Raw genomic sequence first — 71,234 nt, 5'->3', positions numbered from 1 at the left:
CCACTTCCCGCGTCTCTGTGTCCTCTTCCTGCCTTCTTGAATGGACCCATGGGTGCTCCCAGGCTACCCTCAGCACCCTTCTGTTCTGCAACAAGAAGTTTGTTGAGTTTGCTGAGTGCATGACTTATAACCCATCCCGTCTTCACTCTCCCAAGAGACTAGTATCCCTCCCACTTTTCAGGAGAAACTGAGGCACAGGGAGAACAGGTGATTTTCTTAGGTCACAGAAAGTGACAAGAATTAAATTCACAGCCAGGTGGTCTGGCTTTAGAACCTGCAGGCTTGACCTCTCGGCCTGGCTGCCCCACGTGGTCCTCCCCCAGAGTCACAAGCTTCTCACGAAGCTACAAAAAATATTGAAAATTTGGTCAAAGAAAAATATATATATATATTTAGTTTCTAGAATGTTAAAACTATTTTAAAAACCCCAGTCCGTTTAGGTGTGTACATACATAATATTTATCAGTTTTTAAAATAACTAAATTAGGTGTTCAGAAAAGGCCCTTCAGGTTTTAAATAATGTGTAGGCTCGACGTTAGGACTTGAAATCATCCCTAAGTATACAGGTTGATTGCCCAGCATCTGAGCCAAACATAAAACAACTAATTTTTTAAACAAATGTATAAAAAGTCCTTCAAATTTTTATAGCTAAATGCGTATGTAGGTGAGGTGAGATGTGGCTGCATTTTTAACTTTGTGACGTGACGTGAGCACGGGTCTCCCCTTTGAAAAAGGAGAGTCTAGGCATCAACATGGTCGTATCTTGCCCTGGACCCTGGTTTCAATCATGGCTCATTTGTTGATGGTCCCAGACAGGTCCCCCAGGCCTGAGAGGCCTTCATCCCAGCTCCCTGCCTGGGAACACTCCCCGCCCCAGAAGTCTGCATGTGGCAATCCAAGTTCGTCCAAGGCCTAAAGGTTTCAAGGACCCAGGCCGCCTGGGTCCAAATCCCCATTCTCCTGCTACACAAAATATGACCTTGGGGAGGGGGTGGGTCGCCTAACCTTTCTGCTCTCCGGTGCAGGTAACAAACACACCAACTTGCGGGAGTTGTTTGTGAGGCCGGAGCTCGCCCATGGCACGTGGGGAGTCCGCACTGCATTCATTCATTCACCAAGGCTTTGCAGCACAACCGTCCGCAGGCCCTGGTCTAGGCACTGGGTGTGGCCGCGGACATGACGGAACAACTCCTGCCCTGGGTGAGCCTGCATCAGAGGGGAAGATGGATGACAAATGGGAGAAGTGAGAGAGACAGAGTGTGTGTGGGCAGGACGTAAGCGCTAAGGGGGGAAGGAATGGCAGAGTTGGGGGCTCCCAAGTTTAGTTCAAGCGGTCATGGAAGGTGGTGTCTGAATGAAGACCCAAGGCAGGTGGGGAAGTGAGCTGTGAGAAGTCTGGGGGAAGTGTTTCAGGCAGAGGGAACAGCCAAGACCAAGGTCCTGAGGCAGGAGTCTGCCTGTATTTCTGAGGAACAGCAGAGAAGCCAATGCAGCTGGATCAGAATGCCAGAGGTTGTATGAGTTCGCTACGGCGGCAAAACAAAGCATCACAGACCGGGAGGCCCGAACAACAGAGATTAATTCTCTTGCAGGTCTGCAGGCTGGAAGTCTAAGATCAAGGTGTCAGTAGGGCTGATTCCTCTGAGGGCCCCTCCTTGGTGTGTAGATGGCCATCCTCTCCCTGCGTCCTCACATAGCTGTCGCTCTGTGCGTCTGTGTCCTAACCTCTGCTTATCAGGACACCAGACTAGGACCCACACCGGTGACCTCATTTACCTCCTTAAAGACCCCATCTCCAAGTACAGTCACGTTGGCAGGTACTGGGAGTTAGGGCTTCCATGTGTGAACACTGAGCACACAAACCTAAGTCTCCGAGAGAACACAGAGGAACCACTGCAGGGGTGTCACGCGGGAGGGAATTGAGAACAGATACCCCGTGGCTCATAGACCATTGAATGGACCTCAAGGACGACTCGCAGAACCACACAGGACTTGAGCTCTGGGCAGTGGGGCTCCCACTGGATCCACGAGTTCAAGCATGTGTGCGCAGAGCTGCCGGCCAGCTTTCACACCTGCTGACTTGGAGAGAAGAGACACTCAGTACAAGACACAGGCGTTGAGGGGAGCTTTCACACCTGCAGACTTAGGGAGCAGAGAGACTCAGTACAAGACAGGGGTGCGGGTAAGAATCAGAGGCCTGCTGGAGCTAAGAACTGGCTTTCCTCTTGCACTTTTTCAAGGATCTGCCCGTTATCCCTTCCCTGTTTCTTTCATCCTTTTCTAGGCCTACTTATTGTTTTCCTTTCATCAATTCCTTTTTTAAAAAAAGATTTATTTATTTATTTATTTATTTATTTATTTATTTATTTATTTGAAAGACAGAGAGCACACGTGCAGTGGGGAGGGACAGAGGGAGAGGGAGAGAGAAACCCAAGCAGACTCCCACTAAGCACGGATCCTGACATGGGGCTCGATCTCATGACCCCAAGATCATGACCTGAGCTGAAACCAAGAGTCCCATGCTTAACTGATGAGCCACCCCAGCACCCCTCCTTTCATTGAATTCTTGAAACCCCTCCTGGTATAGCTTGCTTTCTGCTGCTCCTTCAACTCCAAATTTTTCAATCACTCCCTCCGTCTCATCCCTCATTTTCTTGTTCTCATCTTCTCTCCACTCTGAAACCTGAACATTTCCAAACTCGATTCTACTTGGCCAGATGCCCTCATTCCCCTTTTCCCCACCTCTCCACAAAGAGCCACTTTCTTTTTCTCTGGGGGGTCAAAATTGTGGAGTCCACAGACACATGTCACCAGGCAGAGAATGTCCATCCCCTGGGAAATGAGAGCAGGTGTCTCCTGACCCGGACAGATCCTGATATTTCCCGCAGGAAACTGGCACGAAGCATCGGTAAGGCCCTACTAGAAGCTGGAAGCCAAACCATACAGACCACCCTTCAAGCCCGGTGAGGGGAATTTCACCTGCCGTGGTGGCTGGTCAAAGCCACCTGCTTACCTCTCTTCTCCCTTCCACACTCCTGCCGACCAGTGGTTGGGCTTTGCTCATAAACAAGGAGGCATCTACGGAGAATGTCCCACAGCACACATAAGCTCCTAACTGGGGACCACTCTGCTCTGACTCCCACCAGACCTGATCCATGGTCAGCAGCACCCTTCAGAGGGGCTGGCCACTGTGCAGACTGGGTGTCTGTCTCCGAGATGGATGGAGCAATGTGGTGTAATGGTGGGGGTTGATATTGCCCTGGGCCCCCAGGGCTCCCCTCTGCCCTGTCCCCTGTTGAGCCCATGCCCACACTCCGGCAGAACTGAGTCTCCCCATCTGGTCAAGCCATCTTGGATAATGACTCGTGGGATGGAAGCTGCCATATTCGATATTGACGACCTGGTGAGAATAAAGTTGCTGTGTTGTTTGCATTTCTCCCCCCTCTGGAAAGAAGGCTGCCCCGACTGAGCCCCTTCAGGCTCCCATCTTCAAAAGGGGTGGTACTTAGGATGGCAGAGTGGGTAGGAACTTGTGTTTTCCAGCACCTTCTGTGTCTGGGCCCCACAGTAGGTCCTTTTCCATAGTCACAGGGGTGAGAGATGAGATGGGTCCCCACCCCAAATCAGGAGGCTACTTTCCACCCTGAGAGCCTTGGTTTCTTCCCAGGTCATTTGTAAGATTCTCTTGAGATTCGCAGAGTAACCTCCACACGGGTCAGGCAGGGAGAAGCACTCTACAGGAGGTGGCTCTCCTTAGTCCCCGGGCTGTGTCGTCTGTGTCCCTGCTGTCACCACAGTAAGGCTGGAAAAAACCTGATTTTCCAGGAAGGGTGCCTCTGACCTGGAGAGGTCAGGCCTGGACAAATCCCCACCTGCCCCAGGAGGGGGCGCACTTTCTCAGAGGCTTCAGTGATTACTTGGCCAACTGGGCAAAATGGGAAATCGTGCCCAACCTTCAACGCAGACTGGGCCACAGCAGACTCTACAATTCCTACGGCAATTCTGCTACTTATGTCTCTGGGAAAAATTAATTTACTTTGTTTTTGAGAATTCTGAATGGCCAGCGTAATGGACAGGGATGCCACAGAGAGGGCAGCGAGCCACGGTTCTTCTCAGTGATGGGGGCACCGGGGCAGCCGTGTCGGGAACAGGCCCGTGGCCCCCACCAGACAGCCAGCTCACATGGCTTCTTCTGCAGACGGAGAACGTGACCAATCTCGGCCCTTCCCACAATGGGCAATTTCTGAAAAGTCTGGGAGAAAAAATGAAGTCGATTTGCTAAAAAGATAGTATCTCTTCTCTTTTGCTCTGTCTCTCTCTGAAGTCTTCTTAATGAAGTGCTTACTTTATCATTTCCTTGTCTTAGCTGGGACGAGTTAAAGACAGGGCAAAATTTGTTGAGACAAGCTGTATAATATTAAAAAGGAAGAAGGTGAAGTACATAGAGTTTCTAAGTCCAGAGAACATTCCGTTCCCCGGTCTTCAGTTTACAACTGAGTGTGCTTTACGTTTACAAGACAAGCTATAGCTTGTGAAACAAATGTGGGAATAATCTGAAGTATGAGACAGCCAGTGTTTATCGTGTAATTGGAGAAAATTCTGGCCGGGAGAAATCCCTGGCTGAAATCACAGATGATTTGTCCTTAGATGTTCTCAAACAAAATTCGAGTGTATTGGTTTCTTCGATAATTACCCTGGTGGCAGGCACTTCCCCTTCTAGGCTACCCCTCGAGGCTTACCAAGCTGGGCGTCACACACATAATCGTTGTGACCGGGAAGTGTGAGAGTTTCTGGTTAAGAAAGACAAATAGTTCAAGTGTTGGAAAAAAAGTGTTAAGTAATTTTTTTGAAAGTACACTCAAAGTCTTAAACTGAGAACGATGACATTGTTCTTGTCTCCAAAATCAGTAATTTTGCTCCAAAAACAGCACCCAAAATAATGTAGAGACCCGTCCATGCTTTAAAAGCGTGGAGGCAATATCATTCTAGACACTGCCCCTATTTTATTCACTGCATATCTGTATCACAGTCTCTTCAAGCTATAAAAATAGTTCTGGGTCTATCAAGGAAAATAAATGCTTTATAATGACCTTATTTATGGCCTTTCATTAACAAAACCATCTCCCCAGTGATACCTCCTTCCGGCCTTCTGGAACTTGCGGAGCTCCACCTTGTGAATGGATGTCGCTTTTATAAATGGACCCTCCTGTATCAGGAGTGCCTGGGGCAAGGCTCCGTGGAGCCTTCTAGAGGACGGCATCTCTACCACCCTCCTCCATCACCTTCACTCTCTCTCTTTAGCTGCTTTGTTTTCTTCCCAACACTTACTACTCTCTCAACTGTATTATTACTTGACTTCTGCACTGTCTTTCTCTCCCAACAAGAAAACAAGCTCCAAGAAGACAAGGATGTTTTCTGTTTTATTTACTTCTGTATCCCTGGCTTCTAGAAAAGCACCCGGCACATAGTAGGTGCTCAACCAACATGGGTGGAGCTACTTAATAAACTAAGAACTAATGACAAAAGGCACAGGTGAATTCGTTAACAACATTAAAGAACTTTGTTCTTTTATTGTGTGCAATAAACACATACATGTAACAATGATGGTATAAGTGTGTGCATTACTATTTCATGCTGTTATGGGTTCCTGAACACCCAGTAGGAACTCCAGGGATCACGAGTTGAGAACCACTGATATAATTGGGCAAGAGCTACACTGAAATGAAGACTTTATCCTATTACCTACCGTGTAACCCTGAGCAAATCCACTTACATCTTCCCGAGTCTTGGTTTTCTCGTGTAGCAGATGGGAGGGATAATAGCGGATCTACCTACCCAACAGAGTTGAACAGAAAATGAATCCAGTGGATGCAAACAAATCGTGTAAGCTACAAAGTACCATGCCCGTGTGGGCTAGTCTTGAAAGTCTACTATAATGAGTCATAAGCCTTTGGTCCATGATCCTCACAAGGCAGAGGGTTGCACTACTGGGACCTCCAATCAACTTGACCACCAGGGTCTATCATCACCAACACTGCAGGAGGAACACTTGCTCTCCCTGGGGTCTGTTGACCTGGGCACGGAATCCCATGCAGATTTGCCCTGAATGCGACGCCCCATTTGCCACAGTAGTTGTATGTTGGATTCATGCTGTGTGGACACCATGACTCATGGCCTTGGTAGCACTGACCAGTCCTCGAAATCTTCTCACAGCCTGTCTCTGCCATTGTAGAGATCAGGTGATATTTTAAAACACGCTGGAAACGTGTGATCTCTGACCTTCCTTTGCTGTTGGGCGTTAGAGACGAAGTGCTGGGTGAACGCGGTGATCCTAATGGTTGGTTATTCTCCCTCTATTCTGACCAATAAGATGTGCTCTTTACAAGCGTGGTTCGTAACAGGTAGCGCATGCTGGGGAGACTGAGCCTCGTCACGGCACCCCGCTATAGCTTCTCTGGTTTTCCTCGCAGTAGATGCTTAAACATTGTCAATAACGGACTTTTGTATCAGGGATATGTTCTTGTGAACAGTTGAATAGTAGTCTTCTTTTTCTACTCCACAGAACAATCTAGGCAATTTAGTGATGCTCCTTACTTAAATACTTGTTAGATTTGCCGGTGAAGCCCTCCGATCCCGAGAGTGTGTGTGTGTGTGTGTGTGTGTGTGTGTGTGCGCGCGCGCGCAGAGGGGAGAAGGGGAAACAGTGTTAAATCCTGAATTTAATTATTTAATAGTTACAGGACCATCCCGATTTTCCTTCTTCTAAATGTTGTTTTGGTATGTTGTATTATTCTAGGAATTTGTCCACTATTATCTTAATTTTTAAATGTTTTTCTGAAAGTTAGCCGTGATATCTGCTTAACATAGAAATTATAGTGTTATCGCGTTTTTATTTCCTGGTATTGGTTATTTGTGTCTTCTTTTTTTTTCCCCTCAATCTGTCTTGCCAGAGATTTATCAATTGAATTAATCTTTTGAAAGAACTACATTTTGGCTTTGCTCATTTTCTCTACTAAATGCTTGTTATATAGACATATGACTCATCCGTTTCTGTTTTTATCTTTAATTAATTTCCTTTCCCCTTGTGGCAAGTCCTGGGTTCCATATTTTAGCTCCACAAGGCTCAGCTTCTCTGCCTTTTAGATGTCTTTGCAGAAGTCAGAGGGAAAAAAAAAAAGGCAACACGAGACCCAGGCTTACTACGTTGGACTTTCACCCTCGCCTGTACCCTGGCCTAGTAGTTCTTTACTATTTTGTTGGCTTTTTGATGCCTTCAAGAAGATTTTTTAAAACTATTTCCACTAGAATTTCTGGCTGCCCTGAATTACCTAGTCTACTATTACAGCATAGAATTCCTCTCCAAACTTCACCCCCATTGTTTTAGTGGCAAAATAATGCGTTGATGATAGAACCCATGTTCTGAAATATGAAGTATATCCATTCTGCTGTTCATCAACTTGAGGGTGGGTGTGTACAATAATTGTGAACGTGTGCTGTTGGGTAGAGATAGACCCTTCCAGGCCCTGCTTTCTGATGATCACCCAGCAGCTTTTCATCAGTGGGATTACAAGAGTGAATTACTGGCCCAATGGAGATTTCATTTTTTTCCAGGTTACAGAGTTCTTTTTCAATCTTCTTTGGCTTTATTTTGCTTTCCCCACTTCTTCTGGGCCCTGGCTGGTCCTGTTTCAGGACCTTTGCTTATTTACAGATTCTTTTTAGTTCTGCTTCTGCAACTGCTCACAATTCACTCCAAGGACTAGGTCTTCATCAATTGATTTTCATGAAGGTTCATTCTTTCCATCCAGCCTGCAAGTAAAGAAAGGGCTTGTCCTTAGATCGAGGAATCCTGAGCCTGCATCTTTCACAAATGAGTAACAGGGAGGAAGGGCATCTGACTCATCCTTTTGGCTTAAAAAGCCACTTCTGAATTGGAACCCACACTGAAAATGAATTTCGCCAAAAGGCCAGAAATATTAGCACTGTGCAACATCCCGTGGTCCCCTTCCATCTCCCTTCACCCAGATGCTTGGGATCTGGTCTCCTCCAACCCATTTATCCGCATCTACAGGCATTTGGCTGCTCTCCTTACAGCTGATACCGCTCTTAGGTAACACCCTCTGGTATCTTTCTCAATTATGTGATAATAGCTCTGCATGAATGTTCTGACAAGTTCATGAATACATTGAAGAAGCACAAGCTCCAAGAATACCCGCGAAATAATGAGAGATGCCACAAGCCACTAAACCATCAGTCTCATTCTTTCATAGCCATACCCTAAGCGTATTTCTTTGGAGGAAGGAGAAGTTGTCAGGAAATTTCTAGAAGTTGGCATGCCTCCATTCTTCCTTTAAGTTACTATGTTCCCCTGTGTCAGCAGTACACTCCTTGCCCTGCCACAGCCCAAACTGGAATTCTTGTAAAGCCGTGATATGTTGTATGTATTTGTGATTGTGTGCCTGTGTACATAAAACAAAACTATTTTTAAAGGCCAAATAAAGAGAAAAATCACCCATAATCATCATAGAACAGCCAACATTAATCCTTGGGTGTCTCTCTTTTCAATATTTTGTCTACTGTGCCCTTGCCAGTATTAGGAAATAACATGACATTTTTTGTGTTTCTTGTGAATTTCACAGCCATAAACTGGTTTTTCCTTAAATTTCCATTTCTTCGATTGCTAGTGAGACTGAATATTTCTTATAGACTGAGTACTAGTTGCATTTCTTTTGTTCATGTCCCATGGCCATTCAGACATTTTTTTGGTATCTGTAGCACTCATTCAACAAAGCTTTAGGAAACAATCTTTGGATAATACAATATCTTATCTATTATAACGTGAAATAAAGACCCACATTATTTTATTCTATTCTATTCTATTCTATTTTTATTTTCTTTTGTCAGCTTGGACCTTCCGCCTTTTGGTGGGACAAGAATCCTTCCTTCCCTTGTTCTTCTAGAGAAGAACTCCCAAAATTCTTGTCCCCGTGCCCTCACTGACATTTGATCCCTCCGCCTGTGGCTTCTTATTAATGTAAACAGAAGCACACAAAATTTTGAGTTTTTGCAGCTTTGAAACAAAGGTTCATATTTCTTCTGTTTCGCTCATGCTTGTTCTTGTACTTAGCATTTGTTCACTCGATAACATTTTTCTGGTGCCTAAATGTGCCAGGGACAGTTCCAAGGGCTGGGAATAAAGGGAAATCTGTGCCCTGGTGGAATTTATAGTGTGGAGGGGGACAGAAACAACTGATATGATAAACAAATGGATGTTAATGTAACATAATGTCTGATAAGCTCTGAACAAAAATAAGGCAGGATGAGGTTAAGGATTGACCTGGAAAACAGGTAAGAATGATATTGAGCAGAATTATACATTCTACCTTGCCTCATATTATGATCAATACAGCCATCTCGACTGATGCTTTTCACACACACACACACACACACACACACACACACACACACACGATGGTAACCTCTGACAACAGTGACAAGGTCAGTCTCACCTTTGCCCGCCCATGAGGCCTAAGAGGACACCCGTGCATTATGGACACGTGATTTTATTAAAACAAGGAAAATATTTTCAGGGTGTCTTCATTAATTTAATGTGACCCAAGAGCAATTTCTGGAAGTTTCTTGAATTTTCTGGAGGCGTCCCCTGCCCTTGGGCAGCCTCTGTCTACCTGGTCAGTAGTTTCTGGGGCTTTCACATCAGCAGTCCATGCTTATGGAGATTTGCCAGGTGCTGCTCGGCAAGATGGCATTTGAGGCCTCGGAGAGCTTCGCTCCATTTGTTTGGTTGTGTTTCAAAACTTCATGTAAACATGGCTCCATCCATGATGCCAGCGAACATGGACTCTGTGTCTCATCAGAAGGCAATCTTGGACTCCCACACAGTCCCACAAACGCTTGTGACTCTAATAACTCATCATTAAACACCGTGCTCCATGGGAGGCCCTGGAGGCCCGGCAAGAAGGGCGCGTCACTCCTAAGAAAAAGGGGGGCCCTTCCACAGTCCGTGATGAAATGCCACGTTTGGCAAAATAAAAATAGGGGCCTTTTTCCAAAGCTACAAAAGCAGCTCAAACTTCTATGTTTACACTAAATAAAAAAACCATTTTTCTTTGGCTAAAGTTTCTTAGGATGGGCAGTGAAGAGAAAGAACTGTAGGGACGAACTTCTCTTACCCTGCACTCGACTGAACCAGCGAGACTCCCCAGCCAGCCACGGAAGAGAAACTATGATCTGAAAGATCTGGTTCGATCAGATCAAAGCCATGAACATGAGACAGCATTATGGAAAAACATTTTAAGATAAAACCCTGCTAATGCGGTTTCTGATGAAAGGGGTGGGGGGGATGGTTCTAGCAACATGTTACTTTAATAAGATCAAACAACCCATAAAATGGAGGACCGAGATGAAAATTGGGTCCTCAACCTGCAGAAATGATAATCGAGATGTGTTTGGTGTTTTATCGCTAAACGATATCCTCACGCACATTTTATTCGGGTTATTCTCAAATACCTTGGAGAGCTTGGCATCATTATTTCTGTATACTGAATCTCTGAAGTTTAGCTGTCTACCTGCTATGGGCTGAATTATATCCCCTCAAATCCATACACTGAAGCCCTAACCCCCGTTACCTCAGAATGTGACCTTATTCAAAGATAGGGTCTATAAAGATGTGAAAAATTTTAAATGAGGTCATTGGGTGGGTCCTAAACCAATATGGCTGTGCCCTTATAAGAAGAGAGGCGGACACACAGAGGCACGGAGGGACCACCATGGGAAGACATCCAGAGAAGACAACCATCCACAGCCGAGGACAGGGACCTCAGAAGACACCGAACCACTCAAACCTAGATCTGGGACTTTCAGCCTCTACGACTCAGAAAATAAATGTCCTGGGGTCAAGCCTCCCAGTCAGTGGTAATTGGTTATGGCGGCAGAGCAAAGACCAACACAAGGTGTCCCAGGGCTGGAGTGGGGTTCTGCCATTCTGAGGGAGGCACTGCAAATTCTGCACAGCTGGGCGTGTGCTGGGATGGCCTCAGTGGATGGCAAGGAGGTCTCTGCTCCTCCTCCTGCCTCTCACCAGGCCCCACTTCCCTTCCCATTTCCACCCTCTTCCCTCTTCTCCACTCCCTCATCACCATGGCCTCCAGTGTGCCAGCCCTCTGCAGAATGCACATTTTTTTTATTTTTGCATGAGCCCTTATCAGTGGTTTTATCTCATTATGTTTCTGACTCTTTTCCTTCAGGACAATTTTTAAGCTCAGTCCTTGTTGCAGGATGAATATTTAACTTGTTACTTGTCATTGCTGCCCGGACTTCTGAAATGTCTTTATTCTGCCTTTGCACTTGATCGATAGTTTCTGTGGGTATAAAATTCCAGGTGGAAGATCATCTTCCTCCAGAACACTCCATTATCTTCTCGTTCCCAAAGTTCCTGCTGGGTAAGCCAAAGCCATTTGAGTTCTGATTCTTTAGATGCTGCCTCCCCATCCCCCTTCCTGGAACCTCCTAGAATCTTTTTTTTTTTTTTTTTGGACCTGGTTATTCTGAAATTTCACAATATGCTTTAGTGTAAGTATATATTTTTATCTGTTATACTGGACCTTTCTAACCTGCAAGCTGGTGTCCTTCATTTCTTGAAAAGTTTCTTGGATTGTGTTTTAAAGACATCATCTTGTGAGCTGTCTCTTTCCAGAATGCCTACCATCAGGGCACTGTACCTTCTGGACTGAGCCTCTAATTTCTTCTGTTTTCTCACTTTCTTCTCTCATTGTCATTTTCTGATAGAATTTTTTAGCCACACCTTCCAACCGTCCTACTTAGTCTTTCATTTCTGCTCTTCATGGTGTTACTTCCTCAAAGCTTGTTAGACTGTCGTCTGCCAAATACTGCTTTTTTATAGTACCCTATTCTTGACATTCACAGAAGAAAAATCTCTGCGCTCTGAAGCGGTTGGCATCGTCTCTGTGTCCTCCAGGTTCAAAAACTTTTTTTTATTGAGTTGTAATTCACATACCACAAAATTCACCCTTTTAAAAACGTGTTTGCGCAGTATTACCCCCAAATCACAGATGAGGAGCCAAAACTCAGGACGTTTCAGTTACATGCCCACGGCTATACCCTAGCAATGTGGAGCCGAGGTTTGTGCCCTGACATCTAACTGCGGATGCCCCACGTCTAACGCTGAGCAAAACCCAATAGTCATTGTCCATTACACGTGGCAAGGCCCTGCCCCAAGGATGTCACAAAGTCAGGTCGGCCCTTGGGGACCAGGTGGAGGAAGGAGAGGGGCCCATGTGCAGCACTACCCCCTGAAAAGAGGCAGGATGCCGGGGGGTAGAGAGATGCCGCAGGGTGGGCCAGCACTCCACCGGTGCGTTAAATAGGACAGGGCTCTCCTCCACCCACACTGGCCCCAATCGAGAGCCATGGCTACTGAACCTTGGGGACACTGCTTTGGAAGAATCTGTGACTTGCGTTGTATCTGATTCCCAGCCCCCCTCCGCTGGAATGCCTTCTCCAGAACAATTCACAGCCCAGGTGTTTCCAAGATAATCTGTGGAGGTTGCAGGTTGTACCTAGAATAGCCTTTATTAATCCAGGAATCATGGAAGGTTCGCCCCAAAAGAGACCTTTAATACCTCCACATCAACATCCCCATGTTCTTCTTGGAGAAACTCCAAGAGGCCAAGGGTAGACCCGCTTGCGTGGGGCAGGAGGAAGGTGTGGGGGAAGGTGGCTTGGACCCCTGAAGGGGGGACCAGGGAAGAGCACATGAATGCCAGCACTCGGGGCTGACGGACAAGCTGCAAAGAGACCCAGCTCCCGCCAACCTCTGTGCGTAGGCCGGCGGGGAAGATGCAGTGGGGAAGTGGGGACAGGCAGCAGGGGCTGCAGAGCCTACAGGGCACTGTGCTGTGGGCTGTGCACACCCCCCTCCCCACAGATGACATGTGAAAGTCCTCACCCCCAGGGCCCCAGACTGTGACCTTACTGGGATTTTTGATTTGAAGTTAAAATAAGTTAAATTCAGAGGAGGTCATGCTGGGTTAGAGTAGGTCCTTCATCCGAGGTGCCTGGTGTCCCTCCCAGGAGAGGGAAGAAGTCCTGGAGTCAGAGACGCAGGGAGGAGCCTGGGTGCAGATGGGGCAGACGCTCGGGTGATGCGGCCATAAGCCAAGGGGCACCAAGGGCTGTAGGGAATGACAGCAACTGGGAGAGGCAAGGAAGTGTCCTGTCCTACAGGTGTCAGAGGGAGCACAGCCTTGCCAACACCCTGATTTCAGGCCTCTGGCTTCCAGAACTGTTGTTCGGACCACTCGGTCTGTAGCACTTCGTGATGGCAGCCCCAGGACACTCACACAACATTCAAGGCAAAGCCTTGGGTTCACCTGCGGCTCTGCCTCCCACCATCCCTCCCCGTCTCCCTGTCCTTATCTTGATTCATCTTTTTAGAAGTACCTGCTTTCAGGCAGGGTGGGGAGTGTTGGCCTGTTCTCTCCATCAGCGCTCACGTGCCCAACTTGCTCGAGCCTTTCCTCCGCAAGGACTCCAGCCATCCACCTGTTCTCTGCCGCTCAGGAGCCTGCGGGGCTGGGGGCGAAGGAGGGGGCAGGGGAGGCCTTGCTGCGCCCGACGCCCCAGCTGCTGCACGGAAAGAATGCGGGAGGCATCTAGAAAGTGCAGTTGCACACCCCAGTGTGGGCTGGTATCCCTGACATCCGGCCCAAGGCAAGTGAGACGGGGCACCCCTATTCAAACCGAAACCAAAAGACGGTGTCACGAGTGGGAGGGAAAAGGTCAGAAGTGAGAACACAAAGGTGCCGTGGGTCTAGAGAGAAGCAGAAAGAAAGGGAAATTTAGTTTCACTCAAGTTCTAAAGTATCTGCTGACTCAAATAACAACAGCTATAAAAAAAAGTATGAAGTCAGAACAGATGTGCCGCTGCCTCCACCTTCACCCCCAAAACCGCCCTCTGTACAGACTCCCCGGAAGCAGCTGTTTGAGCATGTGCTGAATGCGCTTAGCAGAACTCGCTCTGCGGCCCCAGAAACGTGCTCTAACATCGTTTCGTTTGTGTTATCTTAAAAACATCGTGTTCGACGACGTGCTCTCTCACTCACTGGGACGTCACCGTCCACTCTCCACATCAGCAAATGGGATTTATCTCAGCAAGGAGCTGGAATCGACTTCGAGTCGCTCTGTAGGGCATACGGGTGATCACAAATTTCCAATGCACCCCGAGAAGACCTCCCGTGCATTTGTGTGGGTGCGGTTTACAGCTCAGGACTGTGGTGCACAACACAGGCTGTGGAACAGCAGCCTTTAAAGAGATCAAGAGGACAAGTGGGGAAAACAAGCAGCTAGTTTTAGAGGTAAGGTTTGTCACGGTAAATGTGTGCGGGCTCTCTTCCGAGGCTGGGAGAAAGTGATCGCTCAGGAAGCCCCCAGAAGGGCCCATAGTTAGGAGTGATTAGAAATTCTGTCGGTGTAGAAAGGACTCGAGAAGCCAGTGGAAACTCTATAGTTTTGCCGTGGGCCAAGTAGAAAAAAGACCTGATGTATCTAGCCCAACAATGGCCCACGTACAACTCAACCCCTAAATCTTAAAAGTTTTGGAGGTAAATCACAAAGAAAAACAAACAAGGCAAAAAATGTGATTAAGAAAATAAGAGACTATCTTCTTGAAGAGGGTAACAATCCTGAGACTCAACATTGCCTTGAATGCTTCAGAAAACAAAATTTGTTCAAGAGTTTTTAGACATTCGGAAGGGCAGAATTAATGTTCCGCACCCTGATTAATCATGTTTTAGTAGACATTCTGGATGAGGGCAGTTTTGCCCCCGACCCCCGAGGACATCTGACCATGTCTGGCAACATCACTGATTGTCCTAACGGAGTGCCGGGGGCTGCTGGCATTCACGGGCGGAAGCAGGGGTGATGCCTAGCGCCCTACAGTGCACGGGACAGCCCCTCACCACAAGAAACTGTCGCACCCGAAATGTCAGCACTGTCAAGGCTCAGAAACACTGGCCATAACCTTCCTGAAGGGATCACTTTTTGTTTTATAAAGGATATGAAACCTTATTGAATCAACTTGAAAAACACATCAGAAACACGGAGACACATCATTTTCATGTGAAACTAAAGCCATCTGAATGTGAATTGAATGTAAATATTAAAGTCCATCATCCTACTCCCTCCCCCAAATAAGCGGGAGTGAAGATTTTGAACAAGACTGACTCCACCGGTAAACCTATGAAGTAAGGATAAACAGCAGTACCCAAAACACGGGACTGAATTTCTAGACAGACAAGATATGACTGCAGACCCTGGTGGGCAGGGCTGCTTCTAACGTGACCCATCCAGACGCCGTGAGGTACCTCGCAATGAACCTACTCATAGCTTGAAAATGACCCTCGGAGCCTAGAGAACAAGGTTAAAAACTGTTTCCATCCTAAAGCGGAAGAGTAGAAACTTACCCCCTTATATGGTCAGTTGCCTAGTAGACACGCACACACACTTACTCTTGATTTTAGTGAATAAAATCCCGCTCAAGCCAAGGGAAGAGTCATGGCCAGAAAAATCTTCCCTTTTTTCCGCTGGGTACCAGGCAGTGCGTATTCACCTCTAGTGTCGGCTTGAGTGGAGCCTGTCACCTTCCCACAGTGCCACACCCAGGCACCGGCTGTGAATTTTGAACTCCTGAGGTCAGCTCGGGCCCTGGTAGAGGTTGGAGATCTCATTGCCTCATACCTGCTCTGAGAGTTCCCATTGTCTCCGTAAGTGGGAAGCTCTTTAAGCCCACCAGTGAGCGACAAAAACAAAAAACAAACAACGCGGGGGAATATCTCCAACGGCAGCATCCGGTACATAAACTGTTTATTTAAGGGAAGGAACTAATGGGCTGCGAGCAGGCCAGACTTCTATCAATAGGTTCATGGTGGCCTTAGAAAAATCCATGAGCAACCACAGCACCCAGATGACGAAGGATTAGTCCCACGAAGCCTCTGCCCGAACGAGGCTGTCACCTGCCATCGCGAAGTTCAGGCAGAGCTCATGGCCCGGCCAAGCGGTCCGGAGAGACTGACTCCAGCCCCAGCCTGACTTGCCTTGTTCTGCCCCGGGAGGGGGCTTTGCTGTGGCCTTCCCCGGAGGCAGGACTGACTTGCAGCGGCCTGCACGAAGGCTTTGGAGGAAAAGGAGAAGCCCTAGCCATTCCTGGAGGTATAATCAGGGGTTCTCTCCAAAGAAGCTTTGCTCTGCTGTTTTCATTAGAAATGAGAAAACTGCTGATCCATATTTATTTTTGCGCTATCATAAACTAAATAATCAGCTCCTATTAATGACCCTAATTATTCAGCTCCTATTTTTAAATGCTGGTCTTTCAGCATGCTCTACACGGGTGGTTTTAATTAAGCCTAATTGCAGATACGTCACATCCAAATATACACCCCACACCAGTGATTAACAGGGCTTGGAATTTAGTTCACCCAACAGGGGTTTGCAGTGGGATGATGGTGTGTCTCAAACGTAAGCGTATCATATAAATTACCTTTCTGATAGCTATGAGGCTGGAGAGGGTTGTTTATTAAAGGAGAGTCATGGACAGGCCAGTCCAGCACATCCTCAGAAGTTCAATTCTCAGAGCAGTTGTCAAGTTCAAGGAAGGTTGGTTTCCTCCAAGCTCTAGGTCGGAATGCACTGACTTTGATTTTCTTTTGGAATTGGATGCCCACATGTCTTCTTCCCCCAAAAAGTGCATTCTAACATGGCAACATGATGTTATCATTAAAGAAGCACTAATTCTAAGTTAAAAAAAAAATTCACATTCTGTTCCAAGTCCAATCTCTCCCCTTCAGCCCGTCCCTAGAAACCAGCTTTTTAACGCTAACAACATACTCTCACATGCTTTATTCACGTATCTCTTGCCTGATTCTCCAATACCTCCGGAAGCTTGGCGTCGTTATTTTTTACACGTTAGAGGTGAGGAAACCGAAGCGCAGAAGGGTGACCTGGTCAGCACGAGATGTCCTAGGGCTGGCCTTCAGGGTCAAATGCCTGAGCACACATTGCAAGGGTTTGGCTTGTCCTGGAGATTTGGTCCAAACCGTGACCTCACAGAGCATTAGCCCCTGTGGGCGGGGCAACCCGCCCAGCAGCCAATCAGGGGCCCCTAACGAACGCCCCGTGACTCAGCTCCCCTCCCCGCTGCCTCCTCCACCTGTTCCCAGTTCCCGATGCACACTCTGCACCCACGGAGGATTGACGTCTTGCCGGAGTCTTTCACGGAGCACGGTAAGAGCGGGTCAGAACCGCCCTCGGTGCGGGGCTGCGGACTACCTGGTCCATCGGTTGACAGCGAAGAAGCTGCCCGATACGGTGAGCAGCTTCGGGCGGAGACGGCTAGTGCTGCGAGGTTCCTGCGGTGCCTGCGTCAGAGCAGATGCCAACTCGCTCAGACCCGATCGCGAAACACCTGCGACCTATGGAGACGGTCGCAGCGCTGCCAGGCAGGGCTGTGTCATTCTGGGGACGTCCTTTCTGAGGCTCTCAGACACACACTGAGGGGCTCGGTGACAGGGGCGGGGATTCTGAATGGGTTGCAACGGAAGCACATAGAATTCAAGTCGTCCCATTTCAGGTGTGGCCCAAATCAGCTCCCACACGTTGGCCTTCCCTTTCAGCTGAATGGAGGCTGGTTCCTTTTAGTCATGGTCAGAGGTTTGGCCGATTGGGACATCAGGGGCTGGTTCCTGTCTGTGGGTGGATTTGACCTTTAGGTACCTGGCCACTCAGGACACTTGCCTTGGATGAAGTGTGTAGAGAGGTGAAGGTCACGGGCTTTGAAATCAGGCACAGGTGACTGGGGCTCAGCTCCATCTTCCGCCAAGTGACTCCAGGCACTGTTACCTCCACTCTCTGATTTCTGCCTCTATAAAACTGGTGTATATCTTTAAGTGTATATCTGTCACAATTAAATTGTTGGGTCATTTGTGAGGTGTAAAGGAATTAATGGTGGTGAAGCACCTTGTTCATAACGAACACCTATACATGTCCAAAAGGGGTCGTTTCTTTAAAAAAATCAGAATATTCTTCCTGAACTTAGAATTATGACAATATTGCACAGCAAAGCCAAAGTAACCATCATTCTTAAATATTCTCTAATGAACTGCCCGTTTAGAGAAGTCGCTGACATTCAAACCCCTCCTGGTCCACACAGTCTCTTGGGTCAGTGTCTGTCCCAGTCTTTTGTACAAATATTGCAACCATCTGAGAACACTGTGCAAAGACAATGTGAACCGAGGATAAAGAGAAGCTTCAAACCTTGCCTTGGATATAAGGTTTCACGAAGTGAAACAGCGTGACTGAGAAGCTCCTGGAATTGTTCAGTGTCGCCGTGGAGGCTGGTGTGGCAAGGGTAACCTAAAACTTGTAAAAAGCCACCATGCTTATTTCCATCATTTTAAGTTGCATTTTCAAGATGACATTCCAGTTGCTGCATCTTGCCCTCTGGTTCTACAAAATCGTACTCCCCCTCTGACTTAGGTTCACTTTAACTGGCCTTTATTCGGCAGAAAGTATCTGCCAAAAAGAGAGGATCCTGTGTGTATGGACTTACGTATGTCATTTCCCAGAATGACTTCACACATTGTATCCATCCGTATGAACTCTCTTTGGGCGCAAATGCAAGACAAACCCGTGGAATTGGATGAAGCATCGTGTGTACCACTGATGGATGGGATGGATATGGGGGAAGAGAACACAAGGCTAGAAGAAGAAGAAGCAAACAGAGAAAAAGAAATCAGGAATCTGTTAGAGACGTTGCTTCCCCAAAAGGCAGCGTAGACCTCCTGGGGCCCCTGAAAGCAGGAAGTCCTCCCACCTGAAGCCAGCAGAGCCCTGCGGTGAATGGACCTTCTGAGCTCAGGACCAGAGTCTGTGTGTGCAAGAAACAGTGTTGCCCGAGCATGACCTTCAAGTACACGTGGAATGTAGCCTCACCCTGGGTCTCTCCTGCAATTCTCCATCAGCGTCCGATTCCTTAGTGTTGCTGTGGCCCCGTAACACCCCGTCTCCCCTTTCTTCCCATCCATGTCCCATTGGCCCATGCCCTGTGTTCCGTGCCAAAGAGGTGGTTCAATAGACACCACTGGGGGTACAGATTCCAGCCTTCATGCTCTTCTCTGTGGATGAATGATCCCATTCCTGCCTTCTAAGCAAGTTGTCTCCCCCAGATGTGCGGTCTTCCAGCTCTCATAGCGCAAAAACGATTCATTGGTCCATCCATCACAACAGAAACTTGAGTCACGTGTTATGAAAAGCTAAGAGAATATATTTTATGTACACAGAAATATAAGGTTTGCAAATTTCTAGTATTTAACTTCATCGGGGAAGGAGCAGGGCAGAAATGAATTCCACATTTTCCTAAGTGAATTGTATTAAAAACCCACATCATGCAACATCTGTGTGAATCAGTCTCCAAGGACTCAAATGTAAATGGTTGTTGATATAAATAGACATGAGTTTAAGCAAAGACAGATGTTCCAAACCAAAATGTTGGGAAAACACATGAAACAGTTAAGTTCAAAGACATCTTGGCTTTTATTTCTTTCCCAATAGGTGAACCCTTGCTGGGCTTCGACAGCAAGGCGTGGAAGAGAGAACATTTTGTTTCCCAATAGAAAGGCATGTTGTGCCATGGGAAGCAGGTGTGTAAACAGCACACCCTCGAGAAAAGCGTCCACTTGCCTGTGTTGTGATATGTTCTCTTACTCATACATTTTCATGGTATCCATTGATTCATTTGAAGAACATTCCAGAGGACTCCTATACTCGGACTGCCTCAGAATATTATATCAGGGAGGACTAAGTGGGAGGCGTTGGGAAATTAGTCACTGGCATTTGGGGGTGGGCCAGGCTGACATCAGTGGGAGAAGAAGCTAGGAGCCGGCAGGGTTCTGGAGCAAGAGCAGACCCTAGGACCAAGGTCTTTGGCAGGTCCATCAAAAACACAGCTTGGTCAGTGGGAACAGGCCTGCCTCTCATTTTCTCAGTACAAGGACCCGAGATCAGAAAGATAAACGAATCTGCATTTCAGTGGGGGGAGCGCCATCAGTGAGATTACCGAGAAAACTGGAGCCAGGGGGAAAGGTCATTTATAAATAGAGCAATTCACATTTTTTGCGTGTCAGGCTCTGTGCTAAGAAGCATTTTCACATCCATTCCCTCACTGAATGTGAGGGATGAAGTAAAGAATTTAAAATTCCAAAGGAATTAGTGACAGAAGACAAGTATGTATTTTTATCATATTACCCTTTATATGGTAAAAAAATTCTCCTGGACCTTTGCCAGAGCAGGTCCTCCTTCCTTCCAGGGGGGACATAGCAAAGACATTTGCCTTTGGATTGAACTTTCTCTGAAAGGAAGCTGTAGCTGCTTTGGAAGGAGCTGGTGGCTGACTTGGAGGTGCCAGTGCTGGGAAATGAAACAGGTTGGAACACCAACCCAGGGGCCGTCTTTGGTGATCCCCTTGCTATCCTAGCCAGGGCGCCGCAGGCTCCATGACAAGTACAGGGAAGAGAGCTGGTGCCCCGGCTGTGAGGATGCGGCCTCCCAGCTGACCACACACAAGAGTGGCCACACATGCTGGTTAAGGTTTAAGGTAGAAGAGCCCTGCTTTTGTTTCATTTGCCATGAAGCCAAATGATCTGGAAATTGGTTCCTTCTCAAACTATCACAAAAGAAAGTCAAAACGAAGCCCCAATCACAAATCACTTTAGGATGCATGTTATCTTCCTCCTAAACCCAAACATTACTATGGATGAGAAATTACCGCTCGATCGTGCACACAGGATGGACAAGTTGTCAGGAGTTGCGAAAGCAGTCCTGACTCTGTCCATACAATAACATCATCAGTCAGTGATCTGGAGGTTTGGTCTCTAAGACACCAGACATCTGTGAGTATTAGGGTAAAATGTATTATTCAAACATTCGGATGAGGCTACAGGCGATTCTCCATATGTGTAGACATACGCTAGGAGAGATGGTCAAGGCAGGATGCCCACAGTCACAGTGGGCACACAGGAGGATGCATTTTCCAGCCTTCCTTGCAGTTAGGTTGGCCGTCTCTCAGGGTGCTGGCCAATGGAAAAATGGGCAGGAGGAATGGGAGCTACTAGGAGTCTTGGCCATAACACTCCCTGCATGAACTGGGATGCCCTCTCCTCTTTGTCATGATGCTGGAGGTCACGGGTGAGGATGGTGGCTTCACTACGTGTGAGGAGACTGGATCCCTGAGTCATGCCACTCGGAAGACAGCCCAAAAGAGCAGTGCAGCCTCCATCAGACGGTGGATGAGGGAAACAGATCTTTATTCTGTTGAGACACCGAGATATGGAGATTGTTACAGCAGCTAGTGTTCTGATACTGACTCCTGCATCTAGTTTCAGGGAAGTATAGCTAGAAACTGCCATGCAAGGTGCTTTTGAGTAACTTATTTCTCAGTATTTTCCTGATTGGATATGCAGTTCCAAACGCCCCGAAAGATCACAGCTGGGAAGAGAAAGAAGCAGGGAATGAAAGGAGAACCGTGATGCTCACTCTGGACCCGATTCGCTACTAGCTTCCCAGAGCAGAAGGAAACCAAAGGGCTGTTGAGTTCATTCCCTGATTCTAAACATGGCTTCCTCCAGATGATCCTGGAGGGGTGGTCTGTTCTCTGTTCCTAAAGGCAGCCAAACAGAGATCTACAGCGTACCTTAGCATCCAGGGCTTTGCTGAGCGCCGATCCAAGCCCATTGTCATGCCGTATCTCATTCCCACTCATTCCATGCAATGAGGGAGCACATTGTTACTCTCACTTTCCACACTGTATGTCTTTGTTGGTTTGGCTACTGACATTATATGAATTCTTCATTGCTGTTTCTTCTCTAGGAAAAATAGTCCATTACTCTTAAATTTATTTAATCCAACCAGCAATGGCTGAGGCTCAGTCTCTGCCCTCAAAGAGATAAGAGGGAGACATAAATAATAGCTAAGAGGATCCTGTCCATGTTATAATGGATGTGAGGGGTCTGAGAAAGAGGAAGGGGTAGGTTGCCAGCTTCCAGGGGGACTTCCCAGAGAAGGTGGGCTTCAAGAGGCCCTAAAAATTCTGAGAGCTTGGAAGAGTCAGGAGAGGGATTAGAACATTAGAGAATTCTGGAAGTCAGGATGAGCGTAGGGCAGAATGGCAAGAAAACCAGCATGGCTGGAGTGGAAACTTCCAATGAGGATAGAAAAGAAGAGGTATCATTGGAATAAGAGTAAGGAGGTGTGATAGGTGGAATAATCCAATGGTGTCCACGGCTGAATCCCCCAAACCTGTGAATGTTACCTTACATGGCAAAAGGGACATTGCAGATGTGATTAAGTTAATGACCTTGAGATGGGAAGAATATCCTGGATTATCCAGGTGGACCCTAAATGTAATCAGAAGTGTCTTTATAAGAAGGAACCAAGAGCGTCTGACTCGGAAAAGGAAATATCACAATGGAAGCAGAAGTCAGAGAGAGAGATATCAAGATGATATGCTATGCCATTGAAGGAGGAAGAGGGAGACGGGCCAAGGAACCCAGGGGGCCTGTAGAAGCTGGAGAAGGCAAAGGAATATATTCCCCACCACAGCCTCCAGTAGGAATGCAGTCCTGTGGATACCTGGATTTGGAGACTTCTGACGTTCAGAACTATAAGATGATAAAGTTACATTGATTTAAGCTCTTAAGTTTGTGGTAATTGGTTACAACAGCCACTGGAAACTAATGCAGAGGACTTCAACTTGGAGGCTGGTGAGACTCTGACCTAAAACAGTCAGAGACTTAGACTCAGAAGGCTTTTGAACAGAGATATGAAGTTACTCATCCCACGTGTATGCGTCGCATGAGCTCTGTGTAAGCACCACAAAAACAGGTCCCTGCCTGTCCTGGGGACCAGGTGCCTTAGCTCGCAGAGCATTGCCTGCCGCACAGAGGAAACCCAGTCAAGCATGTTCGGGATGAATGAGCACATGGGTAGTGAGTGCAGCGATCTGTCTAGTGGAAGTCCTCACTCCCTCTCTGCTGAACTATCGCAATATTCACCTCATAGCCCTCTTGATCTTTGATCTTGTCTCCATTCCAATCTACTGTCGAGTTCATTGCCCAAAACAAACTCTGGTTATGTAATTTTTATCCAGATAAAATTTAAATTCTTTCAAATATTATTTAACGCCCTCTATGACATAGCCTCAGATTACCTTCAGGAGCAGAAACCGTCTACACCCATGTAGTCTCCTGTCTACATTGACATGACTTCAGCACCCGGCTGTGCCCCCTACCATGACTATCCCATCCCACCGTGCTCAGGACTTTTCTGTTCCAAGAAGCCTTCCCTAGAGCTCTCAGAAGGAACGGAGAGCCATGCCAACACCTGAATTTAGCCAGGTGACACCCATGTCAGACTCTGACCTCCAGAACTCTAAAAAAAATAGATACATGTCATTTTCACCCACTACATTTCGGTATGTCGTTGACAGCAGCAATGGGAAGCCAATGCACTCCACTTGCCCAGACTCTTTCCTGCCCCTAAACCCCCGGTCTGATCTCCCTTCTCCACCATTGAAATCCTGTATGTCCTTTCAAACGAGCGACAAAGGTGGCCACCTCCAAGGCAGCCTTCCCCAAACACCCATTTTCTGAATTCTCGTTTGTCTATTTTCTGCTCCTGCATTTTGTACTAAGGACTATATTTATTTGGACATGTGACATATGCCTTATATGTCTTAAATTCCCCGTTAGCTTACTGGGTGCAGACAGATCTATTCTTTCATTAGAACCACATGATTATCCCTTGAGCCAAGAATAATGCAGGCAGCGGATACACGAGTCGGTCAATGAATGTCATATATCTGTTTCTCATGAATTAGAGGTGGGAGAAGAATCTTCTATCGGAGACTAATATGATATCATGGAAAAAACAACTGCAGAAGAAGATTTAGGAGTTTTATCTGTAAAGGAATTAGCAAATAATGAGATAGGAACCAAAAGGGCACTTGCTCTAGGGCCCCTTCGTTCACTAGGCATCAGGGGCTAGTGCTTTCAGCCTACAGCCTTGGGAGAGGCTGTGAAAACATTTGAAGTCCTGGATGAGAAAGGAAAATCATGAGAATAAAATTGTCTCATCAAATGTCTCTAAACTGTAACATGATCTCAAGGCCCTAATTGTTGAAATTTGAATACATACAAATTCCCCTACATTTGAAAACAATTTGTCAGCTTGGTTTTTCTCAATCCACCAGAATTCAGAACTCTCAAGTATGCACAATAGATTCAACTAGCTGCTTGTAGCAAGCTAATTTGGAAAGCAGGGTTATTTTTTTTAATGTTCTTAATTATTTTAGTTATTTATTTTCATGAGATATGTGAGTGGAGGGAGGGGGTGCAGAGGGAGAGGGAAGGAGAGAGAGAATCTTAAGCAGGTTCCATGCTCAATGGAGCTCGATCTCATAGCCCTGAGACCATGACCTGAGCTGAAATTAAGAGTACGACACTTAACCAACTGAGCCACCCAGGCACCCCTCAAATTATTTTACATTGAAAAAAATGTTGAAGCTGGGGAGCGGGTGCACTTTAACCTGTGTGGTGTAAAATGTTGTGATGCCTCTAAAAGTTTAGTATAGCCCGCCCAGACCCTGCGACGGGTCCGCTAGTAATGGGGCAGGCAGGAATTCAGTGACAGAGTAGTGAGGACGATGGGAAAAATAACAGCAGTTAACAGTCATTGCACACTTAACATGTGCTATTGATTCCTTCCATCTCTTGTTCAAATCAGGGTGAGATTCACATAACTTAGCCATTTGAGAGTGCACGACTCAGTGGCATTCGGTACGTCCATAATGTGGCATGGCCACCAACTGTCTCCAGTTTCAAGTCCTTTCCATTACCCTGGACAAATACTCCTTACCTGTCAACAAGTGACTCCCCATTCTCCTCTGCCTTCCTCCCCTAACCATGGATCTGCTTTCTGTCTCTATGGTTTTGTCTCCTCCAGACATTTCAAATGAATGGAATCATACAATCTGTGACCTTTTGTGTCTGGCTTCTTTCTTAGAATATTTTCATCCCCTCAAAAAGAAACCCCATTCCCATGAGCTATCATCCCATGACCCATCCAGCCCCAGTCCTAAGCAACCACTAATCTACTTTCTGTCTCCATATAATTGCCTATGCTGGACATTTCATATGAATGGAATCATACAATATGTGGTCTTTTGTGACTGGCTTCTTTCACCCAGCGTAGTATTTTCGGGGTTGGCTCATATGGTAGTACTGCATCCCTCTTAACAATGGCGTGATGTTCCATCGTATGCATATATCACAATTTACTGATCCATTCGTCTGTTCGTAGGCATTTGGGTTGTTTCTACTTTGGGCCCTTATGAATGATGCTGTTGTGAACACTTGTGCACAGGTTTCTCTATGGACACACATTTTCATTTCTCTTAAGTGTATACCAAGGAGTGAAATTTCTGGTTAATATGGTAACTCTATGCTTAACTTTTTGAGGAATGGTCCCTTTCATCTTCGTAATAACAAAGAAATGGAATTGGAACTAGGTGCGATCATGTGCTCAGGGTGACTACCAGTAGGAGGTAAAGCCAGGGGCGCCCAGATGGCTCGGTCGGTTAAGCGTCTGCCTTCACCTCAGGTCATGATGTCAGGGTCCCGGGATCGAGCCCATGTCATGCTCCCTGCTAAGTGGGGAGTCTGCTTGTCCCTCTCCCACTGTCCCCACCCCGCTTACGCTCGTTCTGTCTCTCAAATAAATAAATAAAATCTTTAAAAAGAAAAAAAAGGAGGTAAGGCCATAATTTAAATTCTGGCCAGTCTGAGTCCCTGTCCTTCTATGTCCTTGAGACTCCTTCCTATCAGCACACAAAAGACAGAGGGTAGTGGTGAGGGAGGGAACTCACGAATGTGTGCGGGGCATGACAGCAAGTAAAGGCTCGCAACTGTATGATGTACGCAGGTGCTTCCTGATTGGAAGACTGTGCAGGTGGATGGGGCCAGATCCTGGAGGGCATTCAGTGTCAGAATGATAGCCAAAGTCCAGTAGCCAGCAGTGGATGGGCGTTGAGGACCAGTGGGGCATGGATGTGTCATTAGGGCCCTCTGGGTACTCAGGTAAAAATGGTGGCCAAGGGTAGGCCAGGTTAAAGAACCCATCCTAGGGCCCCAGACCTGAGCAAAATGGGCAGCGCCATGGACTGCCGCATGACTTTTATGATTGGATTGAGAGAATTAGCACCTTTTAGCAGGGAAGAAAAATGAATAACAGTGCAAACACAGACACACATACAAGAAGCAACAGTAACCGCTGTATCCACGAACAAAATTAAGTAAGAGAAGTCAGAAGAACCAGCACAGAGAAATAGTGTACATTTGCTGAGATCCCTTTCCCACACGTACACAAGATTTTGCAATTTCAGGAGTCCCCCGGACTTGAAGATCTAATCTTCAGGCTTGGATCACAAGTTTATTTATTTTGCTGTTCTATCTCTTGCATATTAAGATGCATACTTAGTTCATTCATTTTTAGCCTTTTTCGCCCCAATATAAATACCTAAAGCTATAAATGTACTCTAAATTCTGCTTTAGCTGCATCCCCTATGTTTTAATATAGAGTATTTTCCTAATCATTCAGTTATAAATATTTTCTAATTCCATTATGATTTCTTCCTTGAACTTTTGGTTTGGTTATCTGTTGCTGCATTGAAAAAATAATTTAGCAGCTTAAAATAATATCTTTATCTCTTGATTTTATGGGTCAGGAATTTGGGCAACTTCCAGCTGGAGGATTCTTTTGATCCCCTAAGTGCTGGCCTAGGTGACTGGTGATGTTCAGCTATTCAGATGGTAGATGGGCTGGTCTGGAGGATCTTGGCAGGGATGTCTAGGAGGTCAGGTGTTTAGCATCTTGGCAAGGATAACTAGGAGGTCAAGTGGAGGGGAGACAGTTGGCTGGAGTGTCTCATATAACATCTGCTGCATAATGGTCTCAGGATGGTTGGTCTAATTCAAGATGGCTCAGGGTTCCCAGAGAGTGTTCCGAGGGGAAAGAAGTTGTCAGTCTAAGGTCTGTACCTGGAGACCGGCACAGCATGACTTCTGCCATATTCTGTCACTTGAAGCAGCCACAGAGACCCCTAGATTCATTGGAAGAGACACAGACCCTGCTTCTGGAGAGAGTGGCAAAGAATTTCTGATCATCTCTTTTGGGCTGAATTGTGTTCCCTCAAAATTACATCGAAATCCTAACCCCAATACCTCAAAATGTGACTGTATTCAGAGATAGGGTCTTTAAAGAATTAGGTTAAAATGGGGTCATTAGGGTGGTCCTTAATCTAATTTGACTGCTGAGTAGGAGATTAGGATACGGACACCCAGATGGAGAGGTGACCTGAGGACACAGTAAGAAGACGTTGTCTTCAGCAAAGCAGAGAAGCTTCAGGAGAAACCAAACACGCAGACACCTTGATCTTGGACTTTTGGCCTCCAGAACAGTGAGAAAACAATTCGTTGTTGTTTGCGGGGTTTCTCTCTCTCTCTCTCTCTCTCTCTCTCTCTTATTTTTTTAATGGAAAATAAGGCACTGCTGGAAATAACCCTGGAACAGTACTAAAGAGAAAAGGAACCGGGGTCGTACAGAAGCAATTCTGACAACTGGATCATCACGTTAATAGACCCTGATGTTCCGAAACATATCAGCACCTTCCCATCCAAGTTTTTACAGACACAGTTCTCACAATGGAAACCCAAGAGCACAAGAGGCTTGATCTGGAGAGGGTGTAAAAGGAATGGCTAACAGTGATGGCCCACACCACAGCAATGCCCACAAGGGAGGTCTTAGAAGACCTGGCAATGTGTGTCATAAGCAAAGATTTTTTCCCATGTCCTCAAATATATTCAGGATTTTGATTGAGCAGTAGGAGCGACTAACAGCTTTGTTCTTCCTGAGAATCAGGTCATAGCAGGAGGGTTATAAGATCTAACGTATGAGAAGAAAAGTCGGAATTCCTGGAATTTATGCCAGGAGAAGTTGTAGTCTCCCCTCTCTGGCAATTCTGAAGGAAAGTATAGCCAGCTATTTTTGTTAATATTCAGTATGAAATCTAGCCTGAATCATGGTGCTCATTCTAAATAATAGTAAATATGCCTCTGATTTATCCGAGCTATGGATCCCTTCCAAGACACAGTGATGGGTACTCCACTTGTATGTTTTATCTTATTTAATCTTCACAACATTTTTGCATTCTTTCATCATCATGCTTAGTTTGCTGGTGAAGGACTCACAGAGCAGAGATGAAGTCCAAGTTAGTCGGGATTTGAGGATGCCAAGGAGCAAAACCAACTCTGGTATCTTGGACAAAATAGATAAGTATGTAGAGTAGTCAGGGGTCCCCAGGGAAACAAGCAATAGCAGATCCATGGTACTTAGAGGGGAGGCATGATGGGAACGGGCTCCATCATCATGGAAGCAGAAAGTCCCCCAAGATGCCACGTGCGAGCTGAAGAACAGAAAAGCCTGCGGCGTGATTCGGCCTGAAGTCCAGGAGCCCCAGTGTCCAGAAGAGGCCTCTTTATAGGGACATAAAGTTGATGAATGGTTGCTTAGGGGTCGGGGAGGGAAAGGGGGGATGATAAGTGGAAGGTAGCTAAAGGGTACGGGAAACAGGGATTCTTTCCGCAGGGATGAAGAGATTCTGAAATTGATTGTGGTGATGTTTGCACAACTCTGTGAATATACCAGAAACCACTGGTTCGTACACTTTAAATGAGTGAGTTGGATGCTATGTGAGTTCTAGCTTCAAAAAAGCTGTTACCGAAAAATTTTAAAAATAAATAAAGTCCAGGAGCTCTGATGTCTGAAGGCTGGAGAGCCAGGTGTTCCAGCTGCAAAAGAGAAAACAAGAGAATTTGCCCTCCTTCTGCCTTTTTGTTGTATTTGGGCCCTTCACCGGTTAGATGATGCCCACCCACATCCGTGAGGACGACTCTCTTTCCTCAGTCTCGGGGATCAGATGCTAATGTCTTCTGCAAACACCCTCACAGACACACCCAGAAATAATGCCTTCTCAGCAACCTAGGCATGCTCAGTCGAGCTAACACGTAAAATTCTGTAATAAGGAAGATAAATAAAATGTATATGGATAAAACGAACCAATGAATGGGAGGGTTTAAGAGAGGGCAAATTTCTACTAAGTAAGCCACCCGGTCCATGGGGCCTTCTGGCAGCCTCAGCAAACAGAGACCTCAGCTTTGATCTCTCCGCTCATGAAATAGGTACAACTGTGTTTCTTGAACCACAGTCCACATGAGTTCTCTTCTGGTTACCTTTTTGTTATTGATTTCTAATTTAACAGCCTCATGGCTAGACAATGTGGTGTGTGACTTATCAGTCATCTGAAATCCCTGGGGCCCATCTTCTAGCCCATTCTGTATTGCATGATGGAGGTAAATATTCTGCGTGTGCTTGACAGGAAGGTAAATTCCATAGTCATGGTTCGTTGGTCCTTATACATCTGTGGGGTCAAGCAAGCGGCTCCAGAGAAACTGTTTTCCCTGTGGTCCTCTGGTGATCATGGTGGGTGACATTGGCAACTCACCTGTGCACTGAGGGCGCAGCCACTTGGGGCCCTAGCTTTGTGGGAGGGCTCCTGCTGGACTCCCCACCTTTGACAGCACCGGGCTTTGCTTTCACTCTCTTCCTCGCATCCCAAAGTTGCAGAGACAGGGGCTCCAGTCCTGCTTCACTCTCAAAGCAAGACCCCACCTGACTCAGCACACCCCCCTCCAAATGCCCCACTTCACCCAGCTTCTCACGCTTGTCCTCCAGACCTTTGGCTAATGTGTGGGCGCAAATCAAGGATTGTTTGAAAAATCTTTTGTTCAGCACGGAAGACACCGAATATACCAAGAGACAAGGGACACACCATGTAGAAAAGCAGAATGACCTAAGATCTGCAGCAACCCACCCGAGAAAACACCCCCTTCTCCCCAGTTCTCAGCCCAGCCAGCCGGCCTGCTCTAAGTCAGGCCTGCAGGAAGCCAGGCTGCTTTCTCCACCAACAATCCAGGAAATCAGGCAGTAATCCCTAACGAGGAGACCCAAGGGGCCGGCACTGGATTAAGAACTGACACTTACCCTGCTCTTGCTTCCAATTTAGGCCTGGTCAACCAGAGAAAGCCGAATAGGTACCTCTCCGCCCTCACCCAAGACACCCTGCTTCTCCTTAGCAGCCCTCGGCTTCCCCGGGCTGCAGCCTCCCTTCGGGGTGCGCCTGGAGCCTTCCTTGTCTCTGCTATGAAGCTTTCCTACTCCGAGTCTCTGCCCAGACGCAGGTGACAGCGGCCCACTCCCTTGCCACCGCTGCCTCAGAATAAACAGCCTTGGCTTTTCCCATCTGGGGAGTCTTCAGGTTTTTTGTTTAGTTATTTTGATTATCTTAACCACCATTTTCAGTTGTTCCTTAACCTGCCATGTGGTGTGGTATTTCTCAATTGATTTTTTTCAAAATTTCCGCAATAAAGACCTCCACACAGACTCAACAATGCTCCTTGGCATGTCCACTTCCCTTTCCTACCCTGACCTCACACCAACAGGCCTCTCTGCCGCCTCGGTTCTCTGCACAGTGGCCAGAAAGATGTTTCCAGAATGCCCTTCTGCTCACCTCACTCTCCAGATCCACCATCTCCGGCCCAGCCCCTTCCTCCCTTCTTCCTGTTGTCGATTCAGGAGACAACTGCTGAGACCCCAGGTCGTTGTGTTGGGTGTCTTAATCTCAAATGTATCCCTCGTGAGAAAAGGGAGCTACTCAGATATGGTGAAATTAACAGCATTCCGTCTCCATGCCGCGTCACGGTTGGTGGTTAATGTCTGGATTCGGGCCTGGAGCGCTGTGTGGAGTGCTGGGATCCAGAGCGGCATTCCTGCCTCTCAGGGTCTGACATCATCGTAACCAGAAGAACGACGTTGGGTCTTAACAGGAACCAGACTTCTGTAAAAGAAACAACTAACGGGAACCCAAAGCTTTGGTGACACTTAAAATAGCAGGGGGTGAGGGGGAAGGGCAAGGGGAGGCGACCCTGAACTTTGCAGAAGTTTCTTTCTGCTGTTGGAGCACACCCGAGCATCTGTCCTATCGCGCCACTGCCAGAAGCCTTCTGGGTCGCTTGCTGGGATTCGAGCTTGCCTGAGGTCAGGAAAGCCTTTCCTGAAAGGTTAGATTGAGACCTGCGGGTCTCAGAAAGAAAAAGTCTTGCTCAGAATTTCGGCTCTACTGACTATGAATGGCTGCAGAAATCTAGAATGACAGAAGACTTTCAAATATAAGGAGTTAATTCAGCATCCTAAATCTGGGGTACATCAGTCAAGTAAAGTTCTTCGGGGTGGGGGGGGGAGGCAGAGAACCTCTCTCGGGAGGGTTATCAGGCTGACTGAGTCCTTATCAGAGAGGAAAGCTTTCCAGACTAATTCATTTTCACCCAATGGTTTACTTTGGGTTGGCCAGAAAAATCACTCATTGTTAACTAAGCATCAGGTTCCATTTAAATCAAAATAATTTCTGTTTACATAACTTAAAGAAGGTGTTTGGAAAAGGAAGAAACAGGCTTTGCCGAAGTATTAGCTCCCCGCCCAGCTCCGAGCAAACATTGTCTCATTAACAGGGCCACAGCCCTGCGGGGAGGTTCAGGTCTCCAGATCCATTTCCTCGAGTAAGAAACAGGCTAACAGTCCGAAGGCCACAGCCCCTTCCTCACTGGAGTAGGTTGATTCGTTCCATTGTCCGACAGAATTAAACTGAACTTTGGAAAGTCGTCTCTACACAGCAGTGGGACAGACCAAAGACAAGAAAAGAATGTCTTCTGTTTCTTCTCGGTTTTTCCTTTTTACTGTGTTCTAGCAGATTCTCGAACTTTCATCAATTGACCCGGTTCTCAAATTGGAGAACAAAGCTACTTTACACAAAAGCATAAAATCCAGTCATTTTTGGAGGCAGCGTAGCCAATGACCACATGGGTGTTTCCAGCCCAGGTTGTGCCAAAACACTGTACACGTGGTCTGGTCTGTAGACAGTGTGATAGGTAGATAGATAGATACGTAACCGGAGCCCGAGGGTACAGGAGTTCCTGGCTCCAGGGGTTTCAAACAGACCAGGTTTGGCCACTCGTCATTGACAAAATCCAAAGGCAGAGGGACAAGAGGTGGTGACACGAGAAAGGAATGTATTTCAGTGAGGCCAACACTGGGGAGACAGCCGGCTCACATCTCAGGGATTGTCTCCAAAGTGCTGAAAATACTTCTAGGTCTATATAAGAAAAACGTGGGACAAAGGTCGGTGGGTACATGCAGCTGGCCAGCGAAGGTCAGGTCGATCATTGTCTTGGGGTCAATCACGTGGGGGCTGGCTGGCGTCAGGGCAGTCCCTATTGCTTGAGGGGGTAGTTTTGGTTCCCATGATGCGATGCTTTGCCCGCGGGGTCTTTTGCCCAAGTTAAGAGATGATGCGATAACAGTTCTCTAAAAGTCTGATATATAAGGGAACCTATTTTAGATTTCTTCCTAAATCAGCATGACTGTACGTAAACTTTAAACCAAAAGCCTGATTTATGGCCTGTCACCCATGCATTGTACCCTCGCTTTGTAAATGAGTAGCCTAAAGGGAAACCACCTTGTCCTAGAGATAGGGATCAGTGCTCCTGCTTTCTGCATTCCTTGATGTTAAAACTCTTGCAATTCCTGCCAAATGCTAATCTATAATCTTTTGAGCTTTTACAAGATGTAAAAAAGTATATAAGCCTGTAAAAACTGTTCATTTTCCAGAGCACTTCCGTCCCTGTGAAGAGCGTGATTCCCCGGACAGCTGTCCCAACTTGGGCTGGAAGAGAACTCTCTTTCTTTGAGCGATCCGAAAAGGTGTGTTCATTTTGCATCAACAGAGGTAAGCTGGAAGGAAGAACTTAATCAGAAGGTACAGACTGAGGTCGAAACGGAGGTACTTGAGGTTCTCGTTCAAATACATCGATAGACAGACAGACGGATAGATCCATTGACCATCAAGGTGGCAATGGAGGCTCCCAACACCCCTGAGGTAGGTGCTGTGGTTCCTATGTTACATCTGGGGCCCAGAGAGGGTCAGCACCTAGCCCGAGGTCACAGAGCTACGGAATGACAGATCCAAGGGCTGATCCCAGATCTCATCTATGATGCCTATCAAAATACATCCGAAACAGAAACTGAGGCGTTCCATAGTGTGAAAGTTTAATACTACTGGGTTGCTGCTGAAATGATTTATATTCTAGTGTACCATGTACCACCAGTGAAAATATCCAGGTGTAGAAAAATAAAAATAAATAATAAGTCTGCATCGTGTACCGACGGCTGCCAACTTCACAATGGGTCTACTTACAACGTTTTGACGTTATGATGGTGTGAAAGCGATTTGCATTCCGTAGAAACCATACTTCACGTTTTGAATTTTGATCTTTCCCCAGGCTAGCGATGTGCAGATACTCTCTAGTGATGGGGCCATGAAATTACATGAGATATTCAACACTTTATTATAGAATGAGCTTTATGTTAGATGATTTTGCCCAATGGTAGGCTAACGTAAGTGTTCTCGTTGAGGCGTGTTCAGGACGGGCACCGCTACGCCGTGATGTTTGCTAGGTTAAGATGCGCGGTAGGTTACCTGCATTTTTGACATATTTTCAAGTTATGATGAGTTTATTGGGATGCACCCCTGTGGTAAACGGAGGAAGATCTGTGTATGGGTCCAGATGTGGCTGCTTTTCAACTATTTCTTTTAAGGTTGAGTTCTAAAATTAATTCATAGGTTTCTACTCCCGAATTTGGCAGCTTGGCCTATTAAATTAATTAAACAAAGAGGCCACTAGCTTGAGGTGACTCTAATACCCTGGTAGCCTAGATAGCAAGCCAAACTCTAAGCCCGTAAATGCGTCAAGATCACAAAATAGAAACTTAAGGACCTCCCACCGCAAATAGCCAACCGTGCTTTAAGTGACAGCCCCTCAGCAAATTCCTGTCTTGGCTCCATCACTTTCTCTGTGTACCTCTCTGGTCTGGGGCCTGTGGCGGGACCAGGGAGGGCTCTTTACCCCTTCCAGCTAAGTGCCGTCCAATTCTAAAAGATTCTTGCTCTAATAAACTCTTAACATTTTTAATAGGCCTCCATGTATCTGTTAACAGGACCTGAAGATATTTTTCAAATGATCACAGCAGACAATGGAGGTGATACAAACTTGAACCCTTCTTGAAGTAGACGGTCTCCATCCAGAGACCTGCATAGGGCGGCAGAGGGCAGGAAGCTTTTACAGCATAGAGAATAAGGAAGTAAGGGCAGAGCCCAGAGCTGGCTTGGCGTTTGGGGATTGGCTGACTCGGTACACTGCATTTCTGGACAAGCAGAGCATTGACAGGAATTTGGAAGCAATCTGTTTGGATTTGCCAATGACATGGCCCCTGGGCCCAAGCGGCTCCATCTTGGGTCAATAATTTGTTTTGACAGTACCAACAGCTGCGGAGTTCAGTGACCAGTTTGGCCCTGGAGGCCAAGGCAATGGTGGTTCCAGAGCGACTGAGAGGATCTTCCCCTATGAGGGCCATGCCGAAAAGGCTGGGGGCAGTGCTGGGTTTCCGCCCCATCTGTATCGCCACTGACTTTTTCCAGCTTTCTCCTGAAACTCCTGCATACCCTGATTAGTCTGAGACTACCGCAAACTAACTGTTTTTTAAAAAGCATTCTCTGTCAACATGGGCATTTTTTCCTAACGTGTGGTTTAATGACATCATAATACATTTTATTTCTCCTTCTGCACTGTTCCTGGCGTTCGCTCAGCAATACCCACTGAGCCCCTGCTACCTGCTGAGTGCACGGTGTAAAGGATGACCGGGAATGTGTACCACTTGCTATGTGATACCACCAGGGAGACAGCAGTGTATCTGATGCGGGTAGACCTAGAATGTTCTTAGGAATATGATAAATTAAGTAACGGGTCCAAGTGCTCAAGATCCATAGGAAGATAATGACTTGGTCAGGCAAAAACAAAAGCAAAGCTTCTCCTGTTATACACCCACCCACAGCAGTGACCCAAAGCGGAGCACCTAAAATCAGCATATTAGATTAGTGATGTAATGGGCATCACTAATCTCCCCGCTGAGCAGGGAGCCCAGTGCGGGGCTCCATCCCAGGACCCCGGGATCATGACCTGAACCAAAGGCAGACGCTCAATCCACTGAGCCACCCAGGCGCCCTGAGAATGTCAAGTTTATTGCGAGAGAGAGAGAGAGAGAGAGAGAGAGAGAGAGGAGGGTGTTTAAATGTCATTTCAATAGAAGTAAGTCTGTGGTTCTTTAAACTATAAAATATTCGCATTAAATATGGGTACAGTTTTTCATATTATACTAACTTTTATCCATATAATTTCTCTAAGTTTTAAAGCACCAATTTTTTTTAAGTTGGCATTAGTATGGAGCCCTATCGTGGGACAGCATTTATAGGCCCAGTTTTTCCCCATCTATGCTTAATTAAGGGCTGCTTGATGAACAAAATCAGTTGAAGGGTTGAACATTTGAAAGGGAGACATGAAACATTAATTTTTTATTTTATAGAATATAGTACATTAAATGTCTTTTTAAAGCTACTCCATCCAGACTCTCAGTAAACATGGTAAATATTTAATAATTCAAATTTTCACTGGCCATAAAAGCTTTATCAACCAAATTAGTTTATCATATCAAAACAGTCTAAAAAATAAGATGTCTTAAAAATGTCTAAAATTAAGGTTTTAAATACTTATTTTTAAAATAAAATCTGAAAATACGGGTTCTTAGTCAAAGCTATTTGTTAAAAGAATAAACTTTAAACTCTCTGAAATTGACCTTATTCCCGGTAACAACCCATTTCCTTCTCTGCCGTGCCTCCTTCCCTTTCTTCCTTTCCAGAATCCCACTGGCTGATTTTACAGGTTTACCATCTAGAAGGAGGACTTCTATGAAAGACTGGCAAGTGAGCACTGGGCCACCATCACAGGTGTGGGCCCAGGCTCAGAGGTCCCCACCAATTCCATGTGTCCCCACGGCTGGGTGTGGGGGCCCGGGGGCCTCCCAGACATCACCTTCTGGGTGGTGAAATCTTTGCTTGCACAATCCCAGCCAGGCCCATTGAGCAAAGCACACCGTATTGATTTTTCTACTTCGTTTCTGTTTATCTCATGGGTCTTTGATGGCCCAGTGACTCATTCCCAGCCCTGTCAGAACTTTCTACATCTTGATAACATCTGGATGACTAATGCCTACGACACCTGGGGAGATCCGTGAACGCAACTGTTTGTTCAGACCACACTCACTCTAAGGGCCTGTCCTTCCTGGAATAGGATCCTGACGTTGGTGGTGACCCCTGGCAGCTCTGTGCCTGTGGACCCCGAACCAGAGGGGTCGATCCATTCTCACTAGTTGGCTGTGATTAAGCCAACTTGGTGGCTCCCGGGGCTGGAGGTCAAGGTGTGTGAAATTCACCCGTTCAGCAGGTGGGATGTTCTTCCGAGCGCGCCCAGCTGGCCCAGAGCAGCTCATTAGCTCCCCTTCTCCCTCAAGATTCCGTTTAAATCACTTCATTCCACCCATCAAAGGGAATATTTACTGTTATTGTAGGGACTGCTCTCATTGTACACAAGGCCACACAACGCACACAGGCTTTCAGAGAACACACAGGGCCATTGTGCAAACCACAGCCCAACGAGATAGACAGAGTAGTAAACACACCATTAATAACAGCCACGCTCCCGGGGCCCGCGCCACTTACCTTTGTCTGTGTGTGGTCACCGGGCTTGTACTGCATTTATTTCAAAAGTTGCGGCTTCCTCATGTGCATAATTAAATATCTGGGCATTTGCTTTGCATTAAAATAATCAAGCAACAAATAAACGTCATCCTGGGGAGAGAACCTGGGGCTATGGGAGAAAGCTGTGGGTCCGGTCCTCCGTCCACGCTACCAGCGAGCTGGGAGACCTGAGAAACACACTGTCCCACTCAGGATCTTAATGTTCTCATCTGAGGAATGGAGAGATGGGAATGCGCCAGAGCAGCAGTTCTCAAAGTGTGGTCCAGGAACCCCTGGAGGATCCTGAGCCTCTTTGGGGGGATCTGTGAGGTCGGAAGTACTTTCCTAAGTGTTGTTTGCGTTTCCACTCTTGCTCCACAGTGTACAGTGGAGTTTTCCAGAGGCTTCATGGCATGTGAGACAATGGACTGGATTCAGAGCAAATGTGAGACTCCAGCTGCCCTCTGTTAAGCCAGACGTTGAGATTTACAAAAGGGTAAAACAGAGCCATGCTTCACAATAATTTTTCGGTTGTTTTACAATATTGTTACCTTTCATTTAAAAAATGTTCTTCGTGTGAACACGAAATAGTTCCACTGTAATTCTTCTTAAATAAATATATATATTTTTATATATAATAAATATATATATATTTTTTAACACTTTGCAGATTTGGTTTCTAATCTGGTTACACATGGGGAGAACCACATAAACAAGAACAATGAGAGTGTAAAGGAATCCTGAGACCAAAGTGTTTGACAGTCACTGCCCTGGACCGTCTCTACAGGTCTTTTGCCACTTTGATTTGGAAGCCCCCCCACACCTTGTTCTCATTTTTGTTCTCTTTTTACCCATCATGCAGTTATTGCCATTTTAATTACTGAAAACTTATTTATTATGCTTATTATCTATCATGACTGTCCCCACCCCCCACCTTTTTCCAGTAGAGCCCAGAAGTATCTGAGTCCCCTGGAATTGGAAGAAGTAGACAGCCTGTGTCTAGTTGACCCTGAAAGGTGCGGGGACACCCCCTTCCCCAGTGCAAGGGTTCCCCAGAGCTCTTGGCAGGAGCCTACCAGGAGGGCTCAGACCGACACGGATGGTGTAGAGCCCTGAGCCTGGGAGCAGACCCAGGCCTTGCAATCAGCTGAGAGCCTTCCAAGTTCATTCTGCTGACACAGGCCAGGCCCCATGCACCAGACCTGGAGCATTTCCAGCTAGGTCGGGTATGCCTCTGAGGGCCACCCATCACTTCTGCTCCTGATAAGTCCATGATTAAGTAACCACAACCCAGACCAGGGCTTGCTGCCTCTTCCAAAAATCTCTGGAAATGAAGAGGTAGGGTTGGGATCAGCCAGCCAGGCACCCCGCTGAGCTCACCCACTTTCAGTCTCTCCTCTCCTGCCAGCCTTTCCAGGCTGGGGCATAGCCACCCACCAACTCCTCTGAAAGGTAATTCCTTCGCCCATGGACACTGAAGGCTGAGGTGAAAGGGGAATCTTCTGGGCCTTCAGGAAGCTGCAAGTCTAGGGAGAAACTCTGACAAAACTGTCACAGCCCAGGAGCTAAGGCCCAGGAGTCATGTCAGAGAGCCAATGAGGTTACTCTATGGACCAAGTGCAAAATGGGGCCCGGCCCTCAGTGGGCACCAATAAATTTCAGTGATGACTGCCTTAGTCCATTTGAGCTGTTGTCACAGAATACCACAGACTGGGTGCCTTATAAACAACAGAAATTTATTTCTCACAGTTCTGGAGGCCAGGAGGTCCAAGACCACGGCACAGGCAGATTCAGTGTGGGATGAGACCCCAGTTTCTGGTGCCTAACAGGCCGTCCCCTGGCTGTGTCCCCACATGGCAGGAGGGCAAAGGGAGACTTCTCCTGCTGCCTTTATACGGGCACCAGTCCCATTCCTGAGGGCTCTGTGCTTGTGACCCAGTCCTTTGCCAAAGGCCCCACCTCCAAATCCACACATTGGGGTTAGGTTTCAACACATGAATTTGGGGGCCACACAAACATTCAGCCACAGCAACGATGATTACAAAAGGCCCTCAATAAATTTCTGTTCTCTTTACTCCTCACTCTCTGGCCCTTCTTTTGGCTGGACCTGGAGGCTCATGGTATAGCTGGTGAGGGGTGTGGGAGGGCAAAGCCGGCAGTGCCGCTGAAAGCCTCACCAGGCTGTTTAGATTTTCACAGCAGAGGCACTGAACGCTTTTGAACAGGGGAATAACATCATCAGAGCAATGCATTAGGAAGCCTCTCTGCCTGCTCAGGGTAGTATTGATCGGGAGGAAGTTACCAGAGGGAGGGCATCTGATGGGAAAGCGACTGCCAGACGCTATTGTGCTGTCCCTCTGAGATTCGTGAAGATGGAAAGAAGAGATCAATTGCTAGAGAAATTGAAGGGCCAGAATCCACAGGCCCTGGTTCCAGATTGATCTGGATTAAGCAGGAGATAGAAGAACCTAAGGATTGCCTCTGGTCCACTGGGACATAACCCAGGAGGAGGGGCTCATTTCAGGGACGGCCTTTGAGACTTCTGCTTATCCCGCTGGTATCCATTCTTAGCACTGACTCATCTAGCTAAAGACTACACTTCCCAGCCTCCCTTGCAGCAGGATGAAGTCATGCGACTAAATCCACCAATAAGGACGAGCAGGACTGCCCCGTGCAATTATGAATACTGACCTTAAATGGAAGTGTCTGGGGTTCCCTTCCTTTCATTCCCAGGGAGGAACAGGGAGGTGACAGTGAGCCATCTGCCCTGGGGAAGGGGGCAGAACAAGATGGGAGGAGCCCAGGTCCCAAAGTCAGTGAGCCACCAAACCAGCCTCAGACCACCTTTCTCAGGTGTTATACGAGAGAACACGATAACATTCTATGTCATTTAAGAACCTGTATTTGTGGAGTCTTGCTACTGACATGCATGTTCAAGTGTCATTCCATGTGTGGGGAGACCTGTTCGCTTTTGTTGTATTTTAAGTTACTTGGGGGAGAGGGGGGGTCAAGGGACTGTATCTTTGCACCAAGGGTTCTCAGAGGCCCCTGGTCCTCTGCCCATGAGCTCTGCGCTGACATGTGCCATGGGAAGCACCTGGGAAGTGTCCACAGCACACACCAGCCCGGGACAGAGGCCATTCGGGTCTCCAGCATGCATCTGGACAGCAGCAGACACTTCATCTCTGCTCTGGCAGCACCGAGCCAGGAAACACACCCGACTGAGTGAAGGCTTCAGGGTCACCAGCATTTCTAAAAACAGGTTGTGTGGGTGTGAGCTGACAGGCTTCTTGGAGAAGCAGATAAGGCCAACTGGGCAGAGGCTGCTGCTCCTTCTTGAGCAGGACATTTCGCAGTGTCTTACATCTTCAAGGGTAGTTATACAGAAAGAGCTAATCAGGCCTTGGTTACTGTCACCCAGAGGGAGAGTCCTAGTGACATACTTTGCCTTAGTCACTCTTTGTTCAATGGCTTGCTTATCAAGGTTATAGGTGACCAGAGTGGAAAGTAATGGAAGATACTTTGGATAACAAAACTCAGGAGTCATAAAGATCTGGGACACTGTGATGCACCAAATCCAGCCAGATTCGTTCGTTCATTCATTCATTCATTCATTCATTCATTCATTCATTCATCGAGGGCATTCACTGACGCCTAGAACATGCTAGAGGCGGTTCAAGGTGCTGGAACACAGCAATGAACAAGATGGACAAGGGCTCTGCTCTCACTGAGCCTGCATTTTAGTATGCTGGGGGAAGGCAACAAAATCAAGTAAACAGATAAATTAACAAGATAATGTTGTAGTGATAAACGTTCAGAAGAGCGTTATCAGTACGCTGAGATAGTGACTACAAGGTGAGGCATCTCCTGACCAGGGGTCAGAAAGGACTGCCTTGAGCCAGTGACATTTCCCCTGGAGGATGAGAAGGAGCAGCCTTGCAGAGACCGACAGGGGAAAGAGCATTTCAGAGAACAGCAAGGGTAAAGGCCCTGGGGTGGGAGCAGTTTTGGGGTATTCCAGAAGTAGATAGAGGCTGGTTTGCTAGAGGGGGAGGAGCAAGGAGAAGATGATGGGAGGGGAGAAGAGGCACGGCAGGTTTTCTAGGGCCTGGAAGGAGTCAGGATCCTATTCCATGTGGGTAAGAAGCTTTTGGAGGATTCTGAGGAAAGAGGGGCATCATAGGATTTATTTTCTCAAAGACGATGTTGGCTGCCGTGTGGAGGATGGGTTACAGGAAGGCTGGAAGCAGAGGTGTGCTCGACAGTTCGGAGACTGATACATGGTCAAGGTGAGTGACGTGGTGACAAGGGCGTAGAAGCAGGAAGAGCAAGAAGTGGTGGGTTTGAGAGATGTTCTGGAAACAGAGTCCACAGGAGCTCGTGATGGCCTATGGGGCTCAGGGAAGAATGGAAATCAAGGGCAACTCGACAGGCCTTGGCTTGAGCAACTGGTGGATGGTGGTGCCCACTCCTGATGGCAACCACTTCTCCGCATTTCCAGCATTAACTCCCTGGTCCAAGCCACCCTCCTCACCTATGTTTACTCCCGCTGCGGTCAGCTGGCTGGTTTCTCTGCTTCTACCACTCCTGCCCCCATCGTCTAGGATGGATTGTCTTCCACATCAACACTGGGCACTGCTGACAGCTTGGAAGGAACCCCCAGTGCGGCTCATGCACAGCAGACAGGCAGACGGGGGTTCCTTGTGTGGGACCGTCCTTGCACGGCAGCATGAGGACACGCTCCTGGCCAGGGAAGGACTTAGGAGAAGTCTGAATTGAAGAAATCAGACCAAGACAGAAGCCCCGTCTCAAGAGACCAGAGGTGAGGGAAGGAGGAGGTCCCGGTGCACAGCAAGGCAAGGACCAGAGGGGCGCTGAGGGCCCAGCAGCGGCTCTAGGCTTGCCAAGACTCAGTCCACACCCCACCAGACCATGGGGCTGGCTGTTGGTATACTGTTGGTCCCTGTCCAGAGGTCAGCAGGGCTGGCCCTGTTTTCTTAACAACTTAAGAACAGGGATTGGATCAGATCCAAAGGTGAGGAGCCCCAGAGAACCCAACTAGGAGCTAGGAATGTACACCGTGGGGGGGGGGTGCAAAGTTGACCTTCTGCTTCCTTCTAATCTTCTGATCACCAGCCACTTCACACCATGGTTAACATGTAATTGCTCTGCACCCATAAGTTCCTATTCTTCTATTTTTATAATTTTTTTCCCACATGAGTTGTAAATGGTGACTCACCCCTGAGATTATACATTCCAGCACGTAACTGCACCTAAAGTGCATATCGCCCTTACCGGCTGGGACACCCCTACCGTGGTTTCATGAATCCCTTCTTCTCATTTTCTTGTGAAGAATGTTAAAGATTCAAGTCACCGCCTAATTCCACTTATTTTTCCTTACTCAATTTTTAATTTACTCAAAACTGTCTCACTCATGTGACGATCCCTCTGTTTCTGAGAAAGCTTTAGGTCTTGACTCCCATCCTTTGTGTCCACTTCCTGGCTCTCCTCTCAGGGTCACTTCCCCCAAGCAGGTTGTATGAGTTTCCTGCAGCTGCTGTAACAGACCACTGCAAATCCAGCGGCTTAAATCAGCGGAAACGTGCCTCTTGCAATCTGGAGGCCAGAGGTCCCAAACCAAGGTCAGCAGGACAGTGCTCCTCTGAGGCTCTAGGAGAGGTGCCTTCTTTGCCTCCTTGTTTCTGCTGGCTCCAGACAGTCCTTGGCTTATGACTGCATCTCTCCAGTCTCTGCCTTGGTCCACTCATGGCCGTCTTCTCCTTTCTCTGTGTCTCTCCTGGACATTTGTCATTGATTTAGGGTCTACCAGGATAACCCGGGATGATTTCCTCTCCTCTACAAAAACATTTTGTCCAAACAAAGTCCCATTCATAGGTTGCATGGGTAGGGTATAGATGTATGTCTGGGCGCGCCACCATTCAACCCACTTCAGGGACGCAACTGTGATCTCTTGTGCGGAGTTACTGCAAAGGCCGAGAGAAGGGGAACCCACCCAAGTGAAGGTAAAACCCAAGCTGGGCAGTGGGTGAGTTTCCCTTGCTAGCTATGTGGCCGGAGCAATCGAGATGGGTTTCAGCCAAGTTTCCAACAGAGCCCACCATGGGGCTTCAGGCACTCTTGAGAGATGGAACTAACCCATAGGACAGCCTCAGATACCAGAGGTCAGGCTGTACCTTGTTCAGCAAAGAACAAGGAAGTCAGGTGTCATTGTTTGTCATCAGCAGTCAAGTCGGTACAAAGACCAGAGGCCTGGTGTTGGCCGTCAGCTTAGCCAAAGGGCCAGGGGGCAAGACGCTGGCCAGGCTGAGTCAGAGTTTCCTCACTGGCAAACCAGGGACTCAGGGATAACAGGGTGTGCTCTGCTTATCACAGGGCAGAGGCAGGGCCGCCGATGTCTGCGAAACAGTTGTAAACTGTGAAGGGCTCTACACAAGCAAAGTGCCCTTCTACTTGCCTTGGCAGGAAAGCACTCTTCACTGAAAATCTTGGAAGATTTTAGTCTTGAATCCCCTAGAAGTTTGTTCTGTGACTTTGGACAAGTCACTTAAACTGGAGACAGGAATGCGATCCCAAATGAGGAATATCGTAGAAGGTTAAGTCTAGGAAAACGACAGAGTACTACATAAATAATGCAAGATTCTTTTTTTAAAAGATTTTATTTATTTATTTGAGATAAAGAGAGAGCAAGGCCGTGAGCTGGAGGGAGAAGGAGAGAGAATCGGAAGAAGACTTCTTGCTGAGCACGGAGCCCAACGTGGGGCTTGATCTCATGACCCTGAGATCATGACCTGAGTCCGAAATCAAGAGTAGGACACTTAACTGAGCCACCCAGGCGCCTCAATAAATGCAAGATTCTACCATTATTATAGTTTTTTCTATTTCAGGAAAATATTATAAAGGACATTTCAGAGCGTATTCACATCTTTTTGTGGGTAAAACTTTCATCATATGCATCCATACTTACTAGCCAACATTCTACGTGATCGTTGGAAAGGTGATGAAAATTAACCCTTGGAATTCATTAATGTCATTTACCCAACAAATATTTATTGAGTTCTGTGTGTCAGGAATTGTTCTGCACAATTGCAGAAAAGTAGTGAACAAAACAGATACAGTCCATGCCCTAAGGGAGCAGAATTTCTGCTGGAGAGATAGAGAATGAGTTGGGTAAAAAATCTAGCTTTAAAGAATAATAAATAATGCTATGGGCTTAAGAAAAAAACAGTCATGTGGGTCTGATGGGATTGGTTGAAATTTTCAATGGGGTCGCCAGGGAAGGTCTCCGCAAAGGTGACTAATGGAGATCGGGGGCAGTAAGGAGAAGGAGCCACAGAGCGTCTGGGGAAGAGCTCTGCAAGGAGAGGAAGGAACCTGCCGGGTGTCCAGGGGAGGCCAGAGGCTGGTGCCCGGAGGGGGTCCGGGATGGAGGAGGGAGGGGAGATGACAGAGATGGAGGGAAGACAGGTCACATGGCATTAGGGGGCCTGGTGGGCATTTGAGCTTTTCCTCTGAGTTACATGGGGCTGCTGCAAGGTTTTCACTGAGGAAGGACAGGTATGACTGATGTTTTAACAGCATTCCTCTGGCTGCTGTGATGAGAACAGACATGATGTCTAGAAGTCTCTAGAAATGACTATAAGTATTTGAATTCAGAAGTTATACTGAAAGTCATTTAAAATGGTTAGATGATGTCAATTATATCTTAATAAAACTGGAATGAATGAATAAGTAGAGGATAGATGGACAGATAGTTTCCTAAACCAGAACAAGTGATTCTTGCAGAGAAATAATCTACTCATTTTTCTGCACAAATGCCAAAGCTCAGGGTGAAAATAAAGAAACAAGTAGGCACAACTTGCCAATTTGAGTCAGCTTCTAGCTCCCAAGCTCAAGCTAGCGGCACTCAAGCTCAGAAGAAGACCAGTTTCCTTGGTCTCCCTTCCACGAGGGAAGCTCAGCTGCTTCTGGGGTGGCCAACCACCGGAGGACCAGAACCACAAGCCCTGGTGGGAGGTCGGGTGGGTGGTCAGGTGCAGCCAGCCCAGCCCCATCCTGCCTGGCATGACTTCGACTCTTAATCTCCTGCTTGGGCTGGTCCAAGAGAACATCAGGGGTGAGCCCACTGTGGGCTCTAAAGATGCCGTGAGCGTCATTGCGCAGGCCAGCGGTTCCGTGGGTGCCCGCAAATGGAAACTGGACATGGGATATATTGGCCACAAAAAGAAATGAACACTGACACCTGCTATGACATGGATGCCCCCTGAGAACACAAGGCCAAGTGACAGAAACCCATCACAACAAGCCACATGTGCAATCCCTTCATGTGAAATGTGCAAAAGAGGCAGGTCTAGAGACAGAAAGCAGATTGGCGGTTATTTAGGACTTAAGGACAATGGGGTGACAACGAATGGAAACAGGGTTTCTGGGGTGCCTGGGTGGCTCAGTCAGTGAAGCATCTGCCTTCGGCCCAGGTCATGATCCCAGGGTCCTGGGATCCAGCCCTGTGTCGGGCTCCCTGCTCAGTGGGGAGTCTGTTTCTCCCTCTGCCTGCTGCTCCCCCTGCTTGTGCTCTCTCTCTCAATAAATAAATAAATAAATAAATAAATAAATAAATAAATAAAATCTTTAAAAAAAATGGAAACAGGTTTTCTTCTTAAGGTGATGCAATATTCTAAAATTGACTGGAGTGGCGGCTGCACAGCTCTGTGAATATTATAAAAATGACTGAATTGTGTACTTTAAATGGCTCAGTTTTATGGTATGCGAATTCTATCTCCATAGAGGTTTGTGTGTGTGTGTGTGTGTGTGCATACGCGCACGCGCGCACACACACACACACACACATACACACACACACAGAGTGCTTTTTTGTGACTTCTATTCCCAATGGAAGTATTGACGCCTAGCCAGAAAAGCCTTTTAAAAGTGCATTTTGGGGCACCTGGGTGGCTCAGTCGGTTGAGCGTCCGACTTTTGATTTGGCTTAGGTCATGATCTCAGGGTCCTCTCCCTCTGCTCCTCTCCCCACTGGAGCGAGCATGCACTCTCTCACTCTCAAATAAATAAATAAATAAATAAATACAATTTTTTAAAAAAACTTTTAAGTGTATTTTGAACCCCCTTTGTCACACAAGAAAGGACAGTTTGAAGATGCTGCAAGACGACACGGTCTCTGCCTGTGACATGGCTGTTGGCTCCCTGGGGGTGGGGAAAGGCCTGGGCCCAATGTCCCAACTGAGGACCAAGTACATCATTTGCAGGGCCCAGTGTAAAAGGGAAATGGACCTCTTGTTTTAGACGGTTACTAAGAATTTCAAGATGCCAAGTGGAAGCCTGGTCCTACCACTGGTCCTCTTCTCCAGCCATGAAGTCGGGGGTAGGGTGGGGGGGGGGATGTTCTTACAGCATGAACTTGCGAGTCAGCTCTGCTTTGTTTTGATGAAGGGGTATTTCTTTGCCAGAACAGGGAGATCCTCTGATATTCCGTGAGACTTTTCCAAAAGACAGGTGCTGATGAGTCTCTCCCTTGACACGTAGGGGTGGAGGGTTGACATTCCTCCTCATCTTCAACCCGAACGGAAGTGCATGTCCAAGGGCAGTGGTGAAGTTCGGCATTTAGAGGCGAAGAAAGCATTAACTTGGAGGAAAGTACGGGAGGAGGTGAGATTTCCACAACAGCTACAAATGAGGTACTAATAGCTCAGTGGGTCTGAAATAGACATAGAGACCGAAATTCCCAAGTGCAAAGTAGTGGGGGGAAATCTTGCAGCAATCGAAAAACCATTCCTCAAAAGAATGGACATCAAGTAAATATCCCAACGTCTTAGCGATTTATTCACATGCCTGCTGAAGCATATTACAGTATTTAGCTTTAAAACGTTAATCCGGGTTTCAGTTTGTCACCAAAGTGACGTGTCAATTAACCTTACTTAATCATTGGCTAGGCTGACGGGCACTCTGATGACTAACTCTTCGCTTGTGTGAAGACCTGTGGTTCAGTGTTCCAGTTTGCAAGGTAAATAGTCAAGCTGATGCTCTGAGCTTTATCCAGTTCAGTGCATACTGTGGGAATCATTTTGTGATTCAGAAAAAAGCACACACACACAACTACAAAATCATATATCTGTGCAGGTCTGACTCACACTTCAGACGCATTTATTTAGGGATTATCAATTTTACAGAATATAAAGGGTCCCTCTTACTATTTTTGTTGTTCAGACTTGCCTAAAGCATGTCATCATGCAGTTTAATATCACGGTGAATTCTGAAGGTGGTTTGTATACGCCAAGAGTACTGCCTTCTAAGGGGGGCAGGAGGGGAGGTGGGTCCGGAAATAGCCCCAGCCCCAGCCCTGCCAAGAAATAGCCCCATGACCATGGGTAAGGAATTGATCCTCCTTGGGCCTCAGTTTCCTTATAAAAACAGGACCTGGTCTCACTTATCAGATCTCTAAAGTTTCTTCCAATTTTAAAATTCAGTGTTTCATTCTACCACCAAAGGCAAGAGAATTATGGTGAAGGGACCCATGGGCTCCTATTGATGGCGTTGGTCTTGATCTTATTCCTTATCATGAACCAAAGTCCCTCTCAGAGTGTAGAGCAAGACAGCCATCGGAGATGCTGGAAAGGATGGTGGGACCAAGCTCTCCAGGGTCCGAGGAACTGCTTCTTGTTTATCAACACACTTGGACTTCACTGTGTGCTTGGCGTCGTTCTAAGTGCGTGAGAAACACTAACTCATTTCATCCTCAGGCAGCCCTAGAAGAAATCTCAGCACCGCTATTAATCGAACTTGACAGAGAAGGAAACTGAGGCCCAGAGAGATTAAGCAATTTTCCCGGGGCCACAGTGGATGCCTAGTGAAAGACTGAGCTGGGATTTGGCCCAGGGACTCTGACCCTACAAGCTACCCTTCAGAGGTTAAGATCAGAGGCTCTACCGTGTTTTTAATGCCTTCGTACCCACAGGGAACCCAATGGACAAATGAGGCCGCCAACAGCAAAAGAAATTATAATGGGCCATCGGGAGAAGCTGCTGAGCTTTGGACAGTTCCAGGCTTGCTATTCCCAAAAATCTTCAGGAAGAAGAGAGATTCTGCTTGCTCTTACATAGTTTGGGACCACCCCGTTGGGAGGCTGGGAGGCTGGGAGGCTGCCAGACGACCCCAGATTGCCCGGGGTTCCTGGTACCTGCACCAGCCTGCAACGGGACGAGAGCGGAGGGCCGCTTGGATAGTACATATATGGTGTGCGTTCGTGGAGGTGGGGGTACGTGGGTGTTAGAGAGCTTAACTTCATCCTTTCCTTGACCCCAACATGCATCAGTGGGTTCACTGCTGCTGTCAGACACCACCCACCCGGTGACCGCAGGGTACAAGGTCAGCAAGGAAAGGCAGGTATCAGAATATGCACGAATTCAGTGATTTCTATCTCCAAGTGCATTTCCCCTCCCCCACCCCACCCCCACCTCCAGGATTTCCAAAGTCTCATGACTGTGTGTGATTTTCGCAGGACTGTGGACTCAATTGTACTTCTTCAAGGGCGGGGGCTAAGCCTCATTGGTCTTTGTCTGCTCAGCAGCTGACACTATGTTTGCTGAATGAATAAATGATACACCGCAGACCAAATGACGTCTGTTTAGCTTGTAAGTGGAAGCCACCACATAATGTATGTTGACTACCATCTGGATTTCCAGGTAAATACAGATGTGTTTCTAAGGAAGCATTTTTGGTTTGTTTTTTTTTTTTTGTTTTGTTTTTTTTTTTTACAGAATGACTTGGTAAGCTAATCACTTTTAATAATTACGTCTGGATTCTAAAGAACTCTTATCTGCATTTTAGTCTCTAGGCATTTAGCATTTAAACACATATGTTCTACTGTAATACATCTTTTCTCTTCTTTGAGCTTACTCTTTCTTAAGGGAAAAGAGTTAAGACTGCTTTTAAACTCAGTTTGACATAGTGCATCCAATCATTTCACCCCGTGTGCCTTCTGACGTTTCATTTCCTTCTAACACATTCGACTTTTGATCTTGAAGCACAAGGGCCGTACTTTTATTAGGGCTTAATTTACTGTAAAGCTCGGTGTTCCCTGTGAATCAAGCCATAATAGGTGAATAATCACAGGCTTCAGCCAGCCAGGTTTTAGTCTGCTGAGTAACTAGGAAACCGACTAATAACAGGAAGGTTAAAAAATGTTAGGAACCGTGATATCGCCCCAGAGCTAGGATAAGCCATTTTATTATGTGCACATGACTGTCCAAGCGTAGAGGGGGATCAGCCATGGCGTAGAACCCAGGGCACAGAGGTGCGTGGATGGGCCCAGGGCTCTGCGGAAGGGAAAGCAAGGAGTGACAGGGGCTTGGGTTGGAGTCAAGATTTGGTGGCATGTGACCCCATTTCCTCTCCCCGGCTTCCCACACCTCTTTCAGCTCTGCCATTTATGCCTCTGTCCAGATGATTTTCAATAGGGCTTCACACATGACATCGGAAAGGGTAGGGATGATTTCTGTTTTCATGTATATGCTATTTTTTTTCCCAAGGGTTTTTCATAAAATGAAAAGGGAAGAGCTTAGGAAAAGAAACGTAATAGCTATATCATTTTGAGATTCTCTCTACCACTGTACTCACGGCTCTGATAAGTTCCTTACACATTCGGCTCTATGGAGAATGCTCACCCCAGCCTGATGACATGGGTTCTATAATCACCTTTTCTTCTGTAAAGGAGAGAACTAGCCCAAGGCTTCACAAGTCAGCGCAGAAGGTAAAATCGTAGTCAGGAACGGATTCTCTCCCATACTCCTCTTTTGACATCTTTCTGTTCAGATATGTTGGAACACTGCCCGGCCTGAGCAGAGCTCCCCCCTCAAGCCCCCAGCCTGCCCCAGCCCCTCCAGGAGGGAAGATGGCCTCAGTGGAAGAATCAGTGGACGTCAAATGATTCAGGGAACCTCTGCACTTGGACTGAACGCCCAGGGTCATGGTAGCGGGTGCTACGGAAAGGGCAGTCCCACTTGGGGCAGCTGAACTTAACAGGCTGGCTGTAGGCATCAAGCTTCTCAGACGCTATCAAGGGCTGAGCAAGTAGCCTCGGGAAAAAGTCCCTCTATTAGCCGTAGCTGCCGCACAAGATGAGTCAGGATTTTCTGCTACAGTGGGAAAAAAAAAAAGTAGCATACTCTTCCCGTCTCCATGGTAACTTACTATGGATCTGCATTCCATTTATGAAACTCCTTCTTGACCTATCTCTGATTTCTGATCCAGGACTGAATACAAACTAAGAAGCCATCAGAATCAAATCAGTCTCCTAGAAATATCAATACTCCCCTGCACCCGGGTTGTATCAGCTGTGTAGACTCCACTGACCCATGCAGTGGATTGCACCGGAAGACCCTCAGGTGCCTGGAAACATTACAGCGCAATAGTATCTCAGTTATCCGGGTAACGGCAGAGTTAGGGTTGCCATGGAAACAGGGAGCCTTGGTAACAGAGAAGGGAGCCGGCTCCTCTCCCTTCCCAGCACTGCAGTCCCTGAGATGCGCCAACTTCGGTGCCTTGGCCTTCCTTAAGCAGGGCTCCTTTATTTTATGCCATCTTCAGGAATCCAAATTCTTCTCCAAAATGTGGAGAAGCTGAGTAGGAAATGCACGCGTTTCTAGGCACGGACTCAAGTATTTTCTGCTAGCAATAGAAACCAGCAGTAGGGGTGATGGTGTTGACCGTGATTGCTACGCAGATAAACTTGAGTTTCAACCGTGAATTTCCCATTCATATGTTTTATGATCCGGCAAGTGGGTTATTTACCCTAAGGTTCCGTTTCCTCACACTTTCAGTGGCGACAGCGATGCTTTGGAGAATGACGAGCATTCACCCGGAGCCGCTCAGCCTACGCTGGTTACCGTCCGGGCACCGCTCAACTCTAGGGGGCGCCCCTCACACGACGCCCAAGGCGTGGGGCTTCCCGGAGCCGGGCAGGCTCAGCGACCCAGCCAAGGGCCCACTTCGGACCTTTATCATCTCAGACGCATTTTAGAGGCTTTTCATGATAGAATCATGAGAAATTATAAGGGCATGAGGAGATTCAGGAGTGGGGCCAGAATGAGCCCCTTATAACCCAAGCCCCTCGGCCACTGGGTGCCACCACCCCTCGGGACAAGGGGAGGAAACCTAATCCTCCCAGGAGAGACTCTCCGCCTGACCCCCCGGGGCTCACACCCGCGCGGGGCGCCGGGCCTCCAGTCCCCGACCCACAGCGGTTCCAGAACCGCGGGTGAGGGTCGAAGCCAGGTGACAGCGGGTGCGGAGCGAGGTCCGGGCCGGAAGGAGCCGGCTCCGCCCCCGCTCGCCTCCCTTCTAGTCCTCACCCGTCCCCTCTTCCCTCCCTCTCCTCCCCTCCTTCTCCTCCTCGCTCCTCCCTCCTCCCCCTCCTCTGCTCTCTCCCTCCTCTTTCCTCCCCTCCTCCACCCGTTCTCTGCTCTCTCCCTCCCCTCTCCTCCACTCCTCTCACCTCTCGCCTCCCTTCCTCCACCCCTCATTTCTCCTCCTCCCTCCTCTCCTCTTCCTCCTTCTCCTCCTCTCCTCCACCCTTCCCCTCTCTCCTCCTCCTATCTTCTCCCCTCCTCTTTTCCCCCCTCCCCCTTGCCCCTCCTCCCCTCCCCTCTGTCGTGTTTCCTCCCTCCTCCCTCCTCCCTCCTCCCCCTGCTCTGAAGAGCGCGCCGCGAAGGGGACTGGCCGGTTACTTCCTCCGGTGGCGGCGCAGAGCGCGGTGCGGCCCCATCCTCGAGCTCCCGGAGCCGCCTGCCGGCGCCCGGCCCGCGTCCCGGCTGCCGGCCCCCCGCCCAGGTGTCCGCGCCCGCCGCCCGGACCCCCGCACCACCGCCCTCGTCCGCGTCCGACGCGCACCGCGGAGCCCGGCCCGGAGTCGCCGCCGGCCCAGCCCGAAGCGGCGCGGTAAGAGGGGGACCCGGCGCGCGCGAGCTGGCGGGCCGGGGGTCCGGGAGGGCGCCCTCCTGCGCGGCTCCTCTCCTGGGGACCCAGACCCCGGGCGGGGGACGTGGGTAGCCCCGAGGTCCGGATCCCGAGGCGCAGCCGGGGTCCGGGCGGCTCGGCGACTGTTTCTCGGTTTCGGGCTCGCTCCGGGTGCCGGGGCGGCTCGGGGGCAGTTCGTGGGCGGGGGCCCGGGCAGGGCGCCGGTGGGCCCGGCCGTGACGCGCCGAGCAGGCTGCGAACTTGGGCCGCGGCCGCGGGTGGCCGAGCGGCCGGGCAGGGCGCGCCCGCCTGTTTCACTTGCTTTTGTTTTTGAAAGGAAATGCGGGTCTGGTGGGGGGCTTCTTCCAGAGGGCGCCCCGGGGGTTGATTTCGCGGCGGGGTTGGCGGGGGACGCAGTGGGGGGGTGTCGGAGGGGCCTCGGCGCGCCCGGCTTTGCGGGTGACTTACCCGAGCGCGCCGGGCCCGGTAGGATCCGGGGCGCCCGGCGCCTAAAACACCTGGAGGCTGCAGCTCCCCGAAAAGGAGCCGCGTCCCGGGTCACCTGCTCGGCCACTCGGGGGCCCGGCCGGGGCCGGCGGGAGAGGGAGGCTCCGGGAGGGCGAGACCCCCAGGGGCGCCCCGGGACTTCTGGATCGGGGGTCCTCGGTGCCGCGAGGCGAGCGTGGAAGCCTGTCGGAAATGCGGGTGTGGGTGCGCAGGGCTGCCTTTATTTTCGTGTTCTTAAAGGATTTTGAATGAAAGGTTAACGTTTTTAAGTACGTGGGTTTTTTTATTTTGTTTTGGATTTTGTTTTTCTTTTCTTTCTTTTTTAAGCACAGTAGACTTTTAAAATATTGGCCTGTAGTCAGTTTCAGGGTAGCTGACACGGGTAGTGACGAGCTACTTATTTAGAAAGTAAAGAAGTGAGCAATCCCCTTTGGAGATAAAGGTAATTTATTTTAATTCATCAGTGAGAGGTTATGTTTGTCCTGGACAATGGAAGCGCCTGGGCGCTCTCTGCCTGTGCACAGCACCACCAATCAGGGAGATAAATCTTCGAGTTAAGGTTTATTAAAATTCTGAGTAATATCACAGTACAGTAAGTGTTAGCACTGTGGGCCCTGCAGGGAAATATTCACTCATTTCTGAGGTTAGTCATTCTTCTCTCTAAACAGATAATGTTAAAAAGAGCGAGCAAACCAACCTTCCAAAGTGGCATACGGGTTGGTTTTTGCTTTTGTTTTTCTAATTTACCTAAATACAAGCCTCTGCTCTGATCGCTCGCCTGAAGGATCTCTCGGTCCAGGAAGGATACTGTTGTTAGGCAAATCCTCTTTGTTTTAAAATTTTACTGTTCTCAGCTCACACATTTCTGCCAGGTTTTCTTTTTGTTGTTCAAAGGCGCCATCAGTAGGGCAACACTGCCAGGACCTAAATTTGAAATTGATTTGGGTAGAGAAACTTGACCTGTCCGCACCTTACTTAACAAGCTTTGAGGAGTAACATAAGTGAACTTCAATTTCATTAGTTTCTCCCTGAAACCAGTGGAGGGACCCTTTGATTCCACATGGTTTTTACAAAACAAATTAAAAGCTGGACAACAAAAGACTTCTCTTCTGTGGCTAGTAATTAGAGCTCTTTACGTGGGAGTGGTAGACTGCCTTTTCTCCTGGTATTTGTACCCAAAAACCAGGCGCGCTTTACCCATTGCCTTCCATACCAATTCTCTGTCCATCTCCTTGAGGCTAAAAATTGTACAGTAAAGTCAGCAAGTTGTCTGCAAACCAGACTTAGAAAAAGAGCTGGCCTAGGGGGCTCAGGAGGGATCCTCGGTAGCAGTTAAGATGTCTTTTCATGTGGGTCTCCTGTTTGAGGTTGGTTTATTTAACAACAGGTAACAGGATTTAGTTTGTGAAGCTCCGAGTTAAGGAGCACGCCCCATGGTAGAGTGGTGAGCTGGGCGGTGGTCTCATAGTATTTGTACGTGCTCTCCACTCCCTAATGATGGGGTGGCAGGAGGCCCATGCCTCATCCCGGTCCCCCTCCCAAGGAGCTCCGCTGGGATCGATCTGCACTGTGCCCCCTCAGTTAGCCCTGCAGTAGCTGTGTGATCCTGGGCAAGTCATCGGGGGTCTCTGGGCCTCCCTTGCCCTGGAAGATACAACATCACTGTAAAATGTTACAACATCCATCTCTCAGAAGTGTCAGTGAAGTGGGAATGTGTGGTCGCCCAGTGTGGCCTTAGCTCTTGTCAGGGGGATCCTGTCCCTGCAGGGATCTTTAGTGGTGATTAGTGATTCCTGAGTGTGCGTGGATGATGTGATCCCACTAAGTGGAGATTCTGAGCCAGTGTGCCCACTTTGGATCCAGGACAACCCCTCCTCAGCTCCCCTCTCGCCCCGTAGGACGATTCATTCATTGTCCGTGTTTTCCAGCCTTCACTGGCCACCATGATAATTACTCGCCTCTGAGGGTTTTAACAACCTTCCCCAGTGCCTGTTGCCTGCTCTGTGGTGTGGACTCCTCCCACGCTGCCTCTCCAGCCAGGGGTGTGTGTGTGTGTGTGTGTGTGTAGTAGTAGTAGTGGTAGTAGTGGTAGTTAGCTATAATGTTGATCATAAAGAGAAAACAGCACAACCTCGAAGTAGTCATGGGGAAATGTCCTACTTGCCACCTCCAATAAGCCCTATCAATTGCACAATATTTTAATTACTCAGAGTTCCTGGTTGTAACAGGTGGCAGCGCCCAGGGGAGATCGTGGGGAAAGACAATTAGGGGGACCCTGTAAAGCTGCCTATAGACCTTCTGTTCCAAAGCCAGGAAGCTGGGGGGTGAGTCATGCCCCGTGGGGTAAAGGTTACTTACCATCACTGATGCTAGCCCAGCTTCTATGGAAATGAGTTTTAGTTTTAGTTGCTCTGTATTTTTATATACCACTCTGGTGGCATTATCTTGGTACCTTTCTTACTGATTAATATAGAACTTACCTGGCCAGTCCTATGTTAGGGCTCCAAGTTCAGTTTTCGGTCTCCAGCAGTGTCCGATTGGGAACCTTGTCTGTCCTTCCTGGGAGTGCTTCCTCAAAGCCTCAGGAGGGGCTAAGATTTCTGAGGCTCTTTCCTGCATGCTAACCTGGATCTGGATCTACCAGGAGTTCTCAGGTTGAGCGGACTGCCTCCCCGTCTCCCCCAGCAGACAGCAGACCGGAGGTGGCCTGTGCCTGCCCCCCCCCACCCAGTGTTCTGCACCCTGAGTGGACCATGAACATGGCAGTGAAAAGCAGCTCACTCCACTACTGTCCTGGAAAGACGAGGTCCTCCTGGCTCAGCAACCCCAGCCAGGCTCCCTTGGGAGGCCCTGACCAGCCAGCCAGAAAGTGACTTTATCTGTGCTTCATCTCTAAGTGGAATTCAGGACAGAATCGGCATTATTATTTAATTACTTAAATGGCATACCCTTTGTGAAAAGGGCCTTCTACCTAAGAACTGGCATTCAGGTTTGAATGACCTGTCTTGCCCTAGAACTTGACAGACTCTGCCAGAATTAAGGTTGATGGAGCCAATAAAGACTTGTTAGAAATGTGCGTGATTTGTTGTCCCGTGACTCTTTCTTTATGTCTTTTCCTTTTTCTTTCTTTCTTTTTTTTTTTTTTTAAAGATGAATGACTTTGGACTCAAGAACATGGACCAGGTAGCCCCCGTGTCTAACAGTTACAGAGGGACACTCAAGGTAAGCGAGCAAGTCTTAATTTAAAACTCTTTAGGGAACATTGGAGAATTCAGTCTCTAGGAGAAAAAACAACATGCTGGGTCCTAGAAGACTGGTGCTAGCCCCAGCCTTTTAATTTACGGGCTGTGTGACTCTGGAGTGTTTGCTTAATCTCTCTGGGCCTCGGTTTTCTAATCTATAAAATAGGTCTCCTGATGCTTGTTCTACTTGTCTTCCAAGATATGAAACCATTTAATTTGCAGATGGGGAGGCCTTTGTGGTTTATTTCTGAGACTCCTGGCAGGTGAAAAATCTTACGATTCTCAATAGGACGGAGCTGGAGAAGCTGTCTCCACTGCCATTGTGTTCACCCGTGAGTTTCTAGGGTGATGGGCTGGGTTGTTGAAGAACAGGAAAGGGAAGAGCTGCGAGGTGGAAAACCAGCCCCGCTGTGGGGGTTTCGTCCCTTCAGAAGGGGCAGTGCCCACCCTGCCGTAGAGAACAGGTGCCTGTTGGTGTAAACCAAAACACAGATGCATGATGAAGGAGCCTTTTCTGGTGCATAATAACCAAATTTCACGTCGCTTCTATCTCAGGTCCTTTTGGCAACGTTCTTGAGTAGCATGAACTGATCATTTCTCCTCTGCCTTCTCCAAATGTGACAGTGAGATTGAATTGTTTTCTGAGCACCGTGTAATAAACACGTTTCAGGGCCGCGATTTTAGATTGGCCTCTTGCAAGCGTACATAGTGATGTGTCTCTGCTGTGTTATCTTTTCCTTTGTAAATCCTTAGCGGGCTATTTGTCTGGGAGAGCCCAAAGAGCCAAAAATGGGCACAGGCTCTCCTCGAGTATCATGAAGGTCATGCAACTTCAAACCGCGAGTTTTCTGGTTTGATTTGATCAGATGTTTTCAGTGTGGCGGAAACTGTACAAGAAATGCGGTATTCAGTTCACAGCCGCACCCCTGGAAAGAAAAATTCTCCTATAAGTTAAAAAGGATTTGATGATGCCCATGTGATTTCTGGGTTTGGAGAAGAAACAGTCTTTGCTGAAATTGATATGTTGAAATACTCAGTGCGAATTTGTATTGTCTTTCTGCTTCCTGATTTTAAAAAAAGAACTTCCAGTCAGGAAAGGAGAGGCATTTCTTGGTCACCCGGGGAAATGGCTAGTGGGAATTTTAAAAACTGATTGGCTACGTCACCAAAATTAGCCCTGAACTGGTTTATACATCTAGATACAGATTTCGAACTTGATTGTTTTTTCCCGTAGGGTTTTGGCAGTTGGACAGTATTGTCTTGGGCTTCGGGGGGCTGGGCTCCAACACCATTGGGACATCATTGTCTTGAGTGTTTTCGGCGGCGTTCCAACTTCTGCCTGCCTTCTTACGTAATGCGTCATGCATTGTTCTGCATTTCTAAGAAGAAAGCACACAAACCGATTTTATTTGTAAATGTGTTGCACATTTTTTTTAATTGATGACTCAACAGATGGGTCATTGTATTACACATAACATGGGCTTTCCAGTTTATGTTGGAAAAATATAACCATCTTTTACGTTGTTCCTCAGCAAGTCAGGCAGCGATGAATCAAGACTTTATCTGTTACTTATAAACGGGTCTTACACTAAAGGCTATCTCTTCTTTAATGGTAGATGAATTATCAGAGATCGACACTGTGTGTGGGGTTTTATCTTTCTCTGTGTCTCTGTCCTCTTCCTCCTTCTAAGCTGTAGATAGTTTTACTTGAAACCTTTTTTTCCTTTGGAAATCTTCCCCTTAGTTGATGGGGCAGGGGTCTTTTCAAAATCTTTACTTTTATAAAATTAATCCGTAAGGAATGTTTTCATATGTATTACTATCTTCTGAACCACTGGAATTGATGAGGGGGAAAAAAAGCCTAGTTTCAATTAAAGCGTTTCACGGTTAAACATAAAAATAAATGCTTCCACAAATAGTTTCGCTCACTGTTTGTTTTCCACGTTTCATTCAGTCGTCTGCCTCCGCTTTAACTGCAGTGAGTTAAAACTAAAACTGTCCTGCTGAGAGTCTGACTCAGTTTCCCTCTGATGGGGCAGAGGGGCCACGTGTTTGGACCAGCTGGTCTCTAAGCCCCACCCAGCACTGTTCTTCTAAAATTCCATTGTTTTTAGGTTTGTTTGCATAGTTTATTCATTGAAATTAAGCCATTAAAAAGAAACTCCCAGTCATTCTGACTCCGTGAGGTCAATGCAATGATCCAGAGTAAAATAGAATCCTTTCCATCGCTTTGACTGTAGAAGTCTGGTCGGAGCATCGACTGGTCAATTCCTTTTATGGCTTTGTAATTGCCCATTTCATCAGGGTGTATCAGTAAGATGACCCATGGACCACTTTTCAAACAGGTAATTAAGTGAGTTTAAATATTAATTTCAGGCTCATTTTCCATCTGTTTTGCAGCGCCAGCCAGCTTTTGACACCTTTGATGGGTCCCTGTTTGCTGTTTTCCCCTCTCTCAATGAAGAGCAAACACTCCAAGAGGTGCCGACAGGCTTGGATTCCATTTCTCATGGTAATTTGTTACTCGGACTTGATCAGTTGTGCATAATTTCCCATAGTTCAGTGAATAAAAAGATGACTGTTGGTAAGCGACCAAGGTTGGTGTCTTGAATCTTTGGTTTGAAAAGTCAGATGGTGGCTCTGGACCTGGGAGAAGACAGTTTTCCTTCCTTATGAGCATGAGGAGTCCTGATGTCGTCCTCTGCCAGACGCACCCCAGACTGCAGGGAAGCTCCTGAAACTCCCACTGGGATGCTCTCGTCACTGTAGCAAGCCCGGGCCCCATCTCCCAGGGGCCCCTGCAAAGCAGACCGTGGAAGTGCCCCCCAGCTTCTCATTCTGGGGTCTCATGATTAGTTAGATCATCCCCCAGCCCCGAAGTCTTGGGGCAACAAATTATACTTGCTAATATTTGCCCATCTGCATTTACTTCTGTAGTTCTTCATGTCGTTGTTTACTATTTTTTAAAGGGATAGCAGTCGGAAAATGCCTGTGCACTTACTGTGATAGGGTTATTAGTTGGAAACATTCCAGAGATGACTTTGTCATATGAAGTAGGTGCCTAGAAAATACAGCCCAGAAAATTAATTAAAATGCATAGGCTTGCGTAAGCATACCATCCCGAGCCGGTCATTCATCATTCTTGAAATTGCTGAGGGAATCCAGAGAAGATTGCTTTTCATTAAAAATTGCAGGTGTGCTGACTTTACAGGTGCTAAGAAGCCCCTTTTGCCCGCTGCTTACTTTAATGGAAGTAACGTCAAACTGTGCATTTGCAACCCTTAAAACTTTGGATCAAAACCGTGTGCTTTCTTCCATTGTCTAAAACTTTTAAAAGAGATTTAGATAGAAATTTCAACTAAGGATGATTGGTTTTTTTTTTTATGAAGTTTTGCAAAATAATTTGCAAAGTAAAATAAAGCTTGAGTTTTATTTTAGATATTTTTAAGTGTAGTTATGAGATGTGTAACACTTTCTCAATTTCTGCTGCCCCCCCCCCAATTTTTGTTAATATTTATACTCTTTGAAGGAAGGTTTGAGATTGAAATTGTTCCTTCCTGAAAACTAAGATTTCTCCCCTAAATTCTCTGGTCTTGCCAGCTTGAAGTCCTAATGTCCCCATGGGGTTCCTTTCTAGACTCTACCAACTGTGAATTGCCTCTCTTAACTCCGTGCAGCAAGGCTGTCATGAGTCAAGCCTTAAAAGCTACCTTCAGTGGCTTCAAGAAGGAGCAGCGCCGCCTTGGCATCCCCAAGAGTAAGTGCCCCGTTTTCGAGCTGTGTCTCTGAGTCTGCGTTGTACCAGCACAACAAATCTGACCGCAGTTGCTAGCGATGACTTTTTTTCCCCCAGCTTTCTTAGGGCATCTTGCAGAGTGGCAGGGATGTGGTTCACCTGAGCTGATTTTTATTTTGACCCCATTAACTGAACACTTAATCCAGCACTGTCGTTAGGGTCTTAGCATTTCCCTGGGTGTCCTGCTCCCATGGCCGGTCTCTGGAACACATCTGGACTTTGTGGGTACATCTGGAGTGACTCCGGTCTCAGCGCCTCCCTCCCTTTTCTCCCTGTGTTCCATCTTTTCTTCCCTCCCCGGCAGACCCCTGGCTGTGGACCGAGCAGCAAGTGTGCCAGTGGCTTCTCTGGGCCACCAATGAGTTCAGCCTGGTGAACGTCAATTTCCAGAGGTTCGGCATGAACGGCCAGGTGTTGTGTAACCTGGGCAAGGAGCGTTTTCTGGAGCTGGCTCCTGATTTCGTGGGCGACATTCTCTGGGAACATCTGGAGCAGATGATCAAAGGTACCCGCTGAGGAACTGCGCGCCTCCCCGTTGCGGAGAGCCACGGCAGGGAAGAGAGATGGGGGATCGGTGCTCTGTAATCGTACGGTCGGGGTTTCAAATTATGTAGAGTTTCAAACTGCCTGAAAATGCCACCGGAGTGAGTCACATCTGTGGGTTTTTTAATCCACTGAAGTCTGTGTCTGTGTGTGTGCGCGCGCGCGTGTGTGTGTGTGTGCGCGCGCGCGTGTGTGTGTGTGTGTGTGTGTGTGTGTGTGTGTGGCATCAAGGATAGCCACGAGGCAGTAACCTTAGTCACTACCTTGTTGACGGTGATCTGATGGCATGCGTCAGGGGAGTACGTGTTGCCTCAGGTACGGAGGCCAGCAAGACGTCCCGTGTTTTGTGGCTCACCTTAAAGAAGAAAGTCAGCCTCGATGAAGGGGAGCCTTTATTCACAAACCCCGTGAATTTTACAGTGAATTTTCCTAAGACCAAATGAAATCCAACAACAAGAATTTCTTCTGGTTTTATGTATTTAAACGAATGCAGACGTAATTGATACATATTTATACACTGACACATTATGCGGAGACTGGCCATTGAACAAAAGAACTCTCATCATATAGAAAGTCTTGGTTTAGGCCTTAAAAGAGTGTTGACAGCAGTGTTAAAAATACTTCCAGTTAAAAAGGCAAAAAAAATTATAATGAGGGATTAGGTTAAAACTCTAAGCAAATTAGTTCTTTGGTAGAGTTCAGAGCCGTAGTCCTTGTTCACTTGGTTTTAAAACTGAGTTTCAGCACCGCTTACAGATTCAGAATCTTTAAAAGACCTTAGGATTCAGACACCCTCTCTCTTCAGCTGTGGCTTCGGAGGGCCAAGGAAACTTAATGTTGGAGACTCCCAAACTCTCCCTGAATTTGGGCAGTTCTGATTGGACGAGTTTCTGGTGACTCTGTTCACCAGCAGGTTGGGCCTGTTTTCCCATCACTCAGGATATAAGTCTGAGGGTCTGGATTTGTGGGTGCGTGTGACTCAGTGTGTCTGTAGGAAGTAAGCACACACACAGAATGCTAGCCTTTTCCTTTCCATTTCCACCACGACCCCCGTCAGGTTCCCACAGCACTGCCGGCCTCTCTGTGCCGTGCTCACCTCACCCTGAAGAAACGTGGGGTTCGAAGCCACCAACCTAGCTTCAAGAGGGCGGGGGCTGGGTCTGCTCTACTAACCCACTGTATTCCCCGCCCCTGGGACACGTGGCACTTCATAAATATTTAACTGTCTGTTGACGGCGCGGATGAATTAAATTCACAGTCTGGTATTTACAGTTGTGCAGTAGAACGTGTCACTTGGCCGGTGGTAGCATTCGTTCTAGAAAACTTACTCTGGTTATTAGAAAATGCATGGTTGCCATCTCTAGTTTTTGAAAAAGACCAAATGACACCAAATACCGTCAGCTTAAATGTGAGGCGTAAATGCATTTAGTTACAGCAGTAATTTAGAAATAAACGTTTTTTGTTGCATAGTTTTAACCTTGATCTGTAATCCTGTGTCGCCCGTGTCTGTTTTCCAGAAAACCAAGAAAAGACAGAAGATCAGTATGAAGAAAATTCACACCTCAACTCGGTCCCTCATTGGATTAATAGCAATTCACTAGGTCAGTCCAATCAATTCTGCCCTGAAGACCTTGGTGTTAACATTTTCTATTAAATTGGGACTCCCACCCCCCTCCCAAAAGATAAATAAAATAAAAGTAAATTTGCGGAAGGTCCGAAGGCCAGCCTCGGCCTATGCTGCCCCATTGGTGACCACACGTGGCCGCGGAGCTACTGAGCACTTGAAATGTGGCTGGTCCACACTGAGACGTGTGGTAAGAATACAACGCGTGCCGGCTCTGAAACGCTTTATGGAACAAAGAATGTAGAATGCCTCCTTACTAATTTTTAAGATACTGATTCCATGTTAAAATGATAATTGGTAATGTTGGGTCAGGTAAAATATTAAAATTAATTTCACCCGTTTCTTTTTAATTTGCTCCTGCGGCTACTTGAAAACGTAACATTGCCTGCGTGGCTGGCGTTACCTCTGCGTTGGCCGGGGCCGCCTACGGCAGTGCAGAGAGCACGGGCGGAATGAAGCGAGCTGATTGGCTGCGGTCAGAGCTAGCATAATAAATAAGGGGTGCCAGGCACAGGAGGCATGTAGAAAGCAATTCTAAATTTGCTCTGATCTTTGGAGTTTAAAGGAGTGGCATGGGATCTGGGTCTTCCCTTCTGGTCAGTGACACTGATGAGTATAGGTTACGGGGGGTCCCCTCGCCAGCAGAGGGAGGGGATGTTCCCTTACAAGTGACATACTGGGTAGCAAATCATTCGATCTCTCTGAGCCTTACTGCCCTCAGAAGCTGAAAGAGGCGGTGACCTCTGCCACCCCCAGAGTCACGTGGAAGCGTTTGATGAGGTAGAGCCGTAGAAATGCCAACATCGAGGTGTCGTGTCTTGGCCCAGACACAGCAAGCGTTTGGGAAAGGGTTAATTGACTGAGAGCATGAATGGCTTGAGAAGAGGAGCTGGTGGAAAAGCCACCTGCCGAAGCCCACTTTCCACCGAGGTTTCGGGCGGGGGAGGGGTAGAGTACGCAGAACTGGTTGCATTTGATTCGGGTCGAGGGCACGGAGGGGCTCTGATGACCCCCGTCACACCCGCCTCATAGCTCTGCCATCCGATTGCTCTGTCCCAGGCTTTGGTGTGGAGCAAGCAGCGTACGGCGTGCAGACCCAGAATTACCCCAAAGGCAGCCTCCTGGACGTGTGTCCATCCTCGTCAGCGCCCAGCGTGCTGGGCTCTGAGCAGGAGTTTCAGATGCTCCCCAAGTCTCGACTCAGCACCGTCAGCGTCAACTACTGCGCGGTCAGCCAGGACTTCCCGAGCGGCAACTTGAACCTGCTCGCGGGCAGTTCTGGTAAGTCAGCTCCCAGGAGCCACGGTCAGACAGCCACGGGAGCTTCTTAAACGGTGCAGCCTGTGCTCGGCCGTGGGAGGAGGTCAGAGGTCTCCTCTGCTTCCTGAGTGGCTGTCCAACACAATTGCAGGTGACGGATTTGCTCGGTCCGCAGGGACTCCCTGCTGTGTTTCAGGCTCCGGGTTGGGCACCACGGGTATAGAGTAAACGAGCCAGGGCCCCTGTTCTCCCAGCTGGATTCCTCTACCCGGTGGGATATTTGGGGAGAAGATGCAGGCACATGACATTCCTGCAGTCAGTAGCGTCCCCACACCAAGAGGAAACCGCTATCTTGACTTTTGTCCTCATAGATTAGTTTTTCCTGTCCTTGAGCTTCATAGAAACGGAATCCTAGCGTTGGTTTTCTTTGGTGTCGGTGGTGTGCTCCTCGTGATGTCTGAGACCCAGCCGTGCTGTTGGATGGGACAGACAGTTCACCGCTGTGTAATACTCCGTCCGGCCAGGGCGCACCTGACCCGCCCGTGCCGCTGCGGCTGGGGGGGTGTGGTTGTCTAGGGTGTTGTCGTAAGGGATGAGTGCCTGGCGAGAAGTCTGGGAGTGGTGGGGTGTTGCAGCCCCCAGCCCAGCCTGCGGGACCCCCTGCCCCCCCTCGGCAGCCCCGGACAGTTCACTGTCCTGGAGGACTCAGCGTTTGCGCCCGGCTGTCTTTGCCAGGGAAGCCCCGGGACCGTGACTCCCCCGAGAACGGCGCGGACAGCTTCGAGAGCTCGGACTCCCTGCTGCAGTCCTGGAACAGCCAGTCGTCGCTGCTGGATGTGCAGCGAGTGCCGTCCTTCGAGAGCTTCGAGGATGACTGCAGCCAGTCCCTGTGCCTCAATAAGCCGACCATGTCCTTCAAGGACTACATCCAGGAGAGGAGCGACCCGGTGGAGCAGGGCAAACCGGTTATACCCGCGGCGGTGCTGGCCGGCTTCACGGGTAAGTGTGTCACACGCCGTCCCCTCCCTGGGGCCCGGCTTCAGCGCCCTGTTCCTCCAGGGTGTTTCTGGTCCAAGCACATTGTAGCTACAGCCCACACTTGGTGTGTGGCTGTCATCCTGAATCAGAAAGGCTGTCCCCCTGAATTCTAAAAAGGCCAGGCTTGCACGAACTGTCATGCTCAGTGGCATGGATGGGAATTCACGGACCGCCCCCTCACCTGGGAGGTGCTCGGCCAGCCCGGAGAGCAGCAGGCGCGGGGGGCACGGGCCCGTGGAGGCTTCAGCTCTGACTCACCCACTCCAGGAATCCCAGAGAGTGTAAACTGGCCCAGGGACGGACAGCAGAGCCAGCCTCAAACAACACAGGGACTGTTTACCTTTGCTTGCTTCTAAAATCCATCTTATTTTTAAGATTTGGGCAAGAGCTATTTTAGGCAAGGGACAAATATTAAAGCTGTTTTTAGAACCAAATATTTCCAGGACTTTAGCAAAAACACCCAAGATTTTTTTTTTCATTGCTTCATGGGTCCTTAAATGTGTTTTTTTCATATTTTGACCATATGGAGCCACTGGATTAAAAAAATCCTTTCTTAAAATAGTCAATAGGTTGAAATAAGACTACAGAGCATCGATTTTTTTCTTTTCTGTCATCCCAAACCTTCACAGGAATGGGCTTGATAAGAAAATAAATAACCATGGTGTTGCTGTCTTTCGTTTTTTAAAAATGTTTTTTATTTATTTATTTATTTATTTATTTATTTATTTAGAGAGGAAGAGGAGCACGTGAGCATATGCAGGTGGGAGGCAGGGTGCAGAGGGAAAGGGGGAGAGAGAATCCAAGGTGATCTCTCCGCTGAGCGTGGATCACGACACCGGGCTCGATCTCGCGACCCTGAGATCATGACCCGAGCTAAAAGCAGGACTTAGACGCTCAACCAGCCGAGCCACGCAGGCGCCCCTTGGTGTTTTTCATTTTAATATTAGTTACCATGTGTTGACTGTCAGGTCTGTGTGGTTAACTAGGCTTATATATGGTTGGTTATCCTTGGGACAGCCCAGTGGGGGTGGAAGCAGTGACCTGTTCGGCAGATGGGACAGTTGGCTCGGTGTAGACAGCTCTCCGTGGTCACATGGGTAACCTGGTTGTGTCTGGTTCCAGAACTCCTGTCCTTGTTCGTAGCTTTATTGCTGATGGCCACTGGGTCTCGAGGAACAGCGCTTGGATGGGTGTGTGATCTCGGGCGGGGCACCTGGCCTCTGAGCTGTTCCTCATCTTTACAGTAGTTCTTCACAAGATGGTGGTTCTAAATATTAATCCAGAAAAGGTCTGTGAAAAGCAAAGCATACCTCACCAGAGGCAGTGAGGCCATGGCGACAACCCCAAATGCCCAAGTGGCTGTTGAATAAACCGTCTTGGATTAAGCAATTTACCCACCGCCATTGGCAGGAAAGCCTCAATATGGGATTCCATGAGACATGCCTCATTCTGTGGTGAAATGCCCTTTCTGCCACCCCCATTCCTGTCCTGCTGGGTGGTTCTAGAAATGAACCCTGAAACTTATTACATAAGGAACAATTAAACAGGGTGAGGAATTTTTTTTTTTTAAGATTTTATTTTAAAGTAATCTCTACACCCAGTGTGGGGCTCGAACTCATAACCCTGAAATCAGGAGTCACCTGCTCTACCCACTGAGTCCGCCGGGCACCCCCAAGATGAAGAATTTTAATGTCGAGTGTTAGTGGCGCCGAATTTTCTTCCAGAAGGACCCAACTCAGCAACCAAGGGCGAAGTGCCCCCTTTTTCAGGAGGGGGAGGTGGGATGAAGACCCCAGATTGGGCGTCTAGCCTCTTGCCGTTAAAGCGGTCAGTCCTGTCACCAACCTTGGAGTGGTACCTTCACGATGGCACCCTGCCCGGAGTCGGGGCTCCCGTTCCTCAGTCTGCCTGTTTCAGTAGAAAGGACAAAGGCCTTGCCGTACTTCAAAGCTATAAAAACGTGCGACTTGCCCCTTTCCCCCAGGAAGCGGACCTATTCAGCTGTGGCAGTTTCTCCTGGAATTGCTGTCGGACAAATCCTGCCAGCCGTTCATCAGCTGGACCGGGGACGGCTGGGAGTTCAAGCTCGCGGACCCCGACGAGGTACAGCCAGAGCTTGGGAAGTCAGTCTCTGGGCTTTGGACCCCAATTTCATCACTCTGGGCTCATAAACTCAATTCTCGGGGCACAGGAAAGGGTTGAGCGCTGCAGAGTTCTGGTGCTCTGTGGGTGTGCGCGCGGGCACGGGGCAGGCTTCTGCGACTTGCTCTCTCCTCCGATAAGAAGGCACAAGCGCTGAACTGAGGGTCTGTCCTGACCATCTGAAAATGCCATGGGAAACTTGCGTGCCTTTTTCCACTGGTGGGGAGTGAGTCTCCCGCAGCCTGGATTGGTCCCCTGGCCGCCGCTGCAGCTCTGCAGTGCTCAGCTCGGGCACTCAGAAACCCTGGAGGGGAGGGCCGAGGGCAGGTCCGAGACCAGCCCCTCCAAGAAGGGGTTGGAGAAGCCCACGATCTCAGGCTGCCTTAGAGGGCAGGCGGTCGCCGCCCGACGCCCCGGGGAAGCAGAAGCCTTGAGGAATGCAGAATGTCACGTGGCCCAGAACCGCACCCAGCAGCTGTTGACTGTAGGGCTTGGAATAAGAAGCCGGGAGGTGGGGGGACACAGCCTTTCCCTTGTGTCAGGCCAGCGTGCTCGGGAACTCTTGGCTGCAGCAGACGGCGCTGTGGGTGGGGGGCCCTCACGCTCCCACCTGCACCTGCCTCCATCCTTAGAGATGCCGGCAAGGGACCCGGTGCCCGGTGCCGGTGCTGAGACAGCCTGCAGCCCGGGGCCCTTCTGTAGTGGTCAAGTTCTCCCAGGGGAAGCGGGCGGGAGACTCCTCGCCGGGGGCAAGGCTTTCACTTTTCCTTAATTGCACGTGAAGGAGGTTGCAGATTTGAACACTTCCCCCTGTCCGCTTTCAGGTGGCCCGCCGGTGGGGAAAGAGGAAAAACAAGCCCAAGATGAACTACGAGAAGCTGAGCCGGGGCTTGCGCTATTACTACGACAAGAACATCATCCACAAGACGTCGGGGAAGCGTTATGTGTACCGCTTCGTGTGCGACCTGCAGAACTTGCTGGGGTTCACCCCCGAGGAACTGCACGCCATCCTGGGCGTGCAGCCCGACACGGAGGACTGAGGCCCGCGAGGGACTGCGAGTGCGTGCGGCCACCCGACCCACTGCTCCAAGGACCCTGAAAGGCGGGATTGAACGCGTCCAGGAGGGTCCCCAAGAAGCAGTGGCCTTATTTCACCAGAAACCGCGGCTTTTCACCCAAAGCAGCGTGGTTTCTCGCTTCTAAAGCCTGCTGACCGGAACACGCTATTTATGATGCTCTTACATTAGAATGGCCGAGAAAGAAGCGCTGGGAAGCCGTCCTGGCTCCGAGCAGGCCGCGTGACAGGAACGTTCAGGCCGTTGGGTATTCTCCAAGGAGCGAGCATGTCTTGGGCACACACTTTTTTTTTTTATTTTTTTTTTTATTTTCTTTTGCCTTTGGCAGCCAGGAATCACAAAGGCAGAAGTGGTCTCTTCGGTTCAGCGAAGCGGAGGGTGCAGGGAGACAGTCGTGCCATTTCAGAAGTTAGTGTGTATATATGATTGTAATCTTAATAATTGTTGTCAGAATCCTCTCAGAGTCCTATTTAACGAGAACTGTATATTGTAATTTAAGATAATTCTGTAAGTGTATTTGAAATAAGAACGCAGACGTGCGGCGTTCTGCGAACACGGAGTCCGCCAGGGCGGACGAAGACGTTGTAAAGTGTGTATTATTTACATTTAATATGCCTACAGGTAGACGTCGAAGAGGGTCAGTCCCTGTTTCTGTTTTGTTTTGCCTGGATGATTATTTGGCAAGGACTTTGTACATTTGGGAATTTTTATAAAACACTTAATGTTATTATCCGGAGGCATATCCAGCCTCTGCTTTCTCCTGAATTGTAACGTAAAAGGTATAAAGCAGTATTTTTCTTGACAAATGGCATATGTTTTCCATTTCTGTGCATGCCTTTAAATCCGTTTATACACAAGACTTATTTTATTTTTTAGTTCGACTGTTTCCCCAACAACTAACCTCCCCGACCAGCCATTTCCTTCCCGTGCTCCACCTCCACGCCCCAAATTATTCTGTATGATTAAAATAAGAATGCTATTTTTGGAAATATGTGGCTCCTTTTCAGAGAGCAGGAGGGATTTATGTAGCAGCTACTTTTAGTGCAGAAATAATCCACTGGAAAAAATGTAATTTGTAAGAAAGCTTTATTTTTGTCTGCGCGCCGCGTGAAGTGAAACATGTCATATACTGAGCTGAAGCCCGGGGCAGGTGGGGGCGGGGACGGGAGGGGGATCTTCACGAAGCCTCCTGGTCGTGAACGAGACACGACTTCACTCTCCCCTGTTGAGTCGTGGGCTCTCTGGACACGCTGCTGCTCCTTTCTGCTCAGCGCCCAAGCTCTGTGTTCTTGTTTTCGCGGAGCAGAATGCCCAGAGGCAAAGAGAGGACACGCGAGTTGGGAAAGAGAATCCATGGGAGGATTCGATGTGAAAAAACGTTTTGCTCACCATGGAGACTCTCGTGCTTGGTTCAGAGGAGCACCTGGATGGTCGTGCATTCGGGGCGCTTGGCAACGATCAAGCCAATGTGGTTTCAGGGCTGCACGGGCTTCCCTCGCCATGCGGGGGGCACTCGGAGCCGTGGCCGATGTCCCCTAGAGAAGAGTCCGTCCGTGTCATGAGGCTGTGGAACTGGGCGGCGGGGCCAGCTGGGCAGAGCAGCGCCAGAGCTGGGGGACTCAGTCCCTGTATCTACAGGAGACCATTTCCAGTGTCTCAGCACATGTTTTTCTCAAGCAGGACATGTTTATCACTCAGACATCTGTTTGTAACATCCGCAGACATGTGACTGGGAACATCTTGCTGCCAAAGGGAATCTGAGCCGTCGGCTCATTTTATACGGGGTTGAACCACATGAGATTGCCAATATTTGACTTTTTTATCTACAAAGTTGGCAGCTTCATGTGATTCAGCCTAATAGTGACAGAAACTAAAGCCCATGATAAACCTTTGGTGTGGTAATGAACAGACTTAAGGATAAAGATTTTGTAATCTGGCCTTTTCTTTCTCAAATAATAAAGTATTTTGTTTATATAACCGCCTCCTCGTAAGGGTCATCCTTTCGTCCCATGCCAACAGGGGGGAGGGGAGGCGGAGTGAGGATTGTGAACCCCAATCCGTTGTCCCCCGGCAGCTTTCAGTCTACCGAGAGTCACGTCTCCATTGAACTGGTTTTCCACATGGGGTCACCCAGGAAATCGTGACCAAGCTGTAACCCAGCTGTAAGCTCTTCCTGAAGGAACCCCCAAAAAGTGTTCCCTTAAACCAAAAAACTCTTTTAAGGGATTAGAATAGAAAGATGCAGGCGTCTTGTTTTTGCCAGGGGATTGGCAGAGCTAAGAGAAGAGATGGTAGGATGCTTCTGTGAGGAACCCCATTAGGGTCTGAGGTTCAGGGGCTTTCCTCCAGGACACCTGGCATGGCTGAGCTGACTTACTGGAGGTGAGGGGAACGGTCCTGGGACGGGGGTTCTCAAACACACTTCAAAGTGAGGTTGTCAACAAACAGGTGGGTCATATCAGAGGTGTGCTGGAGCCCCCTCCCCACGGGCTGGTGAGAACAGGTCCCTTCCCAACTTCGCATCAGTGACGTATTGGTATCTTGAATGTGATCGCGATGAGAGTATTTACACCATGAAAATCAGCAGACACTACAAATCAGGGCTCCTCTCAAGCCCCCTTAGGGAGCTGGTTCTTAAACATTTACCAGAACACCACTGGTCATCAGTGTTCACTGTATGAGAAATTAGAACATTTTTTTTTTAAGATTTTATTTATTAGAGAGACAGCCAGCGAGAGAGGGAACACAAGCAGGGGGAGTGGGAGAGGAAGAAGCAGGCTCCCAACGGAGGAGCCTGATGTGGGGCTCGATCCCATAACGCCGGGATCACGCCCTGAGCCGAAGGCAGATGCCCAACAACTGAGCCACCCAGGTGCCCCAGAACATATTTTAAAATACAATTTCTCTTTATAATAATTTCCATGCTTTTATGGAAAATAACTTTTCCCCAAAAAGTGAGTATGGCATTGTTCTACATATTTTCAAATTTCTTTGATGTCTGATTTATATTTTTCCCATAATTTTCTTCTTTTCTTATATTTTCTTCTGCATTTTGTCTTGTGATACATTTTGAAGGAAATCAGGCCTCACACAGAAATGTAATTGGAACAGAGGAGTATTTGGGAGATGTTTGGGATAATTGTGGATATTGTTTCATACTACTTTCAAACTTGGCAAATGGAAGTTTCTTAAAAGTTCATTGCAGTTGGAATATGAAATCATATAAATAAACTTTCCTATGATTATAATAAATTCCATGGGTCTGTCTTGCACTTTAAATGGGTCTTTTACTCATGTGTGATTTTGTAACATCACGCATTAGTCATTTGGAAAATACTGCTTTAAAATGTTGACACATTATAATATCTACTATCAATTGATCACATTAGTTATTATCATCACCAGTTTCACCAGAAAAGTATTGGGAATCTATGAAGCTCACAGTGGCAGATGTAAATTTTCAAAAATTCAGATTTTCATTTGAAAGCTCAAACGTTACCATTGGCAACAAATACTCAGCTGTTTTCCTTGAAGTGTCAGACTCATTTCATTTACTTTTGAGGACACACCTGTCAGATACCCAAGTCTGAATAAACATAACTTGTCTGTTGTTCTTGCAGGTAAGGATAGTGTCTGTGGATAAAGTGGTTAGTTTAGCTTGTAACTCACACAAATGCATGACTGCATTTCCCGGGACAACCAATCTACCTTCATGGGCAGCAGTTTTTTAGGTGTACTATCGAGTACCCAGAAGTTAAAAAGATGTGTATTCACTTATTAATAAAATTAATTTTTACTGCTTTATCAAGGAGATATTTAAACGGAACTGGTATTTTTTTCCCCTACAAGTACATGATGGTAAAGAAGGCAGTCATGGCCGGGACAGTTAAGTGCTAAGGCCCCAGCAGTTTTACCTACCTTTGCTTTTGCAAAGGTGACATTGAGAACCCCCTGAAAGGGTGTCAGAGCCCTTTGTCTGTGGGTCTCACTTTTCAGAGCCAGTTGTCTATGGATCTCACTTTGAGAACTGTTCTGGAAAGCCAAGCAGCTCACCCAGAACACAGAGTAGAACAGGGAGCAAGGA

The 71,234-nt window shown here is 47.9% G+C and overlaps 1 protein-coding gene across 2 annotated transcripts; it reads left to right on the top strand.

Moving 5' to 3' along the window:
- The first annotated feature begins 51,799 nt into the window (after positions 1–51,799).
- On the top strand, positions 51,800–69,127 carry ETS2 (ETS proto-oncogene 2, transcription factor). Of its 2 annotated transcripts, XM_040621898.1 has the most exons (10): positions 51,800–51,904; positions 55,580–55,651; positions 58,072–58,183; positions 59,309–59,428; positions 59,772–59,972; positions 61,528–61,611; positions 62,694–62,915; positions 63,630–63,893; positions 65,917–66,035; positions 66,899–69,127. In XM_040621898.1, the coding sequence occupies exons 2-10, from the start codon at positions 55,580–55,582 to the stop codon at positions 67,112–67,114; spliced, it is 1,410 nt and encodes a 469-aa protein (XP_040477832.1). In that variant the 5' UTR covers positions 51,800–51,904; the 3' UTR covers positions 67,115–69,127. The 2 variants fall into 2 exon arrangements, with proteins under 2 accessions (XP_040477832.1, XP_040477831.1); XM_040621897.1 differs by lacking the exon at positions 59,309–59,428 and having other exon boundaries at positions 51,823–51,904.
- The last annotated feature ends 2,107 nt before the right edge of the window (positions 69,128–71,234 follow it).

This window comes from Ursus maritimus, unplaced genomic scaffold, assembly GCF_017311325.1.
Source record: "Ursus maritimus isolate PB19 unplaced genomic scaffold, ASM1731132v1 scaffold_4, whole genome shotgun sequence".
In the NCBI taxonomy this organism is placed as follows: domain Eukaryota; kingdom Metazoa; phylum Chordata; class Mammalia; order Carnivora; family Ursidae; genus Ursus; species Ursus maritimus.
The sequence above is the reverse complement of the archived record's forward strand: the minus strand, read 5'-3'. Positions and strand labels throughout refer to the sequence as shown.

Excerpts from the sequence above, each read along its gene's own strand:
- ETS2 (XM_040621898.1), top strand. The coding sequence starts at position 55,580 with ATGAATGACTTTGGACTCAAGAACATGGACCAGGTAGCCCCCGTGTCT. Across the intron at positions 59,429-59,771 it reads CCGCCTTGGCATCCCCAAGA|ACCCCTGGCTGTGGACCGAG; the intron begins GTAAGTGCCCCG and ends CCTCCCCGGCAG. Across the intron at positions 66,036-66,898 it reads AGCTCGCGGACCCCGACGAG|GTGGCCCGCCGGTGGGGAAA; the intron begins GTACAGCCAGAG and ends GTCCGCTTTCAG.